We start from the raw sequence: 72,089 nt of genomic DNA on the forward strand, positions 1-72,089 counted from the left end.
ACCGTTCTTACCTACGCATTCAAAACCACAACGGTGATTTATCAAGTTTGCTGCTTTAACCTTCAACAAGGACCGGCCGCAGTCAAATTCGATTCAACTAAAGTTGGAGAAACAGACACCCGCCAGCCACCTTTATGCAAAACTAGTTGCATGTCTATCCGTAGAACCGGTCTCATGAACGTGGTCATGTAAGGTTGGTCTGGGCCGCTTCATCCAACAATACCGCCGAATCAAAATAAGAAGTTGGTGGTAAGCAGTATGACGATCACTGCCCACAACTCTTTGTGTTCTACTCGTGCATATCATCTACGCATAGACCTGGCTCTGATACCACTGTTGGGGAACGTAGCATGCAATTACAAAAAAATGCCTACGCTCACGCAAGAACTATCTAGGAGATGCATAGCAACGAGGGGGGAAGAGTGTGTCCACATACCCTCATAGACCGAAACCGGAAGCGTTTGACAACGCGGTTGATGTAGTCGAACTTCTTCTCGTTCCGACCGATCAAGTACCGAACGTACGACACCTCCGAGTTCTGCACACGTTCAGCTTGATGACGTCCCTCGAACTCTTGATCCAGCAAAGTGTCAAGGGAGAGTTTCGTCCGCACGACGGCGTGGTGACGGTGATGGTGAAGTGATCCGTGCAGGGCTTCGCCTAAGCACTACGAAGACATGACCGAAGGCGTAAACTGTGGAGGGGGCGCCGCACACGGCTAACAATTGTTGGTGTGTGTTCTAGCGGTGCCCCCCCCCCTCATATATATAGGTTGGAGGGGAGGATAGGCGGCCAAGGGGGCGCCCCAAGTAGGAGGAATCCTACTTGGGCACCTCCCAATTCGGCCTCCCCCCTTCCATATTCATCCGGAGGGGAAAGGGAGGAGAGAAGGAAGGGGGGGCCGAATTGCTCCCCTTCCTTTCTCTCTTCCCCTCTTTCCTTCCCCCTTATTTTGGCCTACATGGGGTGCACCACCCCCCCCTTCTTGGCCCATTAGACCCATGTAATTACCGGGGGGATGCCCGGAACCCCTTCCGGTGACCCGGTATGTACCCGGTACCCCCGAGACACTTCTCGCGTCTGAATATCATCGTCTAATATATGAATCTTTAACTCCCGACCATTTTGAGATTCCTCGTCATGTCCGTGATCTCATCCGGGACTCCGAACAACATTCGCTCACCAAATCACATAACTCATATAATACAAAATCGTCACTGAACGTTAAGCGTGCGGACCCTACGGGTTCGAGAACTATGAAGACATGACCGAGACACCTCTCCGGTCAATAACCAACATCGGAACCTGGATGCTCATATTGGTTTCCACATATTTTACGAAGATCTTTATCTGCCGTACCATAATGACGACATACGTTATTCCCTTTGTCATCGGTATGTTACTTGCCCGAGATTTGATCGTCGGTATCTTCATACCTAGTTCAATCTCGTTAACGGCAAGTCTCTTTACTCGTTCCGTAATACATCATCCCGCAACTAACTCATTAGTCACATTGCTTGCAAGGTTTATTATGATGTGCATTACCGAGAGGGTCTAGATACCTCTTGATACTCTGAGTGACAAATCCTAATCTCGATCTATGCTAACCCAACAAACACCTTTGGAGATACCTGGAGAGCATCTTTATAATCACCTAGTTAGGTTGTGACGCTTGATAGCACACAATGTATTCCTCCGGTATCCGAGAGTTGCATAATCTCATAGTCAAAGAAATATGTATATGACATGAAGAAAGCAATAGCAATAAAACTGAACGATCAATATGCTAAGCTAACGGATGGGTCTTGTCCATCACATCATTTCCTAATGATGTGATCCCGTTCATCAAATGACAACACATGTCTATGATTAGGAAACTTAACCATTTTTGATTAACGAGCTAGTCTAGTAGAGGCTTACTAGGGATACTGTATTTTGTCTATGTATCCACACATGTATCAAGTTTTCGGTTAATACAATTCTAGCATGAATAATAAACATTTATCATGATATAAGGAAATATAAAATAACAACTTTATTATTGCCTCTAGGGCATATTTCCTTCAATTTCATGCATACATACGCATAATAATAGAAAACTGTATTTAATTAGCACAAAATTAGCACAAAACAATTAGCATTGTTATTAAAGAATAAAGAAACTGAAAAAAAACAAAATTTTCCACACAATTAGGACAAAATATGCACTTTTCATAATATGTAGAATAAATATATAAGAGTGAAGTTTCCATACTCTAATGTAATTTATACATGTATACATTTACTCACACTCAACATCCGGAAATACACGTAAAGAAAAAAACAAAACTCGACTGAAAAATAGAAAAATAAAAGCATACACATACAGAAAACAAAACCAAACTCATGGAAAAAATATGCACACACGAAAGTCCAGCCCAAGAAGAAAGTTGACTGACCCAAAATAGGGGTCAGTCAAATACAAGCAGCCCAGTAAATCAGCAAAACAAGACAAAAAAAACTACACAAATCTTAAAGCACGATCCAACAGCCAAAAAATCGATTGACCACAAAACTGAAAGTCAGGTGACTGAAATCTAGATAAAGTGTATGAAAAAACAAGGTCATTCAAAATGATCGGCCTCACGATAGGATCTCTACAATCCTACCACAAACCCAATTCAAGAAGAGATTTAGGTATGTGCAATGACGTTGACGAGTTCAACTAAAGGTCTAACATGTGACTTTCAACAAGGGTGCTTCACTCGCACGTCAACAGTACCTAATCTAGTGAACGAGGAGATCATGGGTTCACCCCGAGTACACACATACTTGTCTTCGGATGCATTACTACTAGCAACCTCTCTGCCGTCTGACGACATCTCACAAGCCAAATCTTGGTGCTGAGAGAGCCCAAAAACGGCCACAACACTAGAGAAGACTCCCAAAGCAAATTTAGGACTACGTCGTTTTGTTTCCGGTCCGTGTCGCACCTCCTTCGATCCTCATCGATGGAAGAGAAAGGGACACTTGGACATAAGGCGGTTTTCATATCCAATCGCTGTTGAAGCCACAAAATTCATCGTAGCTACCTTGCGGATCCACTCACAAGTCCCCGGTGCCATCACCTCGGTGTCCTCCACCATGACCCCTATCGGTGGGATCAGTCCCCTAGGCCAGGCCTTGCTGCGATGTCAAAGATGTCATTTCTTCACGAAACTTCGTACGTGAGTAGAATGAACGACCATGTTTGATATCCGAAATTTCAGAATATTTTCATTGTCCTGGTATTTTTTCCATTTTATTATATTCATATAAGGTCCGTGGCACCCGAGGGTTATATGGGCCCGACTTGGTTTACATGGCTTTCCCTATATATATATATATATATATATATATATATATATATATATATATACATATATATATATATATATATATATATATATATATATATAATAAAGCACGGATTGACTTTGTCGGGTTCACCGTCACAATACGCTTCTTTCCGTGAATTTACGCTTTCAGTTTGATTTTAAAACATATACACGAGGTGGTACTAATTCAGGGAATAATAAAGCTTGTCGGGTTCACCGTCACAATACGCTTCTTCCCGTGAATTTACGCTTTCAGTTTGATTTTAAAACATATACATGAGGTGGTACTAATTCGGGGAATAATAAAGCACGTGGTCCGTCTTCGTTTCATGTTTCATATGTAGTCCGTCGTATGTCACCGAGCCTGGCCAAAAGAACAAACCAGGCCGTCGTATGGCCCACGGGAGGCAAAAATTCTGCTCGCGAGGGGTATCGAACTAATACCTTCAGTATCTCTACGTAATGTCATGACCAACAGAGCAAGTCCTGATTCATGTAGAATTGAAGGTTGACTCATATATAGTCCCACCTCGCTCCTTTATATCTAATCTATCTGATTTATATACGTTTTTATTTTTCTGGGCATCAAGAATCCTTCTTGAAGATCATGAGATATAAACGAGGAAGGAAAGAGATTCTAATTACATGTGAAGAAAAGAGGTGCTAATTATACCCAAAAAAAGGAAAGAGGGCTAACGCTTTCCATAGGTGAGGGGGTGGGCTATTAAACGGATGCCTGCAGACATGCATCCTGCACAATTTGAGGACGACTTGACAGAAACAAGGAGGAAATGATGGCTAATTTTTTTTAAATAATACATTTTTTAATTAAATTACAGAAATATTACGCTGAAAAAAGAATTTTCAAAAATAATACACCGTCGACCCGCTGCAGGCCGACTGAGCCCAGTCAGCCCACAGCAGGCCGACTGGTGGCCCATCAGCTTGCTGCTGGCCGATTGGGCTCTCGGCCACCAGATCAAGCCCAGTCGGCCTGCAGTTGGCCGACAGGCCTGCAGTGGGCCGACTAGGCTCAGTTGGCCTGCTGTGGGCCGACTGCTGCATGCCACCATTTTTTTTCCGAATGATCCCTGGTTTTTTTTTAAAACTATGACGTATTCCGCACAACCCTTTCCCGCCATATGTTCGCGCCAACTATTTCCCGCCACCCGTTTCCCGCCACCCGTTTCCCGCCACCCATTTCCCGCCACCCATTTCCCGCCAACCCTTTCCCGCCACCCGTTTCCCGCCACCCATTTCCTGCCAACCGTTTCCCGCCACCCGTTTCCCGCCACCCATTTCCCGCCAACCCTTTCCCGCCATACCGCAGTCGTTCTTTCCCGCCATTTTCTCCTCTCTACCTATAAAACCCCCTTCAGACGGAGGTGGATAAGCATTGCAGTGTGGTGTAGTTGAGATGTCCCATTATCCTTTCGATCGTAGTTTTCACCCTGGGATGAGCAGGACTCTTCTGAGGCTAGCTACCGATTTCAGGATGGATAATAGGATAGTTCCATGGGACGAACTCACCGGTAGTGACACCATAATGAATGAGTTGGCTCACCAATTACGTAGGTCTGGGTGGCCTGAAAGGACCTATGAGGAGGTACGTAAAGAACTTCTTAGGTTGCATGACAGGTGGAAGAAGGTAGTGGTGCCGAAAAGCGAAACTTTCAGAAGGATTGCAGCAAATAATCCATGTTTATGGACTGAGGAGAGCGAGGACGAAGATGATATCTTCATGCCGCCGCTTCCGGGTTCTGCATCGTCGAAGGGCAAGAGTTCTTCATCATCGAAGGGCAAGGTTTCTGCATCGTCGAAGGGCAAGAGTTCTTCATCGTCGAAGGGCAAGAGTTCTGCATCGATCGAGGATGACGATGATGACTTCATGTAGTTTTTATGTTGTATGTTGTGAGTTCAGTTACGTACCATTTAATTTAGATGTAGTTCTATCTAGTTGTTTGTAATGTCTCGTTGTATGAATATTATGTTCTATCTAAATATGATCTTGTAGTTCCGATAACAGAGTACTAAAATAGAGTAGGCATATGTCTCGTACATAAGTACATAGTCATTGTCTCATACATAGAATAGACATAAGTCTGACACAGAAATAGATGGTGATGTCTCTACTGATAGATAGAAGTGTCAGTGACGACGTCTAGCCTGGCGGAGAGGCGTATCTCGAATGACAAATTCATCACATATAACTCGGTTTCCTGTAGCAATGCAACTCAACAACCCTTTTTCATTCCCATTCGCTCAACATTTCTTGAATCTTGCCATCATCAGTTATGTCAATCAATTTTCTTTTCCCAGGGCCATCTGACTGCTTCCTGCTGACGTAGTACACAAAATTGTCTTCCTTCAACCCTTGCTTCAACATGAATTTAGTCTTCAACCAATCAAAAGTGAGGTCCACCTCACTAACTTGCACAACACTTGGAGAAAAGCCTTGGACATGAACAATAGGGCTAAGCACCCACTGAGTACCCTTAGCCATCTGCAACACACAAATCGCATTGAGTACCTAACCTACCCCTTAATATCCCCACTAACAAATATTAGACATGTCTATATATTACCAAGCTATATATTACAGAATATTAACGGAGCAACTAATACAATTCACCCACCTACAAGTATATTACGAATATTTGCCGTAGCAACTACAAATATTGACAGATTAATATATTTGACTGGACTGCCTATATTACGGACCTTTTTTCTGGACTACTACATATACTGACACTCCTAAATACTTGACATCCACATATAGGACGGATTATTACCGGAGCAACTACACATTTTTACACAACTAATTAGTTGACATCTAAATATATTAACAAATACTACCGGAGCACCTACGAAAAATAAAATGTGGGCTGAAATATACCCTTGAAGCGTGCGTGCGAACGAAGAACGACGAACGGCGGCCACCAAACTGCCGGTGCTCCGGCTCCAACGAAGAACGACGAACAACAGCTTCACCTCCACCACACTGCCCCAACTTCACCACCACCACACTGCAATGCTTATCCACCTCCGTCTGAAGGGGGTTTTATAGGTAGAGAGGAGAAAATGGCGGGAAAGAACGACTGCGGTATGGAGGGAAAGGGTTGGCGGGAAATGGGAGGAGGGAAACGGGTGGCGGGAAACGGGTGGCGGGAAACGGGTGGCGGGAAATGGGAGGAGGGAAACGGGTGGCGGGAAACGGGTGGCGGGAAAAAGTTGGCGCGAACATATGGCGGGAAAGGGTTCTTCATCATCGAAGGGCAAGGTTTCTGCATCGATCGAGGATGACGATGATGACTTCATGTAGTTTTTATGCTGTATGTTGTGAGTTCAGTTACGTACCATTTAATTTAGATGTAGTTCTATCTAATTGTTTGTAATGTCTTGTTGTATGAATATTATGTTCTATCTAAATATGATCTTGTAGTTCCGATAACAGAGTACTAAAATAGAGTAGGCATATGTCTCGTACATAAGTACATAGTCATTTGTCTCATACATAGAATAGACATAAGTCTCACACAGAAATAGATGGTAATGTCTCTACTGATAGATAGAAGCGTCAGTGACGACGTCTGGCCTGGCGAGGAGGCGGATCTGGAAGCGGGGACCATCCCAACCTGTCGGGTGCCCTAATGTGATGAGGAGGAATCTCAGACTCTCCCTGGTCATGCTGTGTATCCTGTGTGGGGCCTGGTGGAGGAGTCGAAAACATGTTCATCAATTGGGTGTGCTGCGACATCTGAGCCTGTATGTTCTCCTCGGGATGTTGATCACTCCCCCACGTATCATGTGATGCCGACATAGACGCCTGATATCCATAGGCTCCTACGCGATGGAACGTTTCATCATGAAGAATGAGGTCGCGTCAATTAATATTGAAAACAATAAATATGAAGACACATACCTGCTGGTTGTGACGTCTGCTCTGGCTCAAACACGAAACTGGACGAGGGACCATGCTGCTGTGGCTATGGAGATAACACGAAGCTCGACGAGGGACCGTGTTGCTGTGGCTGTGGAGAAAACACGAAGCTCGACGTGGGACCATAGTGATGCGGGTGCCACGTAGAACTGCCAGGTTGGTCAGGACGGGGTGGCCTGGTTGTCGGCTGATGTGCTAGACGTGGACGTGGTTGATGTCGGTGCATGGAGTGACGCGGCTGCTCCTGCTGGTGCTGAACAACATCGGTTCTCCGGGTGCACGTGATAGCCTCGTACACAGTCCGTATCTTATTCTGAATTCTTTCCAAGAAGGGCTGTACCACTGGACGATGATGAAGAAGAGGTCCAGACGATAGTGATCGTCCAAAGGTGGTCACGTCGTCGTAGAGTTCGCGTGTCAAGGTAGCCTGCAAATTTCCATGACGATTAATAATGTCTGTCTCTTGCACGTCAAAGTATGTGACAACATTACGTAAAGAAAATATATCTTAACGCGTACTGCCTAGAGCCCGAAGTATCATAGCTCGGGTACATATCCGACGGAGTAGGATCCGGTATCTCCTCTGGGTGGGAGTACTCAACAATGCGTAACCGTGTTCCGGTCATGTAGCGCCGCAAATAGAGATTGAATTCATCGAGATCGAAATTGTGATTCTCGTGCCATAGATTTGTGTTTGTTGTCTCCCATTCTATAACATACGGCTCTAGTCTAACTAGCCAGTCAGCAGTTGTCCTGTTCATGCCCTTCCTTGTCGTCCTAAAATTGTGGTGTGTGTTCAACAATTACCTAAAGCTTCGAATGGAGTACTATGAAAGATAATGCAACATTGAAAAACGGGTTAATACCTGTGGATGTGTGCTGGCACCGGGTTCTCTATAGGGGGAGGTAGCTCCAACTGCAGAAGACCAAATTGCCTCATAACCCTTTGTTGTGCCATCTCCTCGACGAAGACATCGAAGATGATCTTAGATTTTGTCATCCAGTAATCTCGGTCCCTTGTGCATAGCACAGACATACCAGCAGGGTATCTCGCTTCTATGGCTGCTTCCGTGTAGGGCTGCCAGATGACCCCGGTGTACGCATCGAACTGCTCGTTCAATGCTGGGTATGCCTTCCTGGTCTGATCACTAGCAAAGCGTCTCTGCAGAGAAGAAAAGTTAGTAGCCGCTAGCATCGAACTATCTCTTGTGCAGAAAAAGTTGCATTAAACTACAACACGGTGCATACCTCGCGACGAGTCCAACACAGACCGAAAGTAGGCATGTCGATGCCGTCAACATCAAACATGGCGTCTATAGGCTCGTGAACACGTACATCTGGTCGCCCTATAGAGAACCTCTCCCACGACCACAGCTGTAGGAATAGAGGGCATCCAAGAAGGGCTGGCTTTCTCGATGTAAGCTGGCAACCGTTGCACATACCTCGGTATGTAGCCGCTAAGACCGCCGAACCCCAACTCCACTGTCTGATCTGATCCGCCGTCTGAGCGCTCGCTATCTCGAGTGCCATAGGGATGTAGAGGGCGCTAATAGTGGTGACATGGTTCTCCGTGAACATCACCTTGCCGAAAAGCCACAGTAAGTAGGCCTCCAGGCTCCGAGTGATCTGTTCCGCAGTCAACGGCGCCCGGAAGTTCTGGATCTGCATTAAGCGAAGAGAAAGTTTTAGTAAGCCGCAATTATTTTCTGTAAAACTTTATGCACGATAACTTGAAGATAATAGGTAGGGGAAATTACCCGGAAATTTAGCAACCACTCATACTTAGGTCCGTGATGCTCCCATACCGGATCCGGAGCATCCGGAAAAACACCATGAAAACGTTGTGTAAGAGCTCGCTCCCAACCAGCCGGTGCGTCCAACGGTCCTACGGCATGACCTGCCAACGGTAGTCCGAGCAAAAGTGACACATCCTCCAGAGTAGGAGCCATCTCTCCCCATCTGAAGTGAAACGTGTGGGTCTCTGGCCTCCAACGGTCCACTAAGCAGCTCAGCAAAGACCCATCGATGGCGAGGCGTTTCCCACCCGGGTAGACTCAACCAGACGCGCGAAAGGTAAAAGGCCGGCCCATTTCAACCTTTATCAGAGAACTTTTCAGTTAGTGTCTCCCATTTCAACCATTAATATGCATGTCAGTGTGCAAATTAATAAAGCACGTACCGCTGAAGCCATCCTGAGTGTATCTTCCAGTTTTCCTTAGGAGTGCGAGTGACCAGAGGCTCAAGCTTGCGCTCATACCATATGGCAGCACGATGACCCCTATCAATGTCCCCATTCAGCAACAACAATCCCGACATTCCTGCACATACAAAATTCAGAACATAGTGCCACACTTAATACAAATTCAGAAAATAGTGCCACACTTAATAAAAATTCAGAACATAGTGCCACACTTAATAAAAATTCAGGACATAGTGCCACACTTAATACAAATTCAGAAAATAGTGCCACACTTAATACAAATTCAGAACATAGTGCCACACCACACTTAATACAAATTCAGAACATACTACTGCTAGCTTAGCTTCTTCCTCTCGCCCTTACTCCTCTACTGCCTCTACCTCCTCTTCTTCCCCGGTTGCCTCGTCCACGCCCAGTGACGAAAGTGGGACAATTAGTGTCCCTATGGCCAAATTCATTGCATAGAATGCATTGCCTAGTCGGACCTCCTGCTTCAGATTCATCCATATCATTTCGGATGCGCTGACACTGCCGTCTGCCTCTACTTGTACGCATATGCTCTGGGTTTGGAATGTAACGCCTTTCGGCGGGGTTGACGCTGTTGAAATTACCCATTGATCGAAAACCCATCAGCTCACCTGTCTAGGTATTGAGGACAGACTCTTTCAGAAAATATGGAGACACAAACGATATTGCGTCCATTCCAAGCTGCCCGCAAGCAGCAAGTACATGTGAGCAAGGTAGGTGAAGCAATCTCGGTTTATTGCATGTGCACTCACACGTTGGCCAGGCTTCATTGCCAATTTTCACCTCATGCGTCCTCAACTCATTTGCACATCCGAATTTGTTGTTGGCTAAGCGGACCTCAAACCTTCTTTCTTGATTACCGATGGCGACTACAGTGTGTGACCTAGCTTTTTGCATCTTGTTGTACATGTACTTCGTGACTCTTTCACAGTATCGTGTATTTGGGTTGTTCAAGATATGCTGCTCTGCTATTTGACGTCTGTCTCTGAAATACTTGACGGTGCCATAGAAAATACCCTCAACGATGGATGTAAGTGGCAATGCTCGGTGTCCTCTAAGGACAAAGTTGTATGTTTCCGCGAGGTTCGTTGTCATGACACCGTACCTTGCTCCATGTGTGTCATGTAGCAAAGACCACCTCTCCAGAGGCTCATGCTCTATCCACTGCTTGAAGGTTTTAATCGACCTCCCGAGCCTTCTCCTAGTACCAGGTGGGTCAAAGCCTGGCAGGTCACATAGCCCAACAGGCTCCTCCACGGCCGCTGTTCCTGTTGCCAACTGTGCAGCTACTGCTTCAACATGTGCCCTCACCGCTGCATCTCTTGCAGCTTTCCTGTCCCTCACGTGTCTCTGCGTGCACACATTAAGTCTGTCGCGTATCAAATTGTACTTCCATAACTGGTTCTGCTTGCAGAGTTTTTTGAACAGATTCATCAGGTTCTTATTTCTAAACTGCGAGAAGAAATTAGCCCCCAGATGGCGCATGCACCAACGGCTATGCAAGTCCTGCCATGGAACTTGTTCCTTAGGGCCTGGGTTTGTCAGTGTCCTTATCGCACTGAGTATACCTGCATGCCTGTCATGAAGGATGCACACATTGGGCTTCTCCTTCACAACTGATATTTTCAACTGCCTGAAGAACCATGTCCAACTTTCAATGTTCTCACTCTCCACAAAAGCAAATGCCAGTGGGACGACTTGATTTTGGCCGTCTTGACCTATGGCTGTCAGGATCTGACCCTTGTACTTGCCTGTGAGAAAAGCACCGTCAACACATATCACCGGTCGGCAATGCCTAAAAGCTTCGATGCATACACCGAAAGAGAAGAAGAGACGATGCAACACCCTCACAGTTGGGAACTCTGCCATGAACATGTCTTGGATATCGATATAGGTGCCTGGATTCCGCTGCTGCAGGGTGTGGAGGAGGTGGACAACAGAGTCATATGCATCAAAATAAGAACCAAATCTCCTCTCAAGCGCCGCATGCTTAGCCCTCCAAGCCTTGCCATAAGAAATTCTGTACTTGAACCTGGCGAAGACTTTTGTCTGGACTGCCTTCACTTCCATAGCTTTGCCCTGCACTATCTCATCGTAAAACAATCGAGCAATAAGCGTGGATGAAAGGTTGGCATGATCTTGAGGGATGCAGGGAATAAGACAAGTGTGATTAACTAAGTCACTTATCACCCAACTTGTGCCATACTTAGGGAGAAAGCCGTGCACCCTGGCGGGACAATCTGCGTTCTTGCATACCATTGTCAAGAATTTCTGACTGGACACCTGAGCTATGAAAACCCTTTGCGTGGACATTGCCCAATTAATTATTGCATCCTTCAGGGCTTGCTTGTTCGGATACATAGCACCCGTCGCAATATTGTTCTGGTGATATTGCCAGGCTGAATCATGTCCAGCATTCACGGTCATTGCAGATGATAAGTCATGATTCCACCATGCAGGATTCGGGACCTCCTCTGCATTTTCTTCTTCATCTGACTCGTCAGAATCATCGGCATGACCCCTTTCAACATCGGTGTCTTCTTCTTCCATCTGGTTCTGCATGTGCCCATCTACCTCGTCAGCGTCCACCTCGCCATTGTAATCACCATCGGCATTTCCTCCTTCTACCTGACTACTCTGCCCTGGTTCATAACCATAAGCATTTCCTCCTTCTACCTGACTGCTCTGTCCTTGTTCGTAACCATAAGCATTTCCTCCTTCTACCTGACTGCTCTGTCCTTCGTAGCCACCCTCGCCTTCATGTGCAGTGACCTCCTTCACGACGGGAAGCACTAAAGCAACAGGATTGCACCCCCTTCGTTCACAACCTTGTAACCACCGCACCCAATCGGAGTCTCCCTCTATTGGCCTCAAATAAAAGTAAATTTTTGAACTTGACCGTGTCCACAATGCATGAACACCGACGGTGTGTGTTTCAGTATCAAGACCTAAACTTGCCGCAATCCATTCTTTCAACTGACTAACAGACTAACAGACCATGTTTGTGGTGCGCTCATTGCCACCTCTATGTGAGTAAATTCACTCAGATCTGCTCCCAACTCAGTTGTTTGGACAGTACCAGGACCATAGTAAAATCTCAACTTCACTACATCGGACATCTCGACTCACCTATTTTTTTTTCAACAACGAAATACAAGTATTAAGCAACAACTTAATATCCCCACTAACAAATATTAGACATGTCTATATATTACCTAGCTATATATTACAGAATATTAACGGAGTAACTAATACAATTCACACACCTACAAGTATATTACGAATATTTGCCGTAGCAACTACAAATATTGACAGATTAATATATTTGACTGGACTGCCTATATTACGGACCTTTTTTCGGAACTACTACAAATACTTACACTCCTAAATACTTGACATCCACATATAGTACGGATTATTACCGGAGCAACTACACATTTTTACACAACTAATTAGTTGACATCTAAATATATTTATGTATACTACCGGGGCAAATAACAATAATCGCACACCTAATTTATTTCACATCGAAACATATTAACAAATACTACCGGAGCACCTACGAAAAATAAAATGTGGGCTGAAATATACCCTTGAAGCGTGCGTGCGAACGAAGAACGACGAACGGCAGCCACCAAACTGCCGGTGCTCCGGCTCCAACGAAGAACGACGAACAACAGCTTCACCTCCACCACACTGCCCCAACTTCACCACCACCACACTGCCCCAACTTCACCACCACCACCTCCACCAAAATGCTCACCACGACCACCACGAGCTACCCCATCAGTAGACCGAGACCTCTTTTGGCTGCCCTAAATGAGTTGAATCCATTCACGGTGCCAAAATCGCGAAAATCTTGCTCATTTAGGTGTATAAATGGGTGGCATTTTTCTGTAGAGAGAGGAGAAGGTAAGAACACAAAGAACAGAAGAAGAAGGGAGGAAGGGGAGAAGAAGGGAGGAAGGGGAGGATAAGGCAAGGGCCGGCCAGCTGCGTGAGGTGGCAGCACCCTGTCGGCCAGCAGCTGGCCGATCGGCGCGCGGTAGGCCGACAGGGGCGCACCCACGCCGACAGCCCAATCCCTCCCCCTCGCGACGTGGCCCGACCAACCAGAGGCCGCCGCGTGCCAGCCGGGCCTGCAGTCGGCCTGCTGCTAGCCGATCGGCCTGCTGTGGGCCGATTAGGCCCAGTCGGCCTGCAGCGGGCCGACGGTGTATTATTTTTGAAAATAATATTTTTGGCGTATTATTTCTGTAATTTAATAAAAAAATGTATTATTTAAAAAAATTAGCGAAATGATGCGCTACTTGAGGTCAATTTGTGCGTACGAACACGCCTCTGCAGCCCAAAAATAAAAGGAAAAGGTTTGTTTTAATCCGGCTGAAAACAACGAGACACAAGCCTCCTCCAGCGATTGACACGCGTCCCTGGCTGGACCCACGTTCTCCGTCTTATCCGCACACACGGAAGCCACAACTGCACATTCCTGTCGATTTGGTTGCTCCGTCATGGCCGCCGGCGCTGCACAACAGCATCCCTCCCGCCCTGCATCGCAGCTTTCGCTGTTGTCGCCACGCACTGCATCGGGGAGCTTCCCCATGGGCCATGGCCACCGTACTGCATCGTAGCACCCATCGCCGCCAATGCGGGCCGCCGAAGCTGCATCGCAGCTCCCCCTGTCGTTGCCGACCACTGCGTCGGGGAGCTTCCGCCATGGCCGCCGCGCTACATCGAAGCACCATCGCCGGCAACGCTGCATCGGCCATGGCCGTGGGTGCTGCATCTCAGCTTTCGCCGTCGTCGCCACGCGCTACGTCACAACACTCGTCACCGCCAATGGAGCTTCGCCGGGGGGCACCGGTGCTGCCATGGAGCTTCGCCGATGGCCGTCGGGGTTGCGTTGGAGCACCGCATGCCGGTGTTGCGGCTGCAATGAAGCAGGGTCCGAGCTGCGACGGGCCGCCGGCGCTGCGTTGGAGCACCACGTGCTGGTGTTGGTGCTGCAATGGCACATGGCCGGAGTTGCTACGGGTCGCAGGAGCTGCGTTGGAGCACCCCCGCGCCGGTTTGGGCGCTGCAATGGCGCATGGCCGGAGTTGCTACGGGTCGCTGGAGCTGCGTTGGAGCACCACCGCGCCGGTTTTGGCGCTGCAATGGCGCATCACCGTGCCGCCGTTGCTGCTGAACACCCAGCTCCGCCGACCGCCGTTGAGGGGGATGCGGCTCCTGCTTGCGAAGCCGTGCAGAGCTCTGCTTCCGCAGCGACTCTTGTTGTTTCTTCACTACGAATCCAACGGCTGCCAGGGAAAGATCAAACGGCCGTACGGGCGGATGATTTCTCTAAGAAATCATCCGGCTGATCCGTAGCAGCGCCCAAAATAAAAGACTTTAAATCAAAATCGTGGTGATAAAAAAGGAGGAGAAGAGTGTGCTTCATCTTTACTGGTCCAAATTTCAGGTAATGACAACAAGTCGTTATAGTCTGTCTTCAATACAGTACTACTCTTATGTTCTTTCGAGTGCAAACCCACTAACAACTGAGCTGACTACACATAACACCGAAGGTATCACCATTGGCATCCACTGTCGTGTGCATTCCTCCCCTCCTTACCTGGGTGTCGTGGCGTGGCAGAAACCTTCTTCGTGTGTCTTTCACCAACGCACGAGGAGGACTTGGATCAATTTGATTCAGGCACATGGGATGAAGGCAGGGAAACATGACGCAGCCATGCTGCACCAACCAACTGGATGCTGGTAAGTTCATGTCGTGTGAAGGGAACATATGGTTGATCTGCTTTCTATAGTTTACTTAGACTGAGTAGCTGGAAATATAATTAAGCACGAAGAATATTATAACCGTTCTTTTAGTTGGGTTGTTGGCTATAGGAGGGCTAGCCAGATTTGTTTCTCCGTATTAGAAGCTCATCATGGGCTCGCTTCCTGAAGAGTGCCGGGAGACCTAACCCTAGCCGCCGCCCCCGCGCCATCTCCTCCTCCGCGCGCAATTACGGCGCCGTCGTGCCGCCGGCCACGCCCAACCCCTCACCATCCTCCCTTCCACCCCTACAACCTACGGTCTAAGCCTGGTAGGACCCTAGCTCCTACCGGTTTGCATTTTTCTCATTTTTACCTGTTGCAACGCATGGGCTTTTTGCTAGTAGACCAAATAAATGATGTCTAAAGTACATGTCTTGTAGTACAAGTTAATGATACGCCTTGAGAAGGCCGCCTGTCAGGTCGCGGGCCTAAGCTGATATACAGACTCGTGGACCAACTTCCCGTAAGCTGATCTACCCTTGGGCCTTGGTGCATGGCACCATTAAGGAGCCTTATTGCACCATTAAAATGAAGTCACATTTTTTTCTACTTAAAAGGACCCACAAGGTGAGAATAATAGGTGACTGGGGGTGCAGAGCGGCGCCCGACCCGTCCCGCATCCAGCTTTGCAGAATCCCATCCCTTCATTATGAGAGTTCATAGCTGTCAGTTTATTTTGAACTAAGTTACCATGTTATGCGGGACTAGCGGGACCCGCATTTTGCATCCCTACGGGTGACCAAGGCGCCAAGAAAGCAAGAACAAAAAACTGCAATAGCTCGAAGGCATTATAACTTTGAGATTAAATTCCTTCTCGGTTAGGAATGCCATCGGGTTGGTAGGGCAAGTTCATGATGGAAGATATGTCGGTTGCTATGCTTTCAAATGCTTCAAATGATGTTGGTTGTGATGTTGTTGAAGAAGCAGCAATAGAGAGTTGGATATTAAGGGAATCATCGAGGTAGATTCAATATATTAAGAATGCTACAAATAGAACATGTATAAGAAACTGTCTCATACAAATTCTTTTTTTACGGGGGATCTCATACAAATTCACTGATGCATAATCCAAAGAAACATGTCCTTCGCCTCCGTTCATTTTTAAGACGGCAAACGCATGCCACTAGCCATTAGGAATGATATATTAGAACGACGATATTTGTTAGGTGTATCTTTACGAAAATGATAATTCAAGCAACTCTCTTCTGAATCATTTAAAAACAAGGAAGTATGCTAACAGGGGCGGAGCCAGGATTTGAACATGAGGGGGCGAACAAAGCTATGGTCATTTTCAAGAACACATATGATATTTGCGTGTCTATGTATCAAGGTAAAAATCATAGTAATTTTACAAAGAGGCGTCTCGCAACACAGGCACGAAACATCTACCATTCTCTTTGTTTCATGTTAGGCATAACTCGCTTTAGACTACTGTTTCACACCATACTATAGTTAGACACTTCTTCTGTATCAAAACATAAGACTTTGTGGACACTACAGCCTCTTATATGTTGGTACGGATGGGGTACTTACTCGTTAAATTGAGCTTCACAGCTATGAAGCTCAACAAACGAGTTGATACTATATGTATTGCCGTTGTCTTTTTTCTCACCCTTATGACCAATTTTTTGTAAAGCTACATCTAACTTGGAAAATTTGACCTATATACAGGGTCACTAACTAACCAGACTGACATGTAAAGTTGCTAATTAACCAAACAAACATGTTAATTGGACAAAATAAGGTACTTCACCATTAGCGATAGGATAAGCACATCAGGGTACCTTTTGATCTGACTGCTAGCTTCGACGGAAGTAAGTTGGTGATCTATAGACTCCTTGGAGAGATACTGCAGCAGGATCAAGCGGCAAGCCATTGACGCAGTCGACCGCAGCGCCTCAGCTGATAACCGGCGGCGTGCTTTGCGAAAGTTGGAGCGGCAGCAGGTGCCCTACTTGCGCCAGATCGATCGGTCGATGAAAAGCGACGCGCACGTTCTAGGCGGATAGATTAAAAGGCCAATCAAGACGGTAGAAGCCTTCCACGATGGGCTAACGGGCTGTATTTTGGGCTCCTGGTAAAGCTACAGAACTAAATTGTGGGCTTCAAATCTTAATCGAGTGATTATCTACGGCAACGCGTCCTATATACGTATACTACTACTAGCGCCTGCTACGACTGCGAAGCCCCCCCCCCCCCCCCCCCCCCCCCCGGTTCTCCGCCGCTGTATGGTAAACTCTTACACTTTTCTTATGGCTTCTCAACGCATGTGTGGAGGCCACTGCCACGTCGGCTGGGCTGGGAGCCTTTGTACTGCTGCACTGATAAGGGCATGTACAATGAAGGCATCACCTTCCTAATGCCTCACCCTTTCCACATAAGTAAAGATGGATGGGGCACTATTTAGTTTCTCAAATACTCAACGCATACAGCTGCCCCAGCAGGCCCATGGTATGATATATACATCGTCTTTTTGCTGTACTTCACAGTCACGAGCAGGGCTGGCTCCTCTCATTTCCCTTGCTTTTGCCCCCTCTCTCATACTTTTGGCAGCCAAGAGCCTACCTCCTCTGCAAGATCCCACTTTAGTCTACAACAGTAGGTTGAGCCTAGCTGGACATTTGAGAGTGACGTATAGTGTTGGGGCAGCGGTCCACAGTGGAGCGTTGGCCATGCCCTAAGTATCCCACTGTCACCTTCCACCCTGCCACCCTCTAGTGGGTTGCAGCCCAGGCTGCAATGGTCATGCATGGATTTTCCATGCCTTTGTAGGATTTCTTGTGATGAAGAATACATATTTACTCCCTCCGTCCAGTGTCAAAAACGCTCTTATATTATGGGACGGAGGGAGTATGTGCCAAGGATTACAGGGAACTACTCGGTTAAAAAAGAAGTACATGGAACTTATGAGATACACTAATTACACATCACATTGTCCAATAATAATAATATATCAAGCCAATCTGCTATGTACTCCCTTCATTTTTATTTACTCCGTTCATCATTGCATATATTTTCACATCTTATAAATTGGTTACTGTAAATGTTCATGTTGTTTTCTACAGATTTGGTCAAACTTTATAAAGTTTGACTTCATTCAAAGCTAATATGCAAAGTAAATAAAAACAAAAAGAGTACATAGAGGTAGAACCATGTCCACCATCCCCATTCACCTGCGGCACCAACTGGTCGAATACATTAGGATATGTTGGCCAATGGGTGTGATAGCTTAGAAGGGTGATATTTATTTTAAAAAGGTAAGTAAAAAAACTCTCCTAAGTACTCAAAACAAGATATTTGCGCAGGGAAGACATTAGCTGGTGCAACTTTAACAGAAGGTTAGCGTGAACGACTCTTCTTCTGAAGCGCCTAATAACAAGGGTGTTAAACTGTTAAAGGGATGATACTTGAGGCATGAAGATACTAACTCCGTTCTGACTCAGTTTTAAAAAAAGCCGACATGTTTAGAGCAAGATATTTGCAAAGGGGAGATATTTGCTTGTGCACCTTTATGACATGGAAGATATTAGCGAGTGTGTGCATACCCGAACAACTTCTACTCAGAGTATTTCCATACTAACTTGCTACTATTTAATACTCCGAGAGCGACAGACTATTTGCTTTGGTGCACTTTTTTTCTCCTCGCTCTGATTCTTAACAGCTTGGCCCAAATTTACGAAGCGGATAACCTAAAAAATTCCCTCTGCTCTCAATTGTTTACAAAACTAATTACTAGTATCTTCCTAATCACTCGGCTAAAGCGGTTGCTGGAGGTGACACTGCCAATCAGTCTCCGATACCTCCATGCCCACTTGCTTCCAAAACCTTGGATGCAAGATACCTAGAAAGTGCACATAAAATAAACAGGCACTACCGCTACTAACTACTTCCTCCGTTCCTAAATATAAGTCTTTGTAGAGATTCCACTAGAAACCACATACGGATGTATATAGATGCATTTTAAGTATAGATTCATTCATTTTGCTTCGTATGTAGTTCATCTAGTAGAATCTCTACAAAGACTTATATTTAGGAACGGAAGGAGTATCTATCACTGTCTTGCTTTAGCGCGTGCACCGTGCACGCACTAGCCACTTCCCATCTTAAGGACTCTGAGGTACGAAGTGTACGATAATAAACTCCCCACATGGATGCCGACCATACCAAGAAACTCAAAGGGAAATTTAGATGGATGCTAGTCACGATGCCAGGTAGGATGTCGTGGCAGATCCTTCTGTAGCCATGGAAACAACGCGCACACTTTTGCTCTAGCATACGGTGAGGACTTGCCCGACACGTACACCCGCACTTTCTCGTTGTATCATAGATAAGAGCGCGCTTTTGCTCCGTTGTTGACGACACGGTAGGGACGCGTACCATGTGTACGCACACTTGTGCCACTAGGGTTCGCAGTCGTGAACTTTCACTACGATAGTTGATTTTTCTCGAGTTCGAAGAAGTGATTTCCGTGCAATCAAAATTTGTTTATGTTATCACCAAGAATCTAACCTGGTTACAGCCTTACAGGTGACTAGTACTCCATCCTTTTTTTTAGTCCGCATATAAGATTTGGTCAAAGTCAAACTTTGACAATTTTGACTAAGTTTATAGAAAAAATACCAAGATTCACAATATGAAATCAATACTGTTAGATGCATGATGAAATTAATTTTCATACCATATAGCTTTAGTATTATAGATGTTGGTATCTTTTCCAACAAAATTGGTCAAACTTTATAAAATTTGACTTTGACCAGATCTTATATGCAGAGTAAAAAGAAACGGAGGGAGTAGTAGACTAGAGTAGTATTTCTTTGCAGGCGGTTTCCTGTATCAAAATTTAACAATTCCCAGAGCCAACTTATCTTTTCTGCGTTGTAGATCACCAAAATAAGAAAAGTAATATTTCTAACTAAAGCACCCATAAAGCGGATTTCAATCAAAATTCCTAAACATGATATTATTTTTTCTTTGTAGTGGAATGTTTTTTATTCTTCTTAAAATAAGATGAAACGCCTGCCCTTTTGTATCTTCAGATGCAGACAATTAGTACAACGATACTATTGAAAATACTGTTGGGCATGGATAGTGAAAAAAAAATCGAGGTCATTTACGTTCCCCACAACAACATTGTGTGATAAACACAAAGAGCATGCACACACCTATATAAGCTATGGTAAAATAGAAAATACATATGCCCCTTGGATGATCTTTTGTAGCCAGAGTCTACACATATGTGTGAGATACTGGGGAGTACCTTCGACACTTAGATCTCTTTTTTTAATCTTGACATTTAGATATTTAATGTGAGGAAAAAGTTGCGGTTTTCAGTGCGCTCCATTTTAACAGCAGTAGGAACGCGTACAACGTATATGAACACTTGTGCTATTTCTACTATGCAATGGGGTCGCGCCCCACGGTCAGCGCACCACTAACGCTGGGGACGTGATCTTTCGCTACCAGATAGGATCTTTGGGGGTTACCCAATGCCTTGTCATCAAATTATTTAACTCTCTCCGATACAAAATAATTGTCGTCGTCTTAGTGTAGGGAGTAGTTGTTACTACCAAGGCTGGGCACGGCTAGTAGTGATGCATTGTTTTTTTCCGGAATGGCCCAAGGCCATATACTAAGATTCAAGTGACCATACAAACGCACTCCTACAGAAAAATAAAATTATAACGAAAGCTTTGAGGGTGTTGAAATCTTCTTTTTTCTGTACCGTGTCGCCTCTGGGCCTCTACCTTGAGGGAACAAAAAAATTGAAACCCAGAAGCTTGTAAAAGTAGCGGCTGGGAAGTTGTTGATGCAAACGAGGAAACGTCGGCGGCTACGATCAGTGAAGCTCGCGGTTCTGGAGAAGAGAACGCCGATAAGGTCTGTAGAAACTCTTAAGACCACGAAAGTCGGCTAAATCTAGACGGATGTACCTGAAACCTAAAGCGGCCAAATCCTGGAAGACTCGTCAGAGACACAAAATAACACGCACTCCGTCGGTGATAAGCACACCAGCAGAATAGAGATAGTGCGGGGAAGAGATTATTTCTGAACTGGGAAAGTGTTGCCGCCACAATATCCCAAACTAAACATGAAAATTGCCTAAAGAAAATCTGAGACAAATTATCCACGCTGGTGTACGCCAAGTCTAGGTCCATGCGCTGACGCCGTCTTCTCCGGTGGCCTAGCAAGGCCGGACCACCATAGAAGCTCACTGCTCTAGATTCGTCTGGCCGCTGCCGAAAATCGCGTGACGAAGACCTCCACTCGAGCCTTCATCTCCTTCTCCATCCACAACAACCCTCCAAGACCTCCAAAACATCCCCCAATAAGCCGCCCTTGAACCGAGCCTCCCCGCTGGCGCCATGTAGGCCTTGCCCGGCGACGTGCCCTGACGACGGCAAGAGAAGAAGGCGGCTAGGGTACGGCAACCACCTTAGCCCCTTGCAAAGTGTTACTTCTTTCTTTTCTGTCTAGCAAGCAGTTTAGTACTGATGTATATTATTATTACACTGTTTTGTTGTGTGCGCACCGCTAGGCTCTCTGATGAAGCGATAGCCGACCGAGCTGCATTTACCGGTTCAAAGCCCATTATTTAAAACTAGAACCTAAATATCTAACGAACATCAGATTTGTATGCATGGCAAATCGAATGTTTTTTATGTCAAATTATATTTGCCGAGGATGGCAAGTTTAGTTGGCGAGCATGACAAGTTCGCCTCGGTTCATTTTTTACCAGAAAATTGCCGTACTTGCAAACTAAATTTGCTATCATGGCGCCCATATAAATGACCATAAAAAAACGTTCAAAGCGACGAACGGGCGGTTGCGACGCCGTCTTCGCCTCATTAAAACCGCAGTACAGCGTTTGTTCGCCGGCGCACGGCGAGTTCGCTGTCCAGAGATACCCCCAACCCCAGGTTCGTTCGTTCGTTCGTTGGTTCCATGCACGCAAGGAAAGCCCACGCGAAGGAGATCCTTCCTTGGCTAGCCCCGCTTTGCCTCCAGCTCCAAAGCCACCAAAAGGCGTGTGTGCGTGTCCCTCCCTATCCCTGCAGCAGCTCAGCTGCAGGCTGCAACTTGGCAGGGAAACGCCCTTTTTCAAAGTACACACCCGCGCAAGCTCCCCAAGAACGGTGGTGCGCACCGGGACCGCGCCCTCTTATATATACCCCACGACCAGAGGAGAGTGTGACAGACACGAGTAGCAGGTACCACAGGCATCAATCCAGTTCCAATACCTTGAAACGGCGGCCGGGCGAACTCATCTCTGATCGATCGAGCTGGGCAGGCATCATCATCATCTCTCTCTCTCTGATCAACTTCTTTAACCATGGGTCGTCCTGATTCGGAGGCGCCGACGTCGAGCATCGCCGCCGCGGGGCTGGCTGCTCTCCGCGACCACGCCCACGGACACGACGGAGGCGCGGCACCGCCGGCGGCGCCAGACTCGCCCTTCGACACCAACGTGGTGATCATCCTCGCCGCGCTCTTCTTCGCGCTGCTCTTCGCCATCGGGCTCAACTCGCTGGCGCGGTGCGCGCTCCGGTACGTGGGCCGCGGTGCCGCGGCAGCCGCCGCCGGCGAGGGCGGGGCGACGGCCCGGAGTGCCAGCCGTGGAGGCAGCGGCATCAAGAGGCGCGTGCTCAGGAGCCTCCCCGTGGAGGTGTACGGGTCCGGGGAGGTCATCGACGACGTGTGCGCCATCTGCCTCGGCGAGTTCGTGGACGGCGAGAAGGTGCGCGTGCTGCCGCGGTGCGCGCACGGGTTCCACGTCCGGTGCGTCGACGCCTGGCTGGTGTCCCATGGCTCCTGCCCCACCTGCCGGCAGCCGGTCATCGAGGGCGCGCCCGTCAAGGGCGGCAGCGGCGGCGCCGCCCGAAGCCAACGGCCCGTGGGCACGGAAATGATCGCCGTGGTCATCGTGTGAGTTCATCCGTCGCGCAACGAAAGCATGCCATTGCCTGCCGGACACAGCACAACAAGGTAGCACAGCTCTTGATGCCCAAGCCCTTGCGGCACCATTTTCCGGCATCGATTGACATGCTTCATGCATGCCAGGCGCTGCTTGCTAATGGAAAGTATGATCGAATTGCTCAACTGCACATGTAAATATTCGACGGCGCAGAACACTGTACTGGCAACCTGACAGACCGTGAGTAAAAAGTTTTGCTGGATCAATTTGCCCCCGTGTCCCCCTTTCCGCCGCCGCCGTCGGCATGGGCGCCCGTCCCCTTTTCGGCGCGCCGGGGACGCAGACGTCGGCGTCAGCGTCGGCCGTTTGCCCGGCGCCAGGACGCGACACGTCGACGCGTGACCGTGTGCCGACCTGCTGATCCGCGCGCGAACCAACCACCTGCGCAATAGCAACGTGCGTGCGTGCGTCCCAACGGCGTGCCTTAGCCCGCACGCGACGGCGATCGATCCGGCCGCGCAACCGCCGGGATAACTCCGTCGCGCCAACCGCGCCCACGCGATCGCCACGTCCAGCGGCACGGACGCCAGCTCCGTCCGTCGTGGTCACCCGTTGCGCACGCGATGCAGGCATCCTCGCCCGGGCTAGTGGGGGTGGCCCCTGACGCCGATGGGTCGAGGACGACTGACGTTCAGTTCAACCACCTGGACGCTACGCGGGTTAGCTGAATAAGTTCCCCGTCAGTTTCACCCGTCCCGCTCTGCTCTGCCTTTGCCGACTAAAACTATCTCAGGAGTCAGGAGTTACCACTTCCGTGGCCAAAGGAAGAAAAGGAGGCCACTTCCGTGGCAACATATGCACATGTACATACGTGATTGGTGGCTCGATTACTCTATCTGACCACCCAACCATGAATCATCACGTATACATGCTGTTGATTGGACGGTCTAGCTCGATCGGGTAAGATAAGATCCTCACGCGAGCATATGTGGCACCATCTAGGAGTTACCGCGTTAGGACAAGCAAATGATGGAGCTCTTTACAGTTACAGGCTTATAATTTATACAGATCAAACAAATTTCATCCAGCGACAACGACGACAAAAATCGCACGCGACCATAAACATTCAGAAGCAAAACGGCGGAGTAACTAACTTAACATAGGTAGTCAAGCAATTGCACCCGTGGCAGCGTGGCGGGCGGGCCTCGTGGCGCGTCCCGCTCCTTCCACCGGCGCCGCTCCAGCACGCTCCAGAGCCAGCAGAACACCGGCTTCAACGACCCGAGCCACCGGGCCACCGCCTCGTGGAGTCGCCACGACCTTCTTTCTGCCGCCGGGTCCTCCCGCCGGCCGTTTCCCTCTGTCCCGGGCAGTGCCGGCGCCGGCGTGTCGCCGTCGGCCGGGTGTACGAACCTGGCCGGGCTCGGCTCGGAGTAGCACCGTCGCAGGATGGCGCTCTTGAGCTGCGCCTCGAACGCGAGCCGCTCGTACTCGTCCAGCAGCGTGCTGCGCCGGCCGCCGCAGCCGGCGCTCACGTCCAGGCTGTACCGCGCCAGGACGGCCCCGACGTCGTCGCCGTCGCCGACGAATTCTATGGAGCTATCCATGGTAGAACTATACCAGTACTGTCGCGCCGCTCTTATGCGCGCAATGCCACTCGCTGTATTTAGGCACGCACGTTCCGGTGCTCGTAGGCCGGTGTGGTCCTCGCATGCAGCGCATTATTCTGAGCCAAAGTTGGCCCGAGCCTGGCGTCGGAGCGACGGCAAGGATCGTCGCCGGACCCGGAAGGGCCTCTTGCTCCGTACGGCTCGTGTAATGTAAATCAAAGGGTGCGTGGCAATGTCTACGGCCTCCGATGAAGAGCACATCACTGTTGACCCACTCGCTGCCTCCTTCCCTGTTGACCCACTCGCTCCGGGGACCTGTGATATACGCAAGGAACAACACAACCGAACAAAACGTTGCCTTATTGACAAAGGGAACGGAACTTTGCACTGTGCTTCACAACAATTGCATTGTAGTACGAGATTCCAGCTCTGTCGCTTTAGTTACCCAACAGAGAAAATTCCTTCTGTTTGCTTTTGTTTTTGCAAACGCATCATGTAAAGTTGCGGTTGCAGACGGCCGCCGCAAGCAATCTGCTCGATTGCCAACATAGTCTTCTCAGGGCAATCACCAAACCGTCCGCAAATGTCTATATCGAACAGTCTAGTTTTTTTCTGTTTTTTTTTTTTTTTTTGCAATCCAGCGATTGTCAACAAATTTTTAGGATTGTTCCAATTCCCACAAACCGAAATCAAACTGGAGGTGCTTTGTGCACGTCCACCACATGAGCATCCAACAACGCGGACCTATCCAAACCATGACAGAGCCTGTGCATTTGGACATTTTCGCCACTATTTCCGCTGCAACAACAAAATTATCCGCGTCAAGTCTTTCTTTGAAGAAAACTCATGCCCTGTGGATGAGAGCGGCCACGACAAGCACGCGTCCTCGAACACGATTGGCAAGTATGCCGCGAACATCTCATACTTCCATGGTGGGCAGGCCGCTGGGACTTCTTCATATGCGCACCTCGCAATCTACAAGGTCGGTAATTGCCATGGATGCCCTTACTCAACCATACTCAAAGGGTTTCCGGCGACGATGAGTGACGACATCAACATCATCTCCACCTCCATCAACCACCAAAATTTCCCATCACCATTGTACTACGAGGACCGAGGACGCTGTGACCATCGCCGCGCCTGCACCATGGCCAAGGGCATCCTAGTCGTCTCCTCTGCCGGCAACAAGGGCCCGGACCTAACGTCCGTCAGCAACGACGTGCCATGGTACTTCACAGTAGGCGTTGGCTCTGTGGACTGGAAGGTCGTCGGCTACATGGTGTTGGAGAATGGAGACCTCGTGGACCCCAGCGTTAACAACCCATTCATCATCAAGCCGGACATCCTGGCGCTGGGATTGAACAACCTAGCCCAGTGGTGGAACTTAGTGAGGGCCAAAGGGGGCCATGCCCCCCCCCCCACAACAAATAAACACATACTCCCTCTGTCACATACTACCACCTAGATGTATCATGTGATCTCGTGTTGGGGAATCGTAATATTTCAAAAAAAATCCTACGATCAAGCAAGATCTATCTAGGTGATGCATAGCTATGAGCGGGGAGAGTGTGTCCACATACCCTCGTAGACCGAAAGCGGAAGCGTTACATCAATGCGGTTGATGTAGTCGTACGTCTTCACGATCCGACCGATCCTAGCACCGAACGTACGTCACCTCCGTGTTCAGCACACGTTCAGCACGATGACGTCCCTCGTACTCTTGATCCAGTTGAGGCCGAGGGAGAGTTCCGTCAGCACGACGGCGTGGTGACGGTGATGATGAAGCTACCGGCGCAGGGCTTCACCTAAGCACTACGACGATATGACCGAGGTATGTAACTGTGGATGGGGGCACCGCACACGGCTAAGAGATTGTCTGTTGTGCTTTGGGGTGCCCCCTTGGCCACGTATATAAAGGAGGGAGGAGGAGGAGGAGGTTGGCCTAGGAGGGGCGCGCCTATAGGGGGAGTCCAACTAGGATTCCCAATCCTAGTTGGAGTCCCCTTCCTTTTCCAAGAGGGGAGAGAGGGAAGGAGTAGGAGAGGGAGAAGGAAAGAGAGGGGGGCGCCGCCCCCTCCCTAGTCCAATTCGGACTTGCCATGGGGGGGCGCAGCCACCCCTTGAGGCCCTTCTCTCCTTTCCCGTATGGCCCATTAAGGCCCACTACTTCCCCCGGCGAATTCTCGTAACTCTCCGGTACTCCGAAAAATACCCGAATCACTCGGAACCTTTCCGATGTCCGAATATAGCCTTCCAATATATCGATCTCTACCTGTCGACAATTTCGAGACTCCTCGTCATGTCCGTGATCTCATCCGGGACTCCGAAAAAACTTCGGTCATCAAATCACATGACTCATAATACAAATTGTCATCGAACGTTAAGCGTGCGGACCCTACGGGTTCGAGAACTATGTAGAAATGACTGAGACACATCTCCGGTCAATAACCAATAGTGGAACCTGGATGCTCATATTGGCTCCTACATATTCTACGAAGATCTTTATCGGTCAAACCGCATAACAACTGATACGTCACCATCATATCTACTTTTCCAAACACTTTTGCCCTTGTTTTGGACTCTAACTTGCATGATTTGAATGGAACTAACCCGGACTGACGCTGTTTTCAGCAGAATTGCCATGGTGTTATTTTTGTGCAGAAATAAAAGTTCTCGAAATGACCTAAAACTTCACGGAGAATATTTTTGGAATATATAAAACATACTGGCGAAAGAATCAACACCAGGGGGCCCACGCCCTGTCCACGAGGGTGGAGGGCGCGCCCCCTGCCTCGTGGGCCCCTTGAGCCTCCACCGACGTCAACTCCAACTCTATATATTCACGTTCGGGGAGAAAAAACAGATAGAAGGATTCATCGCGTTTTACGATACGGAGCCGCCGCCAAGCCCTAATCTCTCCCGGGAGGGCTGATCTGGAGTCCGTTCGGGGCTCCGTAGAGGGGAATCCGTCACCGTCGTCATCATGAACCTTCCTCCATCACCAATTTCATGATGCTCACCGCCGTGCGTGAGTAATTCCATCGTAGGTTTGCTGGACGGTGATGGGTTGGATGAGATTTATCATGTAATCGAGTTAGTTTTGTTAGGGTTTGATCCCTAGTATCCATTATGTTTTAAGATTGATGTTGCTATGACTTTGCTATGCTTAATGCTTGTCACTAGGGGCCGACTGCTATGATTTCAGATTTGAACCTATTATGTTTTCATGAATATATGTGAGTTCTTGATCCTATTCTGCAAGTCATTAGTCACCTACTATGTGTTATGATCCGGCAACCCCAAAGTGACAATAATCGGGACCACTCCCGGTGATGACCGTAGTTTGAGGAGTTCATGTATTCACTAAGTGTTAATGCTTTGGTCCGGTACTCTATTAAAAGGAGGCCTTAATATCCCTTAGTTTCCAATAGGACCCAGCTGCCACGGGAGGGTAGGACAAAAGATGTCATGCAAGTTCTTCTCCATAAGCACGTATGACTATATTCGGAATACATGCCTACATAACATTGATGAACTGGAGCTAGTTCTGTGTCACCCTATGTTATAACTATTGCATGAGGAATCGCATCCGACATAATTATCCATCACTGATCCAATGCCTACGAGCTTTTCACATATAGATCTTTGCTTAGTTACTTTTGAAGGAAATATGCCCTAGAGGCAATAATAAAGTTATTATTTATTTCCTTATATCATGATAAATGTTTATTATTCATGCTAGAATTGTATTAACCGGAAACATAATACATGTGTGAATACATAGACAAACAGAGTGTCACTAGTATGCCTCTACTTGACTAGCTCGTTAATCAAAGATGGTTATGTTTCCTAGCCATAGACATGAGTTGTTATTTGATTAACGGGATCACCTCATTAGGAGAATGACGTGATTGACTTGACCCATTCCGTTAGCTTAGCACCCGATCGTTTAGTATGTTGCTATTGCTTTCTTCATGACTTATACATGTTCCTATGACTATGAGATTATGCAACTCCCGTTTACCGGAGGAACACATTGTTGGAAATATGCCCTAGAGGCAATAATAAATGGTTATTATTATATTTCTTTGTTCATGGTAATTGTCTATTATTCATGCTATAATTGTATTGTCCGGAAATCGTGATACATGTGTGAATACATAGACCACAACCTGTCCCTAGTAAGCCTCTAGTTGACTAGCTCGTTGATCAACAGATAGTCATGGTTTCCTGACTATGGACATTGGATGTCATTGATAACGGGATCACATCATTAGGAGAATGATGTGATGGACAAGACCCAACTTAAGCATAGCATAAAAGATCGTGTAGTTTCGTTTGCTAGAGCTTTTCCAATGTCAAGTATCTTTTCCTTAGACCATGAGATCGTGCAACTCCCGGATACCGTAGGAGTGCTTTGGGTGTGCCAAACGTCACAACGTAACTGGGTGACTATAAAGGTGCATTACGGGTATCTCCAAAAGTGTCTGTTGGGTTGGCACGGATCGAGACTGGGATTTGTCGCTCCATGTAACGGAGAGGTATCTCTGGGCCCACTCGGTAATGCATCATCATAATGAGCTCAATGTGACTAAGGCGTTAGTCACGGGATCATGCATTGCGGTACGAGTAAAGAGACTTGCCGGTAACGAGATTGAACAAGGTATTGGGATACCGACGATCGAATCTCGGGCAAGTAACATACCGATTGACAAAGGGAATTGTATACGGGATTGATTGAATCCTCGACACCGTGGTTCATCCGATGAGATCATCGTGGAACATGTGGGAGCCAACATGGGTATCCAGATCCCGCTGTTGGTTATTGACCGGAGAGGCGTCTCGGTCATGTCTGCATGCCTCCCGAACCCGTAGGGTCTACACACTTAAGGTCCGGTGACGCTAGGGTTGTAGAGATATATGTATGCGGAAACCCGAAAGTTGTTCGGAGTCCCGGATGAGATCCCGGACGTCACGAGAGGTTCCGGAATGGTCCGGAGGTGAAGAATTATATATAGGAAGTCCAGTTTCGGCCACCGGGAATGTTTCGGGGGTTATCGGTATTGTACCGGGACCACCGGAAGGGTCCCGGGGGTCCACCGGGTGGGGCCACCTGTCCCGGAGGGCCCCGTGGGCTGAAAGTGGAAGGGAACCAGCCCCTAGTGGGCTGGGGCGCCCCCCTTGGGCCTCCCCCCATGCGCCTAGGGTTGGGAACCCTAGGGGGGGGGAGTTCCCCCTTGCCTTGGGGGGCAAGGCAACCCCTTCCCCCCCTTGTGGCCGCCGCCCCCCTTGAGATCCCATCTCTTGGGGCTGGCGCACCCCCCCCAGGGGCCTATATAAAGGGGGGGAGGGAGGGCAGCATACAACAGCCTTGGGCGCCTCCCTCCTCCCCTGCAACACCTCTCTCTCTCGTAGAAGCTCGGCGTAGCCCTGCGGAGACCCGCTACATCCACCACCACACCGTCGTGCTGCTGGATCTCCATCAACCTCTCCTTCCCCCTTGCTGGATCAAGAAGGAGGAGACGTCTCTGCACCGTACGTGTGTTGAACGCGGAGGTGCCGTCCGTTCGGCACTCGGTCATCGGTGATTTGGATCACGGCGAGTACGACTCCGTCATCCACGTTCATTGGAACGCTTCCGCTCGCGATCTACAAGGGTATGTAGATGCACTCCTTTCCCCTCGTTGCTAGTAGACTCCATAGATGCATCTTGGTGAGCGTAGGAAAATTTTAAATTATGCTACGATTACCAACAGTGGGATCAGAGCCAGGCCTATGCGTAGTTACTATGCACGAGTAGAACACAAAGCGGTTGTGGGCGTTGAGTTTGCCAATTCTTCTTGCCGCTACTAGTCGTTTCTTGTTTCGGCGGCATTGTAGGATGAAGCGGCCCGGACCGACCTTACACGTACGCTTACGTGAGACTGGTTCCACCGACTGACATGCACAAGTTGCATAAGGTGGCTAGCGGGTGTCTGTCTCTCCTACTTTAGTCGGAACGGATTCGATGAAAAGGGTCCTTATGAAGGGTAAATAGAAATTGGCAAATCACGTTGTGGTCATACGTAGGTAAGAAACGTTCTTGCTAGAAACCTACAAACCACGTAAAAAACTTGCAACAACAATTAGAGGACGTCTAACTTGTTTTTGCAGCAAGTGCTATGTGATGTGATATGGCCAGAAGATGTGATGAATGATATATGTGATGTATGAGATTGATCATATTCTTGTAATAGGAATCACGACTTGCATGTCGATGAGTATGACAACCGGCAGGAGCCATAGGAGTTGTCTTTATTATTTTGTATGACCTGCGTGTCATTGAATAACGCCATGTAAATTACTTTACTTTGTTGCTAAATGCGTTAGCCATAGAAGTAGAAGTAATCGTTGGCGTGACGACTTCATGAAGACACAATGATGGAGATCATGATTGTGGAGATCATGGTGTCATGCCGGTGACAAAGATGATCATGGTGCCCCGAAGATGGAGATCAAAGGAGCATGATGATATTGGCCATATCATGTCACTATTTGATTGCATGTGATGTTTATCATGTTTTTGCATCTTATTTGCTTAGAACAACGGTAGCAAGTAGGATGATCCCTTATAATAATTTCAAGAAAGTGTTCACCCTAACTGTGCACCGTTGCGAAGGTTCGTTGTTTCGAAGCACCACGTGATGATCGGGTGTGATAGATTCTAACGTTCGAATACAACGGGTGTTGACGAGCCTAGCATGTACAGACATGGCCTCGGAACACACGCAATACAGTTAGGTTCACTTGACGAGCCTAGCATGTACAGACATGGCCTCGGAACACGGAGGACCGAAAGGTCGAGCATGAGTCGTATAGAAGATACGATCAACATGGAGATGTTCACCGATCTTGACTAGTCCGTCTCCCGTGATGATCGGACACGGCCTAGTCGAATTCGGATCATGTTTCACTTAGATGACTAGAGGGATGTCTATCTGAGTGGGAGTTCATTAAATAATTTGATTATATGAACTTAATTATCATGAACTTAGTCTAAATCTTTACACTATGTATTGTAGATCAAATGGCCCACGTTGTCCTCAATTTCAATGCGTTCCTAGAGAAAACCAAGCTGAAAGATGATGGCAGCAACTATACGGACTGGGTCCGGAACCTGAGGATCATCCTCATAGCAGCCAAGAAAGATTATGTCTTAGAAGCACCACTAGGTGAAGCACCAATCCCTAAGAACCAAGACGTTATGAACGCTTGGCAGCAACGTGCTGATGATTACTCCCTCGTTCAGTGCGGCATGCTTTACAGCTTAGAACCGGGTCTCCAAAAGCGTTTTGAGAAACATGGAGCATATGAGATGTTCGAGGAGCTGAAACTGGTTTTTCAAGCTCATGCCCGGGTCGAGAGATATGATGTCTCCGACAAGTTCTTCAGCTGTAAAATGGAGGAGAACAGTTCTGTTAGTGAGCACATACTCAGAATGTCTGGGTTGCACAACCGCTTGTCTCAGCTGGGAGTTAATCTCCCGGATGACGCGGTCATTGACAGAATCCTCCAGTCGCTTCCACCAAGCTACAAGAGCTTTGTGATGAACTACAATATGCAGGGAATGGAAAAGACCATTCCCGAGGTATATTCAATGCTGAAATCAGCTGAGGTAGAGATCAGAAAAGAACATCAAGTGTTGATGGTGAATAAAACCACTAAGTTCAAGAAGGGCAAGGGTAAGAAGAACTTCAAGAAGGACGGCAAGGGAGTTGCCGCGCCCGGTAAGCCAGTTGCCGGGAAGAAGTCAAAGAATGGACCCAAGCCCGAGACTGAGTGCTTTTATTGCAAGGGAAGTGGTCACTGGAAGCGAAACTGCCCCAAATATTTAGCGGACAAGAAGAAGGCCGGCAACACCCAAGGTATATGTGATATACAAGTAATTGATGTGTACCTTACCAGTACTCATAGTAGCTCCTGGGTATTTGATACCGGTGCGGTTGCTCATATTTGTAACTCAAAGCAGGAACTACGGAATAAACGGAGATTGGCAAAGGACGAGGTGACGATGCGCGTCGGGAATGGTTCCAAGGTCGATGTGATCGCCGTTGGCACGCTACCTTTGCATCTACCCACGGGATTAGTTTTAAACCTCAATAATTGTTATTTAGTGCCAGCTTTGAGCATGAACATTGTATCTGGATCTCGTTTAATTCGAGATGGCTACTCATTTAAATCTGAGAATAATGGTTGTTCTATTTATTTGAGAGATATGTTTTATGGTCATGCCCCGCTGGTCAATGGTTTATTTTTGATGAATTCGAACATGATGTTACACATGTTCATAGTGTGAATACTAAAAGATGTAAAGTTGATAACGATAGTCCCACATACTTGTGGCACTGCCGCCTTGGTCACATTGGTGTCAAGCGCATGAAGAAGCTCCATGCAGATGGACTTTTGGAGTCTCTTGATTACGAATCATTTGACACGTGCGAACCATGTCTCATGGGTAAGATGACCAAGACTCCGTTCTCCGGAACAATGGAGCGAGCAACCAACTTATTGGAAATCATACATACCGATGTGTGCGGTCCAATGAGTGTTGAGGCTCGCGGAGGATATCGTTATGTTCTCACTCTCACTGATGATTTAAGTAGATATGGGTATGTCTACCTAATGAAACACAAGTCTGAAACCTTTGAAAAGTTCAAGGAATTTCAGAGTGAGGTTGAGAATCAACGTGACAGGAAAATAAAATTCTTACGGTCAGATCGTGGTGGAGAATATTTAAGTCACGAATTTGGTACACACTTAAGGAGATGTGGAATAGTTTCACAACTCACACCGCCTGGAACACCTTAGAGAAATGGTGTGTCCAAACGTCGTAATCGCACTCTATTGGATATGGTGCGATCTATGATGTCTCTTACCGATTTACCGCTCTCATTTTGGGGTTATGCTTTAGAGACTGCCGCATTCACTTTAAATAGGGCACCGTCTAAATCCATTGAGACGACACCGTATGAATTATGGTTTGGGAAGAAACCTAAGCTGTCGTTTCTAAAAGTTTGGGGATGCGATGCTTATGTCAAGAAACTTCAACCTGAAAAGCTCGAACCCAAATCAGAAAAATGCGTCTTCATAGGATACCCTAAGGAAACTATTGGGTATACCTTCTACCTCAGATCCGAAGGCAAGATCTTCGTTGCCAAGAACGGGTCCTTTCTAGAGAAGGAGTTTCTCTCGAAAGAATTGAGTGGGAGGAAAGTGGAACTTGATGAGGTGATAGTCACCCCTTCCGAACCGGAAAGTAGCGCAGCGCGGGAAAATGTTCCTGTGGTGCCTACACCGACTGGGGAGGAAGTTAATGATGATGATCATGAAGCTTCAGATCAAGTTGCTGAACTTTGTAGGTCCACAAGGACACGTTCCGCACCAGAGTGGTACGGCAACCCTGTCCTGGAAATCATGTTGTTAGACAACGGTGAACCTTCGAACTATGAAGAAGCGATGGCGGGCCCGAATTCCGACAAATGGCTAGAAGCCATGAAATCCGAGATAGAATCCATGTATGAAAACAAAGTATGGACTTTGACTGACTTGCCCGATGAGCGGCGAGCCATAGAAAACAAATGGATCTTTAAGAAGAAGACGTATGCAGATGGTAATGTGACCATCTACAAAGCTCGACTTGTCGCTAAGGGTTATCGACAAGTTCAAGGGGTTGACTACGATGAGACTTTCTCACCCGTAGCGAAGCTGAAGTCCGTCCGAATCATGTTAGCAATTGCCGCATACTATGATTATGAGATATGGCAGATGGACGTCAAAACGGCATTCCTTAAACGGCTTCCTTAAGGAAGAGTTGTATATGATGCAGCCGGAAGGTTTTGTCGATCCTAAGAATGCTAACAAAGTATGCAAGCTCCAACGCTCAATCTATGGGCTGGTGCAAGCATCTCGGAGTTGGAACATTCGCTTTGATGAGATGATCAAAGCGTTTGGGTTTGCACAGACTTATGGAGAAGCCTGTGTTTACAAGAAAGTGAGTGGGAGCTCTGTAGCATTTCTCATATTATATGTGGATGACATACTATTGATGGGAAATGATATAGAATTCTTGGAAAGTATAAAGGCCTATTTGAATAAGTGTTTTTCAATGAAGGACCTTGGAGAAGCTGCTTATATATTAGGCATCAAGATCTATAGAGATAGATCAAGACGCCTCATTGGTCTTTCACAGAGTACATACCTTGACAAGATATTGAAGAGGTTCAATATGGATCAGTCCAAGAAGGGGTTCTTGCCTGTATTGCAAGGTGTGCAATTGAGCACGGCTCAATGCCCGACCACGGCACAAGATATAGAAGAGATGAGTGTCATCCCCTATGCCTCGGCCATAGGGTCTATTATGTATGCCATGCTGTGTACCAGACCTGATGTAAACCTTGCCGTAAGTTTGGTAGGAAGGTACCAAAGTAATCCCGGCAAGGAACACTGGACAGCGGTCAAGAATATCCTGAAGTACCTGAAGAGGACTAAGGATATGTTTCTCGTTTATGGAGGTGACGAAGAGCTCGTCGTAAAGGGTTACGTCGACGCTAGCTTCGACACAGATCTGGATGACTCGAAGTCACAAACCGGATACGTGTATATTTCGAATAGAGGAGCAGTAAGCTGGTGCAGTTGCAAGCAAAGCGTCGTGGCGGGATCTACATGTGAAGCGGAGTACATGGCAGCCTCGGAGGCAGCACAGGAAGCAGTCTGGATAAAGGAGTTCATTACCGACCTAGGGGTGATTCCCAATGCGTCGGGCCCGATGACTCTCTTCTGTGACAACACTGGAGCTATTGCCCTTGCGAAGGAGCCCAGGTTTCACAGGAAAACCAGGCATATCAAGCGTCGCTTCAACTCCATTCGTGAAAGTGTTCAAAATGGAGACATAGATATTTGTAAAGTACACACGGACCTGAATGTAGCAGATCCGTTGACTAAACCTCTCCCTAGGGCAAAACATGATCACAACCAGGACGCAATGGGTGTTCGATTCATCACAATGTAACTAGATTATTGACTCTAGTGCAAGTGGGAGACTGTTGGAAATATGCCCTAGAGGCAATAATAAATGGTTATTATTATATTTCTTTGTTCATGGTAATTGTCTATTATTCATGCTATAATTGTATTGTCCGGAAATCGTGATACATGTGTGAATACATAGACCACAACCTGTCCCTAGTAAGCCTGTAGTTGACTAGCTCGTTGATCAACAGATAGTCATGGTTTCCTGACTATGGACATTGGATGTCATTGATAACGGGATCACATCATTAGGAGAATGATGTGATGGACAAGACCCAACTTAAGCATAGCATAAAAGATCGTGTAGTTTCGTTTGCTAGAGCTTTTCCAATGTCAAGTATCTTTTCCTTAGACCATGAGATCGTGCAACTCCCGGATACCGTAGGAGTGCTTTGGGTGTGCCAAACGTCACAACGTAACTGGGTGACTATAAAGGTGCATTACGGGTATCTCCAAAAGTGTCTGTTGGGTTGGCACGGATCGAGACTGGGATTTGTCGCTCCGTGTAACGGAGAGGTATCTCTGGGCCCACTCGGTAATGCATCATCATAATGAGCTCAATGTGACTAAGGCGTTAGTCACGGGATCATGCATTGCGGTACGAGTAAAGAGACTTGCCGGTAACGAGATTGAACAAGGTATTGGGATACCGACGATCGAATCTCGGGCAAGTAACATACCGATTGACAAACGGAATTGTATACGGGATTGATTGAATCCTCGACACCGTGGTTCATCCGATGAGATCATCGTGGAACATGTGGGAGCCAACATGGGTATCCAGATCCCGCTGTTGGTTATTGACCGGAGAGGCGTCTCGGTCATGTCTGCATGCCTCCCGAACCCGTAGGGTCTACACACTTAAGGTCCGGTGACGCTAGGGTTGTAGAGATATATGTATGCGGAAACCCGAAAGTTGTTCGGAGTCCCGGATGAGATCCCGGACGTCACGAGAGGTTCCGGAATGGTCCGGAGGTGAAGAATTATATATAGGAAGTCCAGTTTCGGCCACCGGGAATGTTTCGGGGGTTATCGGTATTGTACCGGGACCACCGGAAGGGTCCCGGGGGTCCACCGGGTGGGGCCACCTGTCCCGGAGGGCCCCGTGGGATGAAAGTGGAAGGGAACCAGCCCCTAGTGGGCTGGGGCGCCCCCCTTGGGCCTCCCCCCATGCGCCTAGGGTTGGGAACCCTAGGGGGGGAGTTCCCCCTTGCCTTGGGGGGCAAGGCAACCCCTTCCCCCCCTTGAGATCCCATCTCTTGGGGCTGGCGCACCCCCCCCCCAGGGGCCTATATAAAGGGGGGGAGGGAGGGCAGCATACAACAGCCTTGGGCGCCTCCCTCCTCCCCTGCAACACCTCTCTCTCTCTCGTAGAAGCTCGGCGTAGCCCTGCGGAGACCCGCTACATCCACCACCACACCGTCGTGCTGCTGGATCTCCATCAACCTCTCCTTCCCCCTTGCTGGATCAAGAAGGAGGAGACGTCGCTGCACCGTACGTGTGTTGAACGCGGAGGTGCCGTCCGTTCGGCACTCGGTCATCGGTGATTTGGATCATGGCGAGTACGACTCCGTCATCCACGTTCATTGGAACGCTTCCGCTCGCGATCTACAAGGGTATGTAGATGCACTCCTTTCCCCTCGTTGCTAGTAGACTCCATAGATGCATCTTGGTGAGCGTAGGAAAATTTTAAATTATGCTACCATTACCAACACACTTTGTGTGCTACCAAACGTCACAACGTAAATGGGTGATTATAAAGGTGCTCTACAGGTGTCTCCAAAGGTACTTGTTGGGTTGGCGTATTTCGAGATTAGGATTTGTCACTCCGATTGTCGGAGAGGTATCTCTGGGCCCACTCGGTAATGCACATCACTATAAACCTTGCAAGCATTGTGACTAATGAGTTAGTTGCGGGATGATGTATTACGGAATGAGTAAAGAGACTTGCCGGTAACGAGATTGAACTAGGTATCGAGATACCGACGATCAAATCTCGGGCAAGTAACATACCGGTGACAAAGGGAACAACGTATGTTGTTATGCGGTCTGACCGATAAAGATCTTCGTAGAATATGTGGGAGCCAATATGGGCATCCAGGTCCCGCTATTGGTTATTGACCGGAGACGTGTCTCGGTAATGTCTACATAGTTCTCGAACCCGTAGGGTCCGCACGCTTAACGTTACGATGACAGTTTTATTGAGTTTTGATGTACCGAAAGAGTTCGGAGTCCCGGATGAGATCGGGGATATGACGAGGAGTCTCGAAATGGTCGAGACGTAAAAATCGATATATTGGACGACTATATTCGGACTTCGGAAAGGTTCCGAGTGATTCGGGTATTTTTCGGAGTACCGGAGAGTTACGGGAATTCGTATTGGGCCTTAATGGGCCATACGGGAAAGGAGAGAAAGGCCTCAAAAGGTGGCTGCGCCCCTCCCCTTGGTCTGGTCCGAATTGGACTAGGGAAGGGGGGCGCCTCCTTCCTTCCTTCTCTTTTTCCCTTCCCCTTTTCCTATTCCATGTGGGAGGAGGAATCCTAGTAGGACTAGGGAGTCCTAGTAGGACTCCAACCTTCTGGCGCGCCCTAGGGGCTGGCCGGCCTCCCCTCCTCCATCCTTTATATACGGGGGCAGGGGGCACCCCATAGACACAACAATTGATCTTTGAGATCTCTTAGCCGTGTGCGGTGCCCCCCTCCACCAAATTACACCTCGATAATACCGTTGCGGAGCTTAGGCGAAGCCCTGCGTCGGTGGAACATCATCATCGTCACCACGCCGTCGTGCTGACGAAACTCTCCCTCAACACTCGGCTGGATCGGAGTTCGAGGGACGTCATCGAGCTGAACTTGTGTAGAACTCGGAGGTGCCGTGCGTTCGATACTTGATCGGTCGGATCGTGAAGACGTACGACTACATCAACCGCGTTGTGATAACGCTTCCGCTGTCTGTCTACGAGGGTACGTGGACAACACTCTCCCCTCTCGTTGCTATGCATCACTATGATCTTGCGTGTGCGTAGGAATTTTTTTGAAATTACTACGTTCCCCAACAACTTTTCCATTGCCACTGTTACAATTATTACAAAACTACTACTGTTACTTTTGCCACTGTTACCGCTACTTCCATATTACTTTGCTACTAAATACTTTGCTGCAGATATTAAGTCTTTCAGGTGTAGTTGAATTGACAACTCAACTGCTAATACTTGAGAATATTCTTTGGCTCCCCTTGTGTCGAATCAATAAATTTGGGTTGAATACTCTACCCTCGAAAACTGTTGTGATCCCCTATACTTGTGGGTTATCAAGACCATTTTATGGCGCCGTTGCCGAGGAGCATAGCTCTATTCTTTGAGTCACTTGGGATTTATATCTGGTGATCACTATGAGGAACTTGAAAGACGAAAAAACCAAGATTTATCCCTCAACTGCGAGGGGAGGTAAGGAACTGCCATCTAGCTCTGCACTTGATTCACCTTCTGTTTTGAGTAAACTAGCGACACCTAAACCTACTCCTGCTGTTGATTCTGATAGTCGCATGTTATTAATGATGCCACTTCTGCTATGCATGATGCTTATGATGAAACTACTTCTATGTTAAATGATACTGTGCCATTAGGTGAATTTTTTGATGAACAACTTGCTAGGGTTAGAGAGAATGAAATTATTGAAACCGATAATATTGATGAAAGTGATGATGAAAATTCTCCCCCTAGATATGAATTGCCAGATGTGCCCGAGGGTTATGTTATGGATGAAGAAACTGCTAGAGACCTTTTTGCTTGCAAAGATAGATATGATCTTAAGAAATTGTTAGTTAAGCCAAAAAAAATCTTTGAATGCTAGAATGAAATATGACCCTGCTTTTGCTACTTCACCTATCTGTATCTCTGATAAGGATTATGATTTCTCTATCGATCCTGAGTTAATTACTTTGGTTGAATCTGATCCTTTTTATGGCTATGAATCTGAAACTGTTGTGGCACATCTTACTAAATTAAATGATATAGACACCCTATTCACTCATGAGGAAAAAATTCGTTACTACTACATCGTTAAGTTATTTCCGTTCTCATTAAAGGGTGATGCTAAAACATGGTTTAATTCTCTTACTCCTGGTTGTGTGCGTAGTCCCCAAGATATGATTTATTACTTCTCTGCTATATATTTCCCCGCTCATAAGAAACAAGCTGCCTTAAGGGAAATATATAATTTTGTGCAAATTGAAGAAGAGAGTCTCCCACAAGCTTGGGGAGGCTTCTCCGATAACTTAATACTTTGCCTAATCATCCTCTCAAGAAAAATGAAATACTTGATATCTTTTATAATGGACTAACTGATGCTTCCAGAGACCACCTGGATAGTTGTGCTGGTTGTGTTTTCAGGGAAAGAACTGTTGATCAAGCTGAATTGCTATTGAACAATATGTTGAGTAATGATAATAATTGGACACTTCCTGAACCAACTCCTAAACCAACTGAGAAGAAATGGGGTATTCTATTTCTCAGTCCCGAAGATATGCAAGAGGCAAATAAATCTATGAAAGAAAAGGGTATCGAAGCTGAAGATGTCAAGAATTTACCACCTATTGAAGAAATACATGGTCTTGATAACCCGACACAGGTAGTAAAGGTAAATTCTCTCTATAGTTTGATGAAGGTGATATTCCTCGTTATAAGTCTGCTAGCCAATGCTTAGATGAGTTTGATAATTTTATTGTTAAACAAGAAAACTTCAATGCTTATGTTGGTAGACAATTGAAACGTAATGCTTATATGATTGAACACTTGAGTGATTATATGTCTAGAGTTAAAGGTGAACTTAAACTTATTAGTAACCATGCTTCTATGGTTACCACTCAAGTACAACAAGTGCTTAAAGCTCAAAATCATTTGCTCAATGAATTAAATAATAAGAACAATGATAATGCTGTTAGAATTGTGACTAGAGGGGGTAGAATGACTCAAGAACCTTTGTATCCTTAGGGCCACCCTAAGAGAATTGAGCAAGATTCTCAGAGAACTAATGTTGATGCACCCAGTCCTTCTAAGAAGAAGAAAAAGAAAAATGATAGGACTTTGCATGCTTCTAGTGCACCTGTTGTTGACACACTTGAGAATCCCAATGATATTTCTATCTCTGATGCTGAAACACAATCTGGTAATGAACATGAACCTAGTGATAATATTAATGATGATGTTCATGTTGATGCTCAACCTAGCAATAACAATGATGTAGAGATTGAACCTGCTATTGATCTTGATAACCCACAATCAAAGAATCAACGTTATGATAAGAGAGACTTTGTTGCTAGGAAGCACGGTAAAGAAAGAGAACCATGGGTTCAGAAACCCATGCCTTTTCCTCCTAAACCATCCAAGAAAAAGGATGATGAGGATTTTGAGCGCTTTGCTGAAATGATTAGACCTATCTTTCTGCGTATGCGTTTGACTGATATGCTTAAAATGAATCCTTATGCTAAGTATATGAAAGATATTGTTACAAATAAAAGAAAGATACCGGAAGCTGAAATTTCCACCATGCTTGCTAATTATACTTTTAAGGGTGGAATACCAAAGAAACTTGGAGATCCAGGAGTACCAACTATACCATGCTCCAATTAAAAGAAACTATGTTAAAACTGCTTTATGTGATCTTGGAGCCGGTGTTAGTGTTGTGCCTCTCTCTTTATATCGTAGACTTGATTTGAATAAATTGACACCTACTGAAATATCTTTGCAAATGGCCGATAAATCAACTGCTATACCAGTCGGTATTTGTGAGGATGTGCCTATTGTGGTTGCAAACGTTACTATTTTAACGGACTTCCTTATTCTTGATATTCCCGAGGACGATAGTATGTCGATTATCCTTGGTAGACCCTTTTTGAATACTGCAGGGGCTGTTATTGACTGCAACAAAGGCAATGTCACTTTTCATGTTAATGGTAATGAGCATATGGTACACTTTCCGAGGAAACAACCTCAAGTCCACAGTATCAATTCTATTGGAAAAAATCCAACGATTACTATTGGAGGTTTTGAATTTCCTCTTCCTACTGTCAAGAAGAAATATGATATTCTTATTATTGGGGACGTGCATATCCCCGTTGAGGTAACCTAGTGTTATTCGAAAATTCTCCGGTTTCATGCGATTCGGAAAGAGTTTGCTAATGAGACTTGATCAACCTTGTTAGTGGATTCCTTTTGATGAGCATGAGATGGATGAAGTTAGAAAGCACAACTCTCTCTACCCTCCTTTTACTTTCTGTTATTTAGATTAAATAAAGCAAAATTAGTATTTTCTGTCTGTTTTCTGAATTATCCTTGCAATAAAAAATACCCCGAAAATAAAAGTTCTCCAAATGTCCCGAAAATGAAATATGATTTTTTGTAGAATATTTAAGAATATCTGGCACTGAGAACACACCAGGGGGGCCCACCATATGGCCACGAGGGTCCAGGGTGCGCCCACCCCCTGGGGCGCGCCCCTGCCTCGTGGACCCCACGTGGACCACCTCCACTTATTCCTGCACCCACTCACTTTGTCTTCCTCCAGAAAAAAATCCTCCCATAGCTCAAACCCGTGTTCTAGCTCATCTTGCTGCCATTTTCGATCTCCTTGCTCAAAGCTTCATTCACAAAACTGCTCTGGGGGATTGTTCGTCGGTATGTGACTCCTCCAATTGTCCAATTAGTTTTGTTCTAGTGCTTTATTTATTGCAAATTTTTGCTGCTTAGGTGACCCTGTTCTTGAGCTTGCATGTCAAATTTATATGGTCCCAAGTAGTTCTAATGCATGATATAGTCTCTAGGCACTTGTGGGAGTAGTTGCTATCAATGTTGTTGAGTTTGGTTCACTTTTATTTTGAGTCACTAAAAATTTCAGAAATTTTCCGAGAAAGAAATATGTTTAGGAAAATGTACCAAGGTGGTTCCTCAAGGAAGCAAGGCCCAAGGCTCGCGATACGTGAGCCGGACAATGAACTACTAAGGGAAGCTCAAGTGCGGCCTTGTGAATGGCCGTTGATACATCTCCGCCGTATCTACTTTTCCAAACACTTTTGCCCTTTTTTTGGACTCTAACTTGCATGATTTGAATGGAACTAACCCGGATTGACGCTGTTTTCCGCAGAATTGCCATGGTGTTATTTTTGTGCAGAAATAAAAGTTATCGGAATGACCTGAAACTTCACGGAGATTATTTTTGGAAATAATAAAAAATACTGGCGAAAGAATCAAGGCCAGGGGCCACACCCTGTCCACGAGGGTGGGGGCGTGCCTACCCCCTGGGTGCGCCCCCTGCCTCGTGGGCCCCCTGGTGCTCCACCGACCTCACCTCCAACTCTATATATTCGTGTTCGGGAAGAAAAAAATCAGAGAGAAGGATTCATCGCGTTTTACGATACGGAGCCGCCGCCAAGCCCTAATCTCTCTCGGGAGGGCTGATCTGGAGTCCGTTCGGGGCTCCGGAGAGGGGAATCCGCCGCCATCGTCATCATCAACCATCCTCCATCACCAATTTCATGATGTTCACCACCGTGCGTGAGTAATTTCATCGTAGGCTTGCTGGACGGTGATGGGTTGGGTGAGATTTATCATGTAATCGAGTTAGTTTTGTTAGGGTTTGATCCCTTGTATCCACTATGTTCTGAGATTGATGTTGCTATGACTTTGCTATGATTAATGCTTGTCACTAGGGCCCGAGTGCCATGATTTCAGATCTGAACCTATTAAGTTTACATGAATATATGTGAGTTCTAGATCCTATATTGCAAGTCAATAGTCACCTACTATGTGTTATGATCCGGCAACCCCGAAGTGACAATAATCGGGACCACTCCCGGTTATGACCGTAGTTTGAGGAGTTCATGTATTCACTATGTGTTAATGCTTTGGTCCGGTACTCTATTAAAAGGAGGCCTTAATATCCCTTAGTTTCCAGTAGGTCCCCACTACCACGGGAGGGTAGGACAAAAGATGTCATGCAAGTTCTTTCCCATAAGCACGTATGACTATATTCGGAATACATGCCTACATTACATTGATGAATTGGAGCTAGTTCTGTGTCACCCTATGTTATAACTGTTGCATGAATAATCGCATCCGGCATAATTCTCCATCACCGATCCAATGCCTATGAGCTTTTCACATATTGTTCTTCGCTTATTTACTTTTCCGTTGCTACTGTTACAATCACTACAAAACTATCACTGTTACTTTTGCCACGGTTACCATTACTATCATACTACTTTGCTACTAAATACTTTGCTGTAGATATTAAGTTATCCAGGTGTGGTTGAATTGACAACTCAACTGCTAATACTTGAGAATATTCTTTGGCTCCCCTTGTGTCGAATCAATAAATTTGGGTTGAATACTCTACCCTCGAAAACTGTTGCGATCCCCTATACTTGTGGGTTATCAAGACTATTTTCTGGCGCCATTGCCGGGGAGCATAGCTCTATTCTTTGAGTCACTTGGGATTTATATCTGCTGGTCACTATGAGGAACATGAAAGACAAGAAAACCAAAATTGTCCCTCAACTACGAGGGGAGGTAAGGAACTGCCATCTAGCTCTGCACTTGATTCACCTTCTGTTTTGAGTAAGCTTGCGACACCTAAACCTGCTTCTGCTATTAATTCTGATATGTCGCATGTTATTGATGATGCCACTTCTGCTATGCATGATACTTATGATGAAACTACTTCTATGCTTGATACTACTGTGCCACTAGGTGAATTTCTTGATGAACAACTTGCTAGGGCTAGAGAGAATGAAATTATTGAAACTGATAATATTGACGAAAGTGATGATGAAGATTCTCCCCCTAGATATGAATGGCCTGTTGTGCCTGAGGGTTATTATGGATGAAGAAACTGCTAGAGACTTTCTTGCTTGCAATGATAGGAGTGATCTTAAGAAATTATTAGCTAAGCTGAAAGAAAAATCTTTGAATGCTAGAATGAAATATGATCCTGCTTATGCTACTTCACCTATCTTTGTTACTGATAAGGATTATGATTTCTTTGTTGATCCTGAGATAATTACTCTAGTTGAATCTAATCCTTTCTATGGCTATGAATCTGAAACTGTTGTGGCACATCTTACTAAATTAAATGATATAGCCACCCTATTCACTAATGATGAGAAAACTTGTTACTACTATATCCTTAAATTATTTCCGTTCTCATTAAAGGGTGATGCTAAAACATGGTTTAATTCTCTTGATCCTGGTTGTGTGCGTAGTCCCCAGGATATGATTTATTACTTATGTGCTAAATATTTCCCTGCTCATAAGAAACAAGCTGCTTTAAGGGATATATATAATTTTGTGCAAATTCAAGAAGAGAGTCTCCCACAAGCTTGGGGGAGGCTTCTCCAATTACTTAATGCTTTGCCTGATCATCCTCTCAAGAAAAATGAAATACTTGATATCTTTTATAATGGACTAACCGATGCTTCCAGAGACCACCGGGATAGTTGTGCTGGTTGTGTCTTCAGGGAAAGAACTGTTGATAAAGCTGAAATTCTATTGAATAATATGTTGACGAATGAAAACAATTGGACACTCCCTGAACCAACTCCTAAGCCAACTCCGAAGAAAAGGGGTATTCTATTCCTCAGTCCTGAAGATATGCAAGAGGCAAAGAAATCTATGAAAGAAAAAGGTTTATAAGCTGAAGATGTCAAGAATTTACCTCTTGTTGAAGAAATACATGGCCTTAATTTACCACCTATCGAAGAAATACATGGCCTTAATAACCCGACACAGGTAGTAAAAGTAAATTCTCTCTATAGATATGATAAAGCTGAAATCCCGCCTACTAAGTTTGCTAGCCAATGCTTAGATGAGTTTGATAATTTTATGGTTAAGCAAGAAGATTTCAATGCTTATTTTGGTAGACCATTAAAACGCAATGCTTATATGATTGAACACTTGAGTGATTATATGTCTAGAGTTAAAGGTGAACTTAAACTCATTAGTAAACATGATTCTATGGTTACCACTCAAGTAGAACAAGTACTTAAAGCTCAGAATGATTTGCTTAATGAATTAAATAATAAGAAGAATGATAATGCTGTTAGAGTTATGACTAGAGGGGGTAAAATGACTCAGGAACCTTTGTATCTTGAGGGCCACCCTAAGAGAATTGAGCAGGATTCTCAGCGAACTAATGTTGATGCGCCTAGTCCTTCTAAAAGGAAGAAAAAGAAAAATGATAGGACTTTGCATGCTTCTAGTGAACCTGTTATTGACACACCTGAGAATCCCATTGATATTTCTATTTCTGATGCTGAAACACAATCTGGTGATGAACATGAACCTAGTGATAATGTTAATGCTGATGTTCATGCTGATGCTCAACCTAGTAATGACAATGATGTAGAGATTGAACGTGCTGTTGATGTTGATAACCCACAATCAAAGAATCAACGTTATGATAAGAGAGACTTTGTTGCTAGGAAGCATGGTAAATAAAGAGAACCATGGGTTCAGAAACCCGTGCCTTTTCGTCCCAAACCATCCAAGAAAAAGGATGATGAGGATTTTGAGCGCTTTGCTGAAATGATTAGACCTATCTTTTTGCGTATGCGTTTTACTGATATGGTTAAAATGAATCCTTATGCCAAGTATATGAAGGATATTGTTACAAATAAAAGAAAGATACTGGAAGCTGAAATTTCCACCATGCTTGCTAATTATACTTTTAAGGGTGGAATACCTAAGAAACTTGGGGATCCAGGAGTACCAACTATACCATGCTCAATTAAAAGAAACTATGTTAGAACTGCTTTATGTGATCTTGGAGCCGGTGTTAGTGTTATGCCTCTCTATTTATATCGTAGACTTGATTTGAATAAGTTGACAACTACTGAAATATCTTTGCAAATGGCCGATAAATCAACTGCTATACCTGTCGGTATTTGTGAGGACGTGCGTGTTGTGGTTGCAAACGTCACTATTTTAACGGACTTTGTTATTCTTGATATTCCCGAGGACGATAGTATGTCTATTATTCTTGGAAGACCCTTTTTGAATACTGCAGGGGCTGTTATTGATTGCAACAAAGGCAATGTCTTTTCATGTCAATGGTAATGGGCATACGGTACACTTTTCGAGGAAACAACCTCAAGTCCACAGTATCAATTCTATTGGAAAATTTTCAACTATTACTATTGGAGGTGTTGAATTTCCTCTTCCTACTGTCAAAAAGAGATATGATATTCTTATCGTTGGGGATGGGCATATCCCCGTTGAGGTAACATAGTGTTATTCGAAATTTCTCCGGTTCCATGTTATTCGGAATGAGTTTGTTAACAAGACTTGATCAACCTTGTTAGTGGATTCCTTTTGATGAGCATGAGATGGATGAAGTTAGACGGCACAACCTTCTGTACCCTCCTTTTACTTTCTGTTATTTAGATTAAGTAAAGCAAAAATTAGTATATTCTATCAGTTTTTGGATTTATCCGTGCAATAAAAAAATTCCCCGAAAATAAAAGTTCTCCAAATGCCCCTAAAGTGGAATATGATTTTTTTTCTGGAATATTTGAGAATATCTGGCACTGAGAACATAGCAGGGGGAGCAAGCACCTGGCCACGAGGGTCCCGGGCGCGCCCACCCCCCTGGGCGTGCCCCCTGCCTCGTGGGCCCATGGTGGCTCCCCTCCACTTATTCCAGCCACCACACACTCTTTCTTCCTCCCAAAAAATCACCAACCAGCTCAAGCACGAGTTCTAGCTCATTTGGCTGCGATTTTCGATCTCCTAGCTCAAAGCCCCACTCACAAAACTGCGTTGGGGGATTGTTCTTCGGTATGTGACTCCTCCAATGGTCCAATTAGTTTTTGTTCTAGTGCTTTATTCATTGCCAATTTTTGCTTCCTAGGTGACCATATTCTTGAGCTTGCATGTCAAATTTATATGGTCCCAAGTAATTCTAATGCATGATATAGTCTCTAGGCACTTGTGGGAGTAGTTGCTATTAATTTTGTTGAGTTTGGTTCACTTTATTTGAAGTTACTAAAAAATTCAGAATTTTTCAGAGGAAGAAATATGTTTAGGAAAATGTACCAAGGTGGTTCTTCATGGAAGCAAGGACCCAGGCCCGCAATACGCGATGCGGACGATGAACCACCGAGGGAAGCTCAAGTGCGGCCTTGTGAATGGCCGTCAGATGATTTCATGGTCCAAGCAGGAATTAAGGAGTAATTTGATGCATATGTGCGTAATGCTGAACTCGAGGGCTTCATGCTATATAAGTGCCCTCAATACTATCACCTAACTGATTCCTTTGTGAGAACGTTCAAATTTTCATCTTCACGTAATTCTCACACTGTCCTATTTGATATCTATGGCCAATCTTACACTATGGACTTAGAGGATTTTAATACTGCTTGCAAACTTCCACAATGGGGTAGTGCTAGTGAACCTCGCAAATCTAAGCTTAGAGATTTTCTTGCTAGTATTACAGTGGGGGAGTCTAGAGATATAACACAAGCTACCATAGGGAGCATTCATTTTCCTGCTATACATTATTTTGCTCTCTTCATAGGTAGGTGCATAAATGGTAAGGATGAAGCATGTCACATGTGTGTCCCTGACCTTAGTGTTCTCAGGAGTGCTGTTTTAGGAGATAAACACTATAACTTGGGGGCCATTGTTGCACGGAGGTTGCATAATAATGGTTTAAGTGGAGACTTTTTTGGGGGAATTTATGCAGCCCGTGTGGCTAATTTTCTTGGTATACCCATACATGAGAGTGATATGGAATTGCCTCCCACTTATCTAGGATATGAGGCTATGGTTCGCCATTAGTTTATTGAGAGGAATGAACAACCTGTCCAGTACCGACTAATGTTTGACAGGCGCATCATTTTCCATGTTGCTCTCCCTGCTCCTACTTTCTTTGACTTTCAGACAAAAGGGAGATTTATTATAACCAGGGAGGAGGCGAACGAGTATAAGAGGAGGACGGAGACAGCTCGTCTCCAAGCGGCAGCTCATGAGGCAATAGCTGCTGCATCACAGTACGACCCCAACTATAACTTTGGATATCCGCCAGGCCAGCCATGGCCATAGACCAACTTAGGCCAAAAGCCTAAGCTTGGGGGAGTACGTATTTCTCACCGACATTACATTCATATTCACACACTCATGCTAGTTGTCGGTGCTCATACTTTTTCACTGTAATATCCATGCTAGTTTATTATCCTTTTTTTATGCTTTCTTCTTGTGTGTTCGAAAAACCTTAAGAAAAATAAAAAAATTAGTTGTAGCTTTTAGCTAGTTTACTTTTCATGCTGTAGTAGTAATAATTAAAAGAAAACCCAAAAAGATTTCCTGTTCTTCTTTTGTTTGTTGGGAGCTTTCCCGTGTAAATAGTTTTATTTCTTTTCTTTTCTTTGGGGGTCGATAGGAGAAGACCATAATGAAAATGTTGAAGTGGCTCTTATATACATTATTGTTGATTTAACCAAGAGCCCATATTACATTGTCTTCTCCTTTGTCTTAAATGCTTGCAGATTCCAGCTTAGTCCAAAGCACGTGCACTATTATTATTATCATTGTTCGGTCATGCAAGTGAAAGGCAATTATGATGATATATGATGGACTGATTGAGATGAGAGAAGCTGGTATGAACTCGACCTCTCTTGTCTTTGTAAATATGATTAGTTCATCGTTCCAGATTCAGCCTATTATGAAGAAACATATTTGTAATGACAATTAGAGATTATAGTTGCTTATGCCATGCTTAATTAGCTAGGAGTTTATAATGGTTTACCTTGCATGCCAACATGCTATTAAAATGGTTGTGATGTGGTATAGTAGGGTGGTATCCTCCTTTGAATGATTCAAGTGGCTTGACTTGGCACATGTTCGCGCATGTAGTTGAAACAAAATCAACATAGCCTCCACGATATTTATGTTCATGGTGGATTATATCCTACTCATGCTTGCACTCAATGTTTATTAATTTTAATGCATGTTCATGACTGTTGTCGCTCTCTAGTTGGTCGCTTCCCAGTCTCTTTTTAGCCTTCACTTGTACTAAGCGGGAATACTGCTTGTGCATCCAATCCCTTAAACCCCAAAGTTATTCCATATGGGTCTACCATACCTTCCTATATGCGGTATCTACCTGTCGTTCCAAGTAAATTTGTATGTGCCAAACTCTAAACCTTCAAATGAAATTCTGTTTTGCATGCTCGAATAGCTCATGTATCAACTAGGGTTGTCTGTATCTTCCATGCTAGGCGGGTTATTCTCAAGAGGAGTGGACTATGCTCCTCACTCACGAGAAAATGGCTGGTCACCGGGATGCCCAGTCCCATGCTTTCAGCAAATCAAATCAAAATAATTGCGAACAAAACTCCCCCAGGATTGTTGTTAGTTGGAGGCACCCGTTGTTTCGGGCAAGCCATGGATTGATGCTTGTTGGTGGAGGGGGAGTATAAACTTTACCATTCTGTTTGGGAACCGCCTATAATGTGAGTAGCATGGAAGATATCGAGATCTCTCGGTTGTTATGTTGACAATGAAAGTATGCCGCTCAAAATATTATTCATCTCTATTTCAAAAATCGAGCTCTGGCACCTCTACAAATCCCTGCTTCCCTCTGCGAAGGGCCTATCTATTTACTTTTATGTTGAGTCATCACCCTCTTATTAAAAAGCACTAGCTGGAGAGCACCGCTGTCAATTGCATCCATTACTATTAGTTTATATTGATTATGACTGGATCTCTTTTACCATGAATTACAATGTTTAGTCAGTCCTTGATCTTCAAAGGTGCTGTGCATTTATGTTTTGCGGTCTCAGAAAGGGCTAGCGAGATACCATCTTGTTATATCATATTGTGATAGTTTTGAGAAAGTGTTGTCATCCGAGATTTATTATTATTGCTCGCTAGTTGATTATGCCATTGAAATGAGTAAACATGAGACCTAAATGTTATTGTGAATATGGTTAGTCATAATCTTTGCTGAAAACCCGAATGCTGGCTTTACGTATTTACAACAACAAGAGCAAACAGAGTTTGTAAAACTTTTTCCTTATCACTTTCAGTTTATCAACTGAATTGCTTGAGGACAAGCAAAGGTTTAAGCTTCGGGGAGTTCATACGTGTCTATTGTATCTACTTTTCCAAACACTTTTGCCCTTGTTTTGGACTCTAACCTGTATGATTTGAATGGAACTAACCCGGACTGACGTTGTTTTCAACAGAATTGCCATGGTGTTATTTTTGTGCAGAAATAAAAGTTCTCGGAATGACCTGAAACTTCACGGAGATTATTTTTGTAAATAATAAAAAATACTGGCGAAAGAATCAAGGCCAGGGGGCCCACACCCTGTCCACGAAGGTGGAGCGCGCCCCTGCCTCGTGGGCCCCCTGGTGCTCCACCGACCTCAACTCCAACTCTATATACTCGTGTTCGGGGAGAAAAAAATCAGAGAGAAGGATTCATTGTGTTTTACGATACGGAACCGCCGCCAAGCCCTAATCTCTCTCGGGAGGGCTGATCTGGAGTCCGTTCGGGGCTCCGGAGAGGGGAATCCATCGCCATCGTCATCATCAACCATCCTCCATCACCAATTTCATGATGCTCACCGCCGTGCGTGAGTAATTCCATCGTAGGCTTGCTGGACGGTGATGGGTTGGATGAGATTTATCATGTAATCGAGTTAGTTTTGTTAGGGTTTGATCCCTAGTATCCACTATGTTCTGAGATTGATGTTGCTATGACTTTGCTATGCTTAATGCTTGTCACTAGGGCCCGAGTGCCATGATTTCAGATCTGAACCTATTATGTTTTCATGAATATATGTGAGTTCTAGATCCTATCTTGCAAGTCAATAGTCACCTACTATGTGTTATGATCCGGCAACCCCGAAGTGACAATAATCGGGACCACTCCCGGTGATGACCGTAGTTTGAGGAGTTCATGTATTCACTATGTGTTAATGCTTTGGTCCGGTACTCTATTAAAAGGAGGCCTTAATATCCCTTAGTTTCCAGTAGGACCCCGCTGCCACGGGAGGGTAGGACAAAAGATGTCATGCAAGTTCTTTCCCATAAGCACGTATGACTATATTCGGAATACATGCCTACATTACATTGATGAATTGGAGCTAGTTCTCTGTCACCCTATGTTATAACTGTTGCATGAATAATCGCATCCGGCATAGTTCTCCATCCCCGATCCAATGCCTACGAGCTTTTCACATATTGTTCTTCGCTTATTTACTTTTCCGTTGCTACTGTTACAATCACTACAAAACTATCACTGTTACTTTTGCCACCGTTACTGTTACTAGCATACTACTTTGCTACTAAATACTTTGCTGCAGATATTAAGTTATCCAGGTGTGGTTGAATTGACAACTCAACTACTAATACTTGAGAATATTATTTGGCTCCCCTTGTGTCGAATCAATAAATTTGGGTTGAATACTCTACCCTCGAAAACTGTTGCAATCCCCTATACTTGTGGGTTATCAGCCGTCAGAAGAGTTTATGGTCCGGACAGGCATCAAGGAAGAATTTGACGCGTATGTGCGTAATGCTGATCTTGAGGGCTTCGTGTCAGATAAGTGCCCGCAATACCACTACCTAACTGATTCCTTTGTGAGAAGGTTTAAATTTACATCCTCGCGCAATTCTCGCACTATTTTATTTGATCTTTATGATAAATCATATACCATGGATTTAGAAGATTTTAATAATGCTTGTAAACTCCCGCAATGGGGCAATGTTAGTGAACCTCGCAAATCTGAATATAAAGACTGTGACGCCCGGATAATTAAGCTGCAGTGATTCTCTGCTAATGATGTCACGTCACCTCGGTTATTGTTGATAATCTCGCGTTAGTTCAAAACCATTTAAATTCAAATTTGAATTAAAGGCAAACAAGAAAAGTTTTCAAACAGTAAAACTAAAATGTTCACACTATTCTATAAATTCCCTTGATCATTGCCATGATGGAACCAACTTCATTTGACTTATAGATAAATCCCTAAGAAATTAGTAAGTGGTCCAACAGCAAATAAAATAGCCATTTCAAAATAAATAAATATTTATGTATTTACAAACCACTTGAAATCGTGTGTGCTAGCTCAAAACATTGCCTACTATTTATGTGACAAGTTTTGTATTCAACAAAACTTATTTGGTATTAAATTAAAATACAAAACGGTGGAGAAAATACAAAATAGAAAATTAGAAGAAGGAACAGGGGCTAAGTGCACACTGTGCACTAGAGGCCCAGTGCTATAGTGCACGACCCAACCCACCACAGGCCTTTCCTCTTCTCTTGTACAGAGGAGGAGGCAGAGCCATGGCGTGGCGGCCATCCCACGGCGCCACGGCCGGATGACCGACACCTGCTCCCCTCGAGTGCCCTAGAGAGGATAAGGAGGACACCCACGACCCCCCTGCCGAACCCTAGTTCCCTTTCCCCTCTCCCCCGCGACGCTCTCTTCTCCTCAACACGAACCCGAGCCGCTGTCGCCATGGATCTTCTCACCCACGCGCTCTCCGTCGTCCCCGCGAGCTGTTAACTTGTCCTGAAGCTCCGTCATGCTGGACTGCATCGCCAGCACCCTCGAGTTTGAGCTCTTCGCCTCTCCATCGTCGCGATCGACTTCATCTTCCTCCTTCGGCCGCAGCCACGCCATCGACGATTGCCGTCGTCCTGCTGCTACTAAGCCTTCACCAGGCCACCGTGTGCCTCCGCGGTGAGCTTCCGCTCGATTCCCCTCTCCCCAGAGCTCGCCCCTCCGTCTCCTGTCGTCGCTACCATCGCCATCGTAGTTCGTCGCCGCTGCTATTGCTCCCTCTAGCATCCGTCGTTGCCGCTTCTGCTAAACCACTGCTGCACCACAACTGCTCCGGCCGCGCCATCGGGACACGCTGCATGCGCCCGCGCCCGCGCATTATGTTGCCTCGCAGTCATGCTCGCCGTTGCTCCCGTGCGCCATCACGCGCATCGCCGCACCCGGTCGAGGCGGCTTCCGCCCTGCCCCGTCCGAAAAAACCCGCCGTCGTGCCTCGCTTGCCTCACGCCGCTGCTGTCGTCGGCGGCAGGCTCTGCCAGCGATCGCGCGCGCCGCCACTGCCTGGCCTCACCTCCGGCCAGCGCCCGCCCACACTAGCGCTCTCACCTCGCTACTCCCGCTCGCCTCCCGCGCAGCCCCGCCAGCGAGCTCCTGCAGCTACTCCTCCCACTGCAGTCGCGTCGCTGCCCGTCGCCGTTCGCTGCGCTTGCTGCTAGCTGCCCTACTGCCTCCCCGCGCGCGGCTCCGCCACCCCTGGCCCCCGCCGTGCGCACCCGCTCCCTCTGGCTCCGGCGACCCGCGCCCCTGCCCCCACCACTCGCTACAGCCGCCACCCGCTGCTGCCCTCTGCTGCTCCGGTCGCCGCCCCAGCCTTGCTCTGGTCGCCGTCGCGGCCCCTGGCCGCCGGCGGCCGCGCCCGCACGCCCCGGGGCTCCGCTCTGCTGTAGCCCCGGTTGGCCCGCGCCCGTTAGCCCCTGGTGGCTCGGATGAGCCACCGACAGACAGGGCCCGCCCTAAAAAACGAAAACAAAAAAGAATAAAATAATTAAAGTGATTAATTAATTAATTAGTGAATTAATTAACTTCGTTAATTTTGATTAATTAAAATAATTAACTTGTTGGCTTAATTAATCGTCTAATTAACTAACGTGCGTCTGATCGGTGGGCCCCACCCCTTGTTGACCAGTCAAACTTTGACTGGTCAACTGGGCCCCCTGGATCACATGTCAGCCATAGTGTACCCTGCTGGGTACACTTTGTGGGTACACCTAGCATTTTGTCTTTTAATTTCGAAATAAAATAAATTAAAAAATGAATAAAACTTTGATAATTAATATTAAATAATGTGTAACTCGGATGAAAAAACTTTGTACATGAAAAAACTTTGTACATTAATATTAAATAAGTCATGATTCTTAAGAAGGAACTTCTTATCCTTGAGCAAGTCAATCAGTGGCTTGGTGTGCTAGGAACACCTATAGAATGGAGGCGGCCAACCTATCAAACCATAGAGCACTTCGCACGTGCATGACTAACTGGGGATGATTCCGGAGGAGGCAAAACAAACTTTCTCGAATTCACGGTGGCAACTTGCATCAATGCACGTGAACTAAGAGGAAGTCACTACTTACATCCAAACATATCCTTCATGAGCTGGCACGAGGAAAATGCTTACACAAGTTTCCAATAATAGCTTAGATCTTCAACATGAATCATGGACAGAAGAATAATGTTACTGATGGGCTCAACAACAATTCATCCGGGTTTCCGTATAAGTGGAATTCCACAATTATGTGAACAAGATGATAGCATTGGTCAGACCCAAAATATATAATGGTGTATTCCCGAGGGACAACCGCGAGTAAGACAACATTATGAATACCGTTGGTTCTGACTTGATTTGATGATAGCCCATACTCAAATCAAAGTTTTGATAAGACAATAGGTTCAACAACTGACCACGAGGATCAATCGAGGAAGATATCATCTTTCTTCAACACACACACACTCACAAGGATATCCCTTAGAGATAAACTAAGTCGGACAAGCTTTCATCTTCCAACTCTCCAAGTTGTTGTTTAGCTTAACCAACCAGTTCAGGGTAACCAACACAGATTCTTGGAGAAGGGGTGATTTACAAGCAACCAACTTGATCACGAGCTCAACATAACAGTCAGGAAACAACCTGGTGATACTTCCGAGAAGATAATCAGAAAATCACGAACCACCGATATGTTACTAAGCTCAAGAATAATCTTGCTTCTCAGGCAAGACGATATGATCAAATAAGCAAAGATTGGCACTATCCTAACTCATTGATCGAAAAGTGCCCCAGAAATAAGGACAAGATAGCACGATCAATCCTAGAGTAGTGATTCGATAACCAACACGCTAAGAATGATATTAATGTCCACTAACTACCAAGCAACACGGTTGCTAGGAGTATTGATTTCACACATCATGGTTCACTTGTCGGTATTCCGGTTACAATAACACGGAGACCGAGGAATGAACGATGATGGCGAGAAGTATCACTGTATCAAGAGTTCATCGGAGGTTGTGCAATTCCTATGATATTCCTGACATAAAGAGGGCAATACTTCAGGGTAGAACAGAATCAAAAGCTGGATTGGCATTTTGATCTGCGGAATACAACTGCTTTGACCCAATCCTAGATATGGATGAGGTACTGGAGTTTGTTTCTCCTAGTCATTCTGAAGTAGAACGGCTCGACGGACCACAAGAATAATAAGCATCGCTAACACGAAGGCACAACTACTCCTGACTATCAATTGATAGACGAGGGTTAGAATACAACTAAAGAGGGACAACTCAAAGGAACATATGTTTTTTTCTGAGTTGTGGATGCATAGATTAGTATGTCGAGCGAAGCTCAGCATTTCTTCCGGGTAACCCATGCAGAAGGGTAGGATTGGCAGAGTCACAATATGAATGGAGTACTCCTCAAGAGCACCCTGGTTGTAATCTTTTGGTTCAAAGGAACTTCTGCCATGATGGTTCATGGTATTGGAAGAATGAGATACCACGGACCTCGAAGACTATCACAAAGCTTACTAATATCCTAAAGGTACGAGCAACACTATCAACACGAGGTAGGTAGAGTGAATCTTGGGTCAAGAACCCAGGAGTAGAATACCTACTACTAAATGGCATCACGGGATGCTTTCGAGAATAATGGCCAGAATCATCACACTTGGGATACAAAGCATTGCTAGATTACTGGGTGGTCCTCTATGACACCTAGGGTCGTAATAATAGCTCCAACATATATGTCGAGGTAACAGAGTACCTCAACTCACCGATTAGTGTGGTTGATCTGGCCCAAATGGACATCAGGAACATGGAGGAATGATTGCAAGTGCATCAGACTATCTAGAAACCTGGGATGACTCGGACAGCATAACGGATGTAAATGCTCAGAAAAAGATTTGAGACATTCACAAGGATTTGCATAGTCACTTAACAACATCATATCAAGGTTCTGGTTCAGCTGACAACATACTAAAAGTAGTAGAAACTGAATTGAGGCCTGGAACCAACAATCCTATAAGTCTCTATCATAGTAACTCATCATCCTAATAGATACATGAGAAGGCCTAGTTCTTAATCCCTGTAGGAAAAGAAGAGGTTGACTCAGATCAGAAGGCATAGGGTAAAGGAGTAAAAAGAGCCTTACGTTCCCTTCCACAATCAATTCCCTTATATAACTAAAGCATTTCTAGACTCAACTTCGACCAGTTTGGCTTGGTAATCCTACAGGCAGTCAGGCTCTGATACCAAAGCTGCCAGGACCCCGATTCCAAGTCACATCGATCTAGCCGGTAACACCTCATATCACTTTGTGGCCTCACGCACGGTATTCCCACGGGTGTCGCCTTACCATGGCCCGGGACCGTTTGCGCCTTTTGGCTGACGTATATGATAGTGTCGCTAGCATCCATATGACAGAGAACCCGGGCCGACATGACTAGTCGTGAACCAAAGTGGCACTAACTTACGGGGACAGGCATACATGAATCAACATCGAGCATGTCCGTCAGCAGCGTGCGAATCCGGGCTGTAGCACTGGGCTAACAGGACTCCTGTGAACCGGGCTGTAGCAGGCTAGGCAGGACTCCGGATGTCACCGCGTGACATTTCCCCGAAGGGACAGACACAGGAACGAAGTGAATCACATGGCATCACAACAAGACTCTACGACTCAGAGTATTTATTCATTAGGCTCCGAGGAGCGAGATATTACAAACATGGGTCTCATGACCCAACATTCAGAGCATACAAGTCAAAGCACATGCGGAAGCTTAACATGTCTTAGTACAGACATCTACAAATGAAAAGGCTGAGAAGCCTAACTATCTACCAGATCCTGCCGAGGGCACAAGATCATAGCTGAGGTATTAAGCTAAACGTCGAAGTCCACACGGAACTGCTAGCGAGACTGACGTCTCTCTGCAAAACATAAAATAAGCAAACGTGAGTACAAATGTACCCAGCAAGACTTACATCAGAACTATCTACATATGCATCGGTATCAACAAAGGGGTGGTGGAGTTTAACTGCAGCAAGCCAGCTTTGACTCGGTGGCTATCCTGAACTACGACCGCAAGTAACTCTTTTGAGGTGGCGCACACGAGTCCACATATTCACCATACCAATACACCACTATGGATCCGCTCCCGTCTCCCTACGAGAACGCCATCCATAGCACTCACGCTTATCTTGCGCATTTTAGAGTATCCACTTTCACTTATCTATGAACTGTACAGGCAACCCAGAAGTCATTTTCCGCGGACACGGCTATTTGAATAGATAATGTTAACCCTGCAGGGGTGTACTTCTTCATACACTCTCTCGCCACTTACCACCATGTACACGTCGTGTATCTCGGCAACCTTCAAGCGGAAGCCTGGCGAGGGTGTCGGCCACGACCTGACTAACCACACAAGTCTCTAGTCCAGGTTTATCGCCTATTCGGGTTCCATCCGCAAGGAGATCCGGCCGGGGTGTCGCTCACGGCCCCAAACGATGTGAGCAGGGTTCCCAAGCCCACCATCTGGGTGCCACTTGGTACACCGTGCCACTATGCCTAGTCTGTCCCAAGCCCACCTGTACCGGGTGCCACTTGGTAGACTAATAACACTACCTACAAACACCAGAAACTAGTTGCAACTCCTGGACAGAGATCAAGTTGGTTAATAAGTCGAGAGGGGTTGAGTTACCGGAACCCAATGTGTGGTAGTAACTGTTCATGGATCACAAACACAGAACTCAGTTCCTGAGGACGGTTTTAATGAGACAACCCACCATGTACTCCTACATGGCCTCTCACCGCTACCTTTACCAAATCGTGTTCACACACTTAGCTCTCAACAGTAGGACATGTTCACCACATTCCAATTCATCCCCGATGAATCAGACCTGACACAACTCTAAGCAATAGCAGGCATGACAAACAAGCATGAATGAGTAGGCACAATAGGGCTCAAACAACTCCTACTCATGCTAGTGGGTTTCATCTATTTACTGTGGCAATGACAGGTCATGCAGAGGAAAGGGGTTCAACTACCGCAGCAGGTAACAGTTGAAGCGTTGTTGTCCTAATGCAGTAAAAGAAAGCAGGAGCGAGAGAGTGGGATTGTATCAAAATGAACAAGGGGGTTCTGCTTGCCTGGCACTTCTGAAGATAGCATTGAGTCTTCATCAGTGTCAACGATCACAACGTCGGAACAACGTCTACCGAGGGGGAACAACACTGGCAACAGAGAGGAAACACCATCAATGCAATGCACAATATGATGCATGATCATGAAAGGGTAAAATGAGTGTGTTGGGCTAATGCCACTACAACCAGATGGGTTTGAGCTATTTTGAACCAAAGATTCAAAGTTCAAACTCATTTGTGATCTTAAATAGTGCCTTATCATGTTTTGCACTAAGCAGCAAGTTAACTTGTTTAAACATGCATGAAACCAGTACAGATGGATAGATTGGATTTTTCTAATCATTTTTCATATATAACTTATTTCATTCTGAGTTACAGATTAATTTCTATGAATTTTAGAAGTTTTAGCTATTTTCTGGAATTTCCTGAATAAGAATAAATCCAGAAAATAATTAACTGCGTCAACATGACGTCGGGGTTATGTCAGCAGGTCAAAGGCGCCAGCCCAGGTCAAACCTGACGGCTGGGACCCACATGTCGGTGTAACAACTAACTAACAGAGTTAGTTGGTGTTAGGTTAGCACTAACCTAGGTTAATTAGGGCCTGGGCCCACATGTCAGTGGCTCATCTAATTAACTAAGTTAATTTAACACTAATTAAACCTAACACTAATTAAGCAGGGGCCTGGGCCCACACGTGAGGGACCCTGGGGAGGTCAAACCCCTGGTCAGCGGGGTCAACCCCACCGGCGACTTGACGCCGGCGAGGCCAGCCGCGGCGGCGAGCCTCGGGTTTGCGTCTCCGGCGACCAAACGGTCGGCGGAGGGCATCTACGTGATGCGAACGCACATCCGCATCGAGTAGTGGTGGCGGTTGGGCCTGGGGTGGCCGAAGTTGACGGCGGCGAGCTCCTTTGCGGCTGCCGGAGTTCGGGCATCGGCGGGTTAGGCGCTACAGTGCGTTTCGAGACGAACCGGTGGGTTCTGCGGCTTCCCGAGGAAGAGCTGAGCACGCCTACGTGCTCTGGTGCGACGTGCGGGTGTTGTAACCGTGGCGGCGACATGGCCGGTGGCGGGGAGCGTTCGGCTCCGGTGGCTGATGCGGTTAGAGAGCGAAATAGGCGACGGGTCATGGGGAGAACGGTATAGCGGCTCACCACGGTTCTTCTGGTGCTTCTGGCGAGGCAGGGGAGGCACGGGGTCTGGCGAAACGATGACGGGGATCTACGGCAACCGAGGTCGAAAACGGCGGCGTTGGCGAGGCTTCAGGGCGTCCAGCGTTGCGTAGCTCAGCGAGGAGGTCGAGGACGACGCGGCGGAGCTTCTGGACTCATCGGTAGGGCGAGGGGTGGTCGGTGGCCGTGGTGGCAGCAAACGGGGGTGACGGGCACGCTTGGGTGTGGCGCGGGAGAGAGCAGAGGAGGGGGAGAAGCACGGGAGAGAGTGAGAGAAGTCCGGGCGGTGAGGTGGGGTCTTCGCGGCGTCGCGCTGGCCTCGGCGGAGGCAGGCAGGCAGGTGGCGTGGCGGCACGGCCGTGCGCGCGCGTCGGCCACACGCCCGCGTCCTCCTGGCGCGGTGGAGAAGATGACTGGCACTGTGGCCAGTGGGCTGCACAGTGCTGGGCCGGCTGGGTGCCAGGTAAGCCTAGGTGAGGTTTCTCTCCTCTCTGCCTTTCTGTTTTTGTTTTCTATTTTCTTTGTATGTTTTGATTTAGTAAAAATACTAAACCATTTGATAAAATGCTGAAAAAAATTGTGGGCACTTGTTAAATTATTTCCAACAGCCCTCAAGTACTTTCAGAAATAATTGGACATGTAAAAATATTTATAGTATCTTAATGTCCAAATGCAAATATTTAGGGATTAATTCAATAATCCAGAAATGACCTAGACATATGTTCATCATTTTTGCGAGAGGTTCTAGACCAATTCCAAAATGATGAACTTTTCCAAAGGCATTTTGGGTTCATTGAAAATGATTTTTATTTGAACCTAGTTGGATTCATTTGTGCTAGGGTTTGGATCAATCCCCATTTCAAGTTTAAATGCAATTTAAACATGATGCAACACATGACTAGCTAGCCCAGAGCATACCAAAACTAGGGATGTGACAACTCACCCCCACTAAACAAGAATCTCGTCCTGAGATTCAAGTCGTGAGGTAAGAAGACAGAGGGACACAAGCTAACACAAAGTTCACGATCCAGATGTCTTCTCGAGGATGTTGATTCATTGCATCACCTTGATCTCGACGTCTTGCTTTGAGAACTACATCTAACATGACAATGAGTAGACAGGGAGATTTTTAGAAGAATCGATCTTCTTGGGGTTCGAGCAACTTAGGATCATCTTAATGATCAGAAGATCAACTCGCGGAATGGGACATAGCAACATCTCTGGAGCTGAGAGGCAAAAACATGCATCTGAAGGGACGGAAGAAACAATTTGACGAGGGTTTCAAATAGCGAGGAAAAATTTACCATGATTCCATAACGGGGCACCTTAGGGTAGGTGACTCGTAGAGTTATTCCCTCAGGTGGAAAAAAGAATTACTTTTGACACATAGATCATTGGAACTCTTCTCACCAGCCTGAGGCAATTTACGAACGATCATTTGACGGAGTTCGGGAGAACGACACACTCGGGCTAGAATGGATGAAGTGGACTACCTTGTTGAAGACAACGCAAGGGATGATTTTGCTTGCGCGTGCTCTCAAGAACTTGAGCATTCACATACTCATCAAGGTCTTACCAACATCCGTGTCGGGGATCCTGGCAACACATCATACTACCATGATGAATAGTGATTGACAATGCAGATGTAAAGGAAGACAACACTTTCTCAGATTTCACCTTAGCGAGGCCAAGGGAATGAAATCCAGATGATCGACCGAGAGACATTTAGCACTCCGCTTCTAATGTTCTCCTTGATGTGCTAGCGTAACCCATTTATAGATATGGTTTGGTATCTAGGACACCAAGTAAAAGGTCGGACTTCGGGAGCGTAAGAATCCATAAGGAATAACTACGGAAGTAAATCCTACGAAATCCTTATGGGGAGGTGGCCAACTTCCTCAATCAAGATACTACGATAATAGGTCTTCCGGCTAGGTGTGTTGGCCACGACATCCACTTTACCGAGTTACAGAGACCAATATTATAGTTCTTGGGAAACGTTCCAACCATCATATCTGCCTGAGATTCAGGTCTAGTTGGTAACATAACAGTTCAGACAACATGTCTGAAAAAGAAAAGGTTGCAACACAAATCGACGAAATGACGTTGAGAGATTCTTGGGAAATGAACTACGATAGCAAGCTCCAAAACATGAGCGGGTTCTGCTACAAACATGTGAACACGCTGCCCCAGACAAGCATGGCCACAGAGTAGTCTTACAATAAAACACTACCGAGCTTTGGTAAGGAACCATCATCGAGAATATCGAAGTCCTAACATAAGTCATGATTCTTAAGAAGGAACTTCTTATCCTTGAGCAAGTCAATCAGTGGCTTGGTGTGCTAGGAACACCTATAGAATGGAGGCGGCCAACCTATCAAACCATAGAGCACTTCGCACGTGCATGACTAACTTGGGATGATTCCGGAGGAGGCAAAACAAACTTTCTCGAATTCACGGCGGCAACTTGCATCAATGCACGTGAACTAAGAGGAAATCACTACTTACATCCAAACATATCCTTCATGAGCTGGCACGAGGAAAATGCTTACACAAGTTTCCAACACTAGCTTAGATCTTCAACATGAATCATGGACAGAAGAATAATGTTACTGATGGGCTCAACAACAATTCATCCGGGTTTCCGTATAAGTGGAATTCCACAATTATGTGAACAAGATGATAGCATTGGTCAAACCCAAAATATATAATGGTGTATGCCCGAGGGACAACTGCGAGTAAGACAACATTACAAATACCGTTGGTTCTGACTTGATTTGCCGATAGCCCATACTCAAATCAAAGTTTTGATAAGACAATAGGTTCAACAACTGACCACGAGGATCAATCGAGGAAGATATCATCTTTCTTCAACACACACACTCACAAGGATATCCCTTAGAGATAAACTAAGTCGGACAAGCTTTCATCTTCCAACTCTCCAAGTTGTTGTTTAGCTTAACCAACCAGTTCAGGGTAACCAACACAGATTCTTGGAGAAGGGGTGATTTACAAGAAACCAACTTGATCACGAGCTCAACATAACAGTCAGGAAACAACCTGGTAATACTTCTGAGAAGATAATCAGAAAATCACGAACCACCGATATGTTACTAAGCTCGAGAACAATCTTGCTTCTCACGCAAGACGATATGATCAAATAAGCAAGGATTGGCACTATCCTAACTCATTGATCGAAAAGTGCACCAGAAATAAGGACAAGATAGCACGATCAATCCTAGAGTAGTGATTCGATAACCAACATGCTAAGAATGATATTAATGTCCACTAACTACCAAGCAACACGGTTGCTAGGAGTATTGATTTCACACATCATGGTTCACTTGTCGGTATTCCGGTTACAATAACACGGAGACCGAGGAATGAACGATGATGGCGAGAAGTATCAGTGTATCAAGAGTTCATAGGAGGTTGTGCAATTCCTATGATATTCCTGACATAAAGAGGGCAATACTTCAGGGTAGAACAGAATCAAAAGCTGGATTGGCATTTTGATCTGCGGAATACAACTGCTTTGACCCAATCCTAGATATGGATGAGGTACTGGAGTTTGTTTCTCCTAGTCATTCTGAAGTAGAACGGCTCGACAGACCACAAGAATAATAAGCATCGCTAACACGAAGGCACAACTACTCCTGACTATCAATTGATAGACGAGGGTCGGAATACAACTAAAGAGGGACAACTCAAAGGAACATATGTTTTTTTTCTGAGTTGTGGATGCATAGATTAGTATGTCGAGCGAAGCTCAGCATTTCTTCCGGGTAACCCATGCAGAAGGGTAGGATTGGCAGAGTCACAATATGAATGGAGTACTCCTCAAGAGCACCCTGGTTGTAATCTTTTGGTCCACAGGAACTTCTGCCATGATGGTTCATGGTATTGGAAGAATGAGATACCACGGACCTCGAAGACTATCACAAAGCTTACTAATATCCTAAAGGTACGAGCAACACTATCAACACGAGGTAGGTAGAGTGAATCTTGGGTCAAGAACCCAGGAGTAGAATACCTACTACTAAATGGCATCACGGGATGCTTTCGAGAATAATGGCCAGAATCATCACACGTGGGATACAAAGCATTGCTAGATTACTGGGTGATCCCCTATGACACCTAGGGTCGTAATAATAGCTCCAACATATATGTCGATTTAACAGAGTACCTCAACTCACTGATTAGTGTGGTTAATCTGGCCCAAATGGACATCAGGAACATGGAGGAATGATTGCAAGTGCATCAGACTATCTAGAAACCTAGGATGACTCGGACAGCATAACGGCTGTAAATGCTCAGAAAAAGATTTGAGACATTCACAAGGATTTGCATAGTCACTTAACAACATCATATCAAGGTTCTGGTTCAGCTGACAACATACTAAAAGTAGTAGAAACTGAATTGAGGCCTGGAACCAACAATCCTATAAGTCTCTATCATAGTAACTCGTCATCCTAATAGATAGATGAGAAGGCCTAGTTCTTAATCCCCGTAGGAAAAGAAGAGGTTGACTCAGATCAGAAGGCATAGGGTAAAGGAGTAAAAAGAGCCTTACGTTCCCTTCCACAATCAATTCCCTTATATAACTAAAGCATTTCTAGACTCAACTTCGACCAGTTTGGCTTGGTAATCCTACAGGCAGTCAGGCTCTGATACCAAAGCTGTCAGGACCCCGATTCCAAGTCACATCAATCTAGCCGGTAACACCTCATATCACTTTGTGGCCTCACACACGGTATTCCCACGGGTGTCGCCTTACCATGGCCCGGGACCGTTTGCGCCTTTTGGCTCACGTATATGATAGTGTCGCTAGCATCCATATGACAGAGAACCCGGGCCGACATGACTAGTCGTGAACCAAAGTGGCACTAACTTATGGGGACAGGCATACATAAATCAACATCGAGTATGTCGGCCAGCAGCGTGCGAATCCGGGCTGTAGCACTGGGCTAATAGGACTCCGGTGAACCGGGCTTTAGCAGGCTAGGCAGGACTCCGGATGTCACCGCGTGACATTTCCCCAAAGGGACAGACACAGGAACGAAGTGAATCACATGCCGGCCAGTCAAGTGTTCCGGAGCAGTAGTGCTGGGCTAGCAGGACTCCGGTGAACCGGGCTGTAGCTGACTACTATGGCTCATGGAAGCACAAGACTACATTTCCCCATAAGAGAGGCTACCAAGGATAAACAACTAGGTTGTCGGATCCCACACATACCAAGCATTTCAATCATACACACAATATGCTCGATATGTGCAAACACAACATGGCATCACAACAAGACTCTACGACTCAGAGTATTTATTCATTAGGCTCCGAGGAGCGAGATATTACAAACATGGGTCTCATGACCCAACATTCAGAGCATACAAGTCAAAGAACATGCGGAAGCTTAACATGTCTGAGTACAGACATCTACAAATGAAGAAGGCTGAGAAGCCTGACTATCTACCAGATCCTGCCGAGGGCACAAGATCGTAGCTGAGGTATCAAGCTAAACGTCGAAGTCCACACGGAACTGCTAGCGAGACTGACGTCTCTCTGCAAAACATAAAATAAGCAAACATGAGTACAAATGTACCCAGCAAGACTTACATCAGAACTATCTACATATGCATCGGTATCAACAAAGGGGTGGGTGGTGGAGTTTAACTGCAGCAAGCCAGCTTTGACTCGGTGGCTATCCTGAACTACGACTGCAAGTAACTCTTTTGAGGTGGCGCACACGAGTCCACATATTCACCATACCAATACACCACTATGGATCCGCTCCCGTATCCCTACGAGAACGCCATCCATAGCACTCACGCTTATCTTGCGCATTTTAGAGTATCCACTTTCACTTGTCTATGAACTGTACAGGCAACCCAGAAGTCCTTTTCCGCGGACACGGCTATTCGAATAGATGATGTTAACCCTGCAGGGGTGTACTTCTTCACACACACTCTCGCCACTTACCACCATGTACACGTCGTGTATCTCGGCAACCTTCAAGCGGAAGCCTAACGAGGGAGTCGGCCACGACTTGAATAACCACACAAGTCTCTAGTTCAGGTTTATCGCCTATTCGGGTTCCATCCGCAAGGAGATCCGGCCGGGGTGTCGCTCACGGCCCCAAACGATGTGAGCAGGGTTCCCAAGCCCACCATCCGGGTGCCACTTGGTACACCGTGCCACTGTGCCTAGTTTGTCCCAAGCCCACCTGTACCGGGTGCCACTTGGTAGACTACTAACACTACCTACAAACACCAGAAACTAGTTGCAACTCCTGGACAGAGATCAAGTTGGTTAATAAGTCAAGAGGGGTCGAGTTACCGGAACCCAATGTGTGGTAGTAACTGTTCATGGATCACAAACACAGAACTCAGTTCCTGAGGACGGTTTCAATGAGACAACCCACCATGTACTCCTACATGGCCTCTCACCGCTACCTTTACCAAATCGTGTTCACACACTTAGCTCTCAACTGTAGGACATGTTCACCACATTCCAATTCATCCCCGATGAATCAGACCTGACACAACTCTAAGCAATAGCAGGCATGACAAACAAGCATGAATGAGTAGGCACAATAGGGCTCAAACAACTCCTACTCATGCTAGTGGGTTTCATCTATTTACTGTGGCAATGACAGGTCATGCAGAGGAAAGGGGTTCAACTACCGCAGCAGGTAACAGTTGAAGCGTTGTTGTCCTAATGCAGTAAAAGAGAGCAGGAGCGAGAGAGTGGGATTGTATCAGAATGAACAAGGGGGTTTTGCTTGCCTGGCACTTCTGAAGATAGCATTGAGTCTTCATCAGTGTCAACGATCACAACGTTGGAACAACGTCTACCGAGGGGGAACAACACTGGCAACAGAGAGGAAACACCATCAATGCAATGCACAATATGATGCATGATCATGACAGGGTAAAATGAGTGTGTTGGGCTAATGCCACTACAACCAGATGGGTTTGAGCTATTTTGAACCAAAGATTCAAAGTTCAAACTCATTTGTGATCTTAAATAGTGCCTTATCATGTTTTGCACTAAGCAGCAAGTTAACTTGTTTAAACATGCATTAAACCAGTATAGATGGATAGATTGGATTTTTCTGATCATTTTTCATATATAACTTATTTCATTCTGAGTTACAGATTAATTTCTATGAATTTTAGAAGTTTTAGCTATTTTCTGGAATTTCCTGAATAAGAATAAATCCAGAAAATAATTAACTGCGTCACCATGACGTCGGGGTGATGTCAGCAGGTCAAAGGCGCCAGCCCAGGTCAAACCTGACGGCTGGGACCCACATGTCGATGTAACAACTAACTAACAGAGTTAGTTGGTGTTAGGTTAGCACTAACCTAGGTTAATTAGGGCCTGGGCCCACATGTGAGTGGCTCATCTAATTAACTAAGTTAATTTAACGCTAATTAAACCTAACACTAATTAAGCAGGGGCCTGGGCCCACACGTGAGGGACCCTGGGGAGGTTAAACCCCTGGTAAGCGGGGTCAGCCGCGGCGGCGAGCCTCGGGTTTGCGTCTCCGGCGACCAAATGGCTGGTGGAGGGCATCTACGTGATGCGAACGCACATCCGCATCGAGTAGTGGTGGCGGTTGGGCCTGGGGTGGCCGGAGTTGACGGCGGCGAGCTCCTTTGCGGCCGCCGGAGTTCGGGCATCGGCGGGTTAGGCGCTACAGTGCGTTTCAAGATGAACCGGTGGGTTCTGCGGCTTCCCGAGGAAGAGCTGAGCACGCCTACGTGCTCTGGTGCGACGTGCGGGTGTTGTAACCGCGGCGGCGACATGGCCGGCGGCGGGGAGCGTTCGGCTCCGGTGGCTGATGCGGTTAGAGAGCGAAATAGGCGACGGGTCATGGGGAGAACGGTACAGCGGCTCACCACGGTTCTTCTGGTGCTTCTGGCGAGGCAGGGGAGGCACGGGGTCCGGCGAAACGACGACGGGGATCTCCGGCAACCGAGGTCGGAAACGGCGGCGTTGGCGAGGCTTCTGGGCGTCCGGCGTTGCGTAGCTCAGCGAGGAGGTCAAGGACGACATGGCGGAGGTTCTGGACTCATCGGCAGGGCGAGGGGTGGTCCGTGGCCGTGGTGGCAGTGAACGGCGGTGACGGGCGCGCTCGAGTGTGGCGCGGGAGAGAGCAGAGGAGGGGGAGAAGCACGGGAGAGAGTGAGAGAAGTCCAGGGCGGTGAGGTGGGGTCTTCGCGGCATCGCGCTGGCCTCGGCGGAGGCAGGCAGGCAGGTGGCATGGCGGCACGGCCGTGCGCGCGCGTCGGCCACACGCCCGCGTCCTCTTGGCGCGGTGGAGAAGATGACTGGCACTGTGGCCAGTGGGCTGCACAGTGCTGGGCCGGCTGGGGGCCAGGTAAGCCCAGGTGAGGTTTCTCTCCTCTTTGCCTTTCTGTTTTTGTTTTCTATTTTCTTTGTATGTTTTGATTTAGTAAAAATACTAAACCATTTGATAAAATGCTGAAAATAATCGTGGGCACTTGTTAAATTATTTCCAACAGCCCTCAAGTACTTTCAGAAATAATTGGACATGTAAAAATATTTATAGTATCTTAATGTCCAAATGCAAATATTTAGGGATTAATTCAATAATCCAGAAATGACCTAGACATATGTTCATTATTTTTGCCAGAGGTTCTAGACCAATTCAGAAATGATGAACTTTTCCAAAGGCATTTTGGGTTCATTGAAAATGATTTTTATTTGAACCTAGTTGGATTCATTTTTGCTAGGGTTTGGATCAATCCCCATTTCAAGTTTAAATGCAATTTAAACATGATGCTGCACATGACTAGCTAGCCCAGAGCATACCAGAACTAGGGATGTGACAAAGCCCCCCCCTTGATCACCAGATATCGCCTATTCCTTCTCTCTACTGCTTGCATTAGAGTAGTGTAGCATGTTACTGCTTTCGGTTAATCCTATTCTGCTGCATAGCCTATCATTGTTGCTACAATTGTTGATACCTTTACCTGCTATCCTAATGCTTAGTATATGATGCTAGTGTTCCATCAGTGGCCCTACAGTCTTGTCCGTCTGCCATGCTATACTACTGGGCCGTGATCACTTCGGGAGGTGATCACGGGCATATGCTATGTACTTTATACTGTTACATTACTTATGATACCGTTCGGAGATGGGGGGCTGAAGGGGCAGGTGGCTCCATCCCGATAGAGGTGGGCCTGGGTTCCCGACGGCCCCCGACTGTTACTTTGTGGTGGAGCGATAGGGCAGGTTGAGACCACCTAGGAGAGAGGTGGGCCTGGCCCTGGTCGGCATTCGCGGATACTTCAATTAACACGCTTAACGGGATCTTGGTATTTGATCTGAGTCTGTCCACTGGCCTATACGAACTAACCAACTACGCGGGAACATTTATGGGCACTCGACGTCATGGTATCAGCCGAAGCCTTCGTGACGTCAGCGACTGAGCGGCGCGCGTCGGATTGGAACGTAAGCCTGCTCTTGTATTAAGGGGGCTAGTTCTGCTTCCGGCCGCCCACGCAACGTACAGGTGTGCAATGGGCGATGGGCCCAGACCCCTGCGCGCATAGGATTTAGACCGGCGTGCTGACCTCTCTGTTGTGCCTAGGTGGGGCTGCCACATGTTGATCTTCCGAGGCCGGGCATGACCCAGGAAAGTGTGTCCGGCCAAATGGGATCGAGCGTGTTGGGTAATGTGGTGCACCCCTGCAGGGAAGTTTATCTATTCGAATAGCCGTGTCCCTCGGTAAAAGGACGACCCAGAGTTGTACCTTGACCTTATGACAACTAGAATCAGATACTTAATAAAACACACCCTTCCAAATGCCAGATACAACCCGGTGATCGCTCTCTAATAGGGCGACGAGGAGGGGATCGCCGGGTAGGATTATGCTATACGATGCTACTTGGTGAACTTACCATCTACTCTCTTCTACATGCTGCAAGATGGAGGCTGCCAGAAGCGTAGTCTTCGACAGGATTAGCTATCCCCCTCTTATTCTGGCTTTCTGCAGTTCAGTCTACTGATATGGCCCTTTACACATATACCCATGCATATGTAGTGTAGCTCCTTGCTTGCGAGTACTTTGGATGAGTACTCACGGTTGCTTTTCTCCCTCTTTTCCCCCCTTTCCCTTCTACCTGGTTGTCGCAACCAGATGCTGGAGCCCAGGAGCTTTGACGCCACCGTCGACGACGACTACTACTGCATCGCGGGTGTCTACTACTACGTGCAGGCCGCGCTGACGACCAGGAGTAGTTTAGGAGGATCCCAGGCAGGAGGCCTGCGCCTCTTTCGATCTGTATCCCAGTTTGTGCTAGCCCTCTCAAGGCAAACTTGTTTAACTTAGGTCTGTACTCAGATATTGTTGCTTCCGCTGACTCGTCTATGATCGAGCACTTGTATTTGAGCCCTCGAGGCCCCTGGCTTGTATTATGATGCTTGTATGACTTTTTATTTTTAGAGTTGTGTTGTGATATCTTCCCGTGAGTCTCTGATCTTGATCGTACACGTTTGCGTGTATGGTTAGTGTACGATTGAATCGGGGCGTCACAAGTTGGTATCAGAGCCGACTGCCTGTAGGAATCCCCCTTCCAAACTCCTTGGCCGAAGTCGAGTCTAGTCATTGCAAAACTTTTACTAACATGGCTGTGTGACTTACGGGCCCACGTCGCCATTGGGTGGTATTAGGATCTTTTATTCCTCGTCTTTACTCTGGAATTCTGATCTCTCTTCTACTCGGTTTAAATGATTTTTCTAACTCTAACCCTAGGTTCTCGTAAATACTTTCTCCCGGAGAGCCCCTTATTACAGATGATCGCCTGCTGCACTAGAAGATTCCGAAGTTACTCTACGATGTTCTCTCGAGACTTTGTGCCATCGCATTTGTGATTCCCTTCCACCGTCAACCCCTATGAAAACTGCATACACTTGCCATTCAGACAATCATTCCCCGTTGATCTTGTTATTACAAGAAGCCCCGAAATACTCTCTGTTGTCCTGAGAATCCCTTGAGCTTACTACCTTGCAGTTCTTTACCACATGAATACCTGTACAGATAATTCCTCATACTTACCGAGTATCCGCTCATCCCAGTTGTTCCGGTGTTTCACCAAAGTCTTCGAAATACTATTCGATCCTCCGAAAATCCTTAGCAGCTTATTGCTCTGCAAATACTTGTCTGCTTGCAAGATGGATGCTTTCCATATGGCTGGAAATATTCATTAGTCTCCTTCAACACCGTCAATTTGATCCTATTAATTCAACATGAGTGCAAAGGCACACAATCATCGGTTGATCCTTTTAAATTATCTTTCTGGCTTAGATGTCATTTTGGACATGAGCTGGTTTTCGACCCATCAAATTGTCGTCGATTGTACCCCTAAGTCTATTCAATTTATCCATTCTTAATCAGAGCGTTTGCTTCTGATCCCTTGATTTGGAAATGATAATTCCTTTGCATTTGAGATTTGAATTAGTCAGTTGTTTATATAATCTGATGCCCTTTCATTCCATCTTCCTCTGATAGAGTACCGATACTCGCATCAGCTCCGTTGTAGACCATAAGACCCCTTGTTGGAATATTATCCGGCAGTGTCCTTCATATTCAATAACCTTGTGAGCCTTTCCATGGGTATATGATGCCTTTGGTAAATTGTATCCTCTATTTTGTTAACCATGCTCTACTTTCGAGCTTGTGATATTTACTCTTGAAACTT

The 72,089-nt window shown here is 46.3% G+C and overlaps 1 protein-coding gene across 1 annotated transcript; it reads left to right on the forward strand.

Moving 5' to 3' along the window:
* Positions 1-22,193: 22,193 nt before the first annotated feature.
* Positions 22,194-24,168, forward strand: LOC109779982 (RING-H2 finger protein ATL78). Its single transcript, XM_020338583.3, has one exon. It carries the CDS (start codon positions 22,674-22,676, stop codon positions 23,268-23,270), a length of 597 nt encoding a protein of 198 aa, XP_020194172.1. The 5' UTR covers positions 22,194-22,673; the 3' UTR covers positions 23,271-24,168.
* The last annotated feature ends 47,921 nt before the right edge of the window (positions 24,169-72,089 follow it).

Source organism: Aegilops tauschii, chromosome 1, assembly GCF_002575655.3.
Source record: "Aegilops tauschii subsp. strangulata cultivar AL8/78 chromosome 1, Aet v6.0, whole genome shotgun sequence".
NCBI lineage: Eukaryota > Viridiplantae > Streptophyta > Magnoliopsida > Poales > Poaceae > Aegilops > Aegilops tauschii.

What these genes read in the sequence shown, in the direction of transcription:
- LOC109779982 (XM_020338583.3), top strand. Translation starts at nt 22,674, where the DNA reads ATGGGTCGTCCTGATTCGGAGGCGCCGACGTCGAGCATCGCCGCCGCG.